This window comes from Papaver somniferum, chromosome 3, assembly GCF_003573695.1.
Source record: "Papaver somniferum cultivar HN1 chromosome 3, ASM357369v1, whole genome shotgun sequence".
NCBI lineage: Eukaryota > Viridiplantae > Streptophyta > Magnoliopsida > Ranunculales > Papaveraceae > Papaver > Papaver somniferum.
The window spans coordinates 224,854,849-224,926,937 of NC_039360.1; the positions used below are offsets into that span (position 1 = coordinate 224,854,849).

General features: G+C 36.4%; 4 protein-coding genes, 1 long non-coding RNA gene and 1 pseudogene across 8 annotated transcripts; 3 read left to right on the top strand and 3 right to left on the bottom strand.

Annotated features, from left to right (window-relative positions):
* Positions 1-12,669: 12,669 nt before the first annotated feature.
* Positions 12,670-13,566, bottom strand: LOC113360730 (cytochrome P450 71D8-like). The gene is made up of 3 exons (XM_026604201.1): positions 13,338-13,566; positions 13,062-13,243; positions 12,670-12,693 (listed from the first exon to the last, which is right to left on the bottom strand). The coding sequence occupies exons 1-3, from the start codon at positions 13,564-13,566 to the stop codon at positions 12,670-12,672; spliced, it is 435 nt and encodes a 144-aa protein (XP_026459986.1).
* A 253-nt stretch (positions 13,567-13,819) lies between these two features.
* On the bottom strand, positions 13,820-21,071 carry LOC113360731. Its single transcript, XM_026604202.1, has 10 exons — positions 20,794-21,071; positions 19,898-19,970; positions 19,515-19,607; positions 19,183-19,266; positions 18,567-18,652; positions 16,238-16,447; positions 15,190-15,262; positions 14,866-14,958; positions 14,701-14,784; positions 13,820-14,191 (listed from the first exon to the last, which is right to left on the bottom strand). Exons 1-10 carry the CDS (start codon positions 20,946-20,948, stop codon positions 14,063-14,065), a joined length of 1,080 nt encoding a protein of 359 aa, XP_026459987.1. The 5' UTR covers positions 20,949-21,071; the 3' UTR covers positions 13,820-14,062.
* A 12,004-nt stretch (positions 21,072-33,075) lies between these two features.
* LOC113358801 lies at positions 33,076-37,489 on the top strand. The gene is made up of 3 exons (XR_003364732.1): positions 33,076-34,085; positions 35,182-35,270; positions 36,603-37,489. It is a non-coding gene; the product is annotated as an uncharacterized LOC113358801 (long non-coding RNA).
* Positions 37,490-50,279: 12,790 nt separating this feature from the next.
* LOC113360732 lies at positions 50,280-51,721 on the top strand (annotated as a pseudogene).
* Positions 51,722-52,394: 673 nt separating this feature from the next.
* Positions 52,395-55,447, bottom strand: LOC113358800 (AIG2-like protein D). Of its 4 annotated transcripts, none has more exons than XM_026602489.1 (6): positions 54,862-55,317; positions 54,558-54,757; positions 54,266-54,338; positions 53,945-54,037; positions 53,607-53,690; positions 52,395-53,074 (listed from the first exon to the last, which is right to left on the bottom strand). In XM_026602489.1, the coding sequence occupies exons 2-6, from the start codon at positions 54,569-54,571 to the stop codon at positions 52,943-52,945; spliced, it is 396 nt and encodes a 131-aa protein (XP_026458274.1). In that variant the 5' UTR covers positions 54,572-54,757; positions 54,862-55,317; the 3' UTR covers positions 52,395-52,942. The 4 variants fall into 4 exon arrangements, with proteins under 4 accessions (XP_026458274.1, XP_026458273.1, XP_026458271.1 ...); XM_026602488.1 differs by having other exon boundaries at positions 54,558-55,093; positions 55,180-55,298; XM_026602486.1 differs by lacking the exon at positions 54,558-54,757 and having other exon boundaries at positions 55,180-55,447.
* An 8,931-nt stretch (positions 55,448-64,378) lies between these two features.
* LOC113362178 (probable ATP-dependent RNA helicase ddx56) lies at positions 64,379-65,475 on the top strand. The gene is made up of 2 exons (XM_026605140.1): positions 64,379-64,974; positions 65,054-65,475. The coding sequence occupies exons 1-2, from the start codon at positions 64,392-64,394 to the stop codon at positions 65,461-65,463; spliced, it is 993 nt and encodes a 330-aa protein (XP_026460925.1). The 5' UTR covers positions 64,379-64,391; the 3' UTR covers positions 65,464-65,475.
* The last annotated feature ends 6,614 nt before the right edge of the window (positions 65,476-72,089 follow it).

A 72,089-nucleotide genomic window follows, 5' to 3' on the forward strand; every position in this document is an offset into this window, starting at 1 on the left:
TAGTGGTAGTGGTCATCTAGTGTACTCTTCATCTCAAACGTTAATCAAATCTTAGGGACCAAAATCCTAAGAAATGATTAGGAATCAAACACATTTTTAATTTTTATTTTCTCATAGCAATGTCATATGATTTTTTTTTCATTGAACAGGAGACACAAACAAACATTTATTCAAAGACTTAAACACTTGTTAAAATTGCATAAAAAAAACTAATAAAACAGTACGTCACCAGTATTCTGGTTTATCTGGATATCAAGTACAATGTTTTCTACGGATATGTTGTTGGTTTACTTTATACCATCATTATTGACTAGAATCGGGTGGTAAAATCTCTGTTGAGAGTATCGACCGTTTGTGTTCCGCTAATACATTATGTCTTGGATAAGAATATGCAGCAAATCCTGAAGTTAGATGGGAAAATGAGCATGTCTCGGAAGAAGTTTGTGGCCAAAATGGTTGTGTTGGAGTAGATGGACCTTGATTTCTTACTTGTTATTCTAAGTCCTTGTTACGAAAACTTAAACTACGATCGCTTCACGCAATTTTCGATTTTATTCCACGCACTTAAAGTTATTTTGCAACGACATTTGCTTGATCATCTCAGCGCAGTCTACTGCATGAACGGATAGTTGTGACCACTCAATTTGTCAAAAATAGTTACCATTATTAGATGTAACAAAATTCAGATTCATAGACAAATGAAAGAAGTTAATATAATTATAGATGAGAAAGTACCGTAGTATACATATCTGGCTCAAAAACAGCCGGAGGTGATCTGGACTGTTGATGGTGGTTTTTAGTTTAGAGTTAAAATTGTAAAACCTTGTATCTGATGTGACGTCACTCTGCAAGGAAACGGAGCCATGAGTGTCAACCTCTTCACTGACACATTTATTGAGCAACTCAATATTTTCTTATGAAATTTACCCAGAATGGTGCATGTAGGAACAATCCCAGTCATTCTGTAAATTTTGGCACCTTGCCTACATTCAATTAATATAAGTTTCTTTGAATGCTTTCTGTGCTATGTTCCCCGGCTGAACCCTTAATGTTGATATGGCATGACAAGTAGAGTAGCACGAATTTTCAAGTATTAAGGATAAGGTCTTTGCATAAGGTATTCAATCAGAAAGCATGCTGCTCTCTGGCAATGAACTTAAAAGAACTCTGTGTCAACACATAGAATTCAATCAATTATCCAGATTAATTTGCAAAAGTTAGGGTTTTGCGCCTTGCGCAGTATATCAAACCTTGCTTGTCGAAATCAAGCCTAGAAAAACTAGGTAATTAATCCGCCATGGATTGCCAGATGCAAAATCTTGCCCAGAATCAGAAAACAAAGAGCCGCAAGATAGGAGCAGCAGCAAAGGGAGGCGTGGGCATGCCTTAGGCCAATAAGCGCCATTGACCACGCCCCATCCTAAACCGACCCCATCTCCCTCGACCGATCAAGTTTCTCTAAAGCCTCCACGCTCTACCGACCAATCAGGTCACTTTAAAATGCGCCACGAGCACTAGAGGTGTGGTCGCGCCTTATGTTTGGCCCGACTCTTTTCTTGACCAATCAAGTCGCTCTAAACTCGCCACCATACATTAAAGGCCAAACGCACCTTGCCGCGCCACCATACTAACTGGCAAACCAAACACGCCCTGCCAAAACAACATATTAATCGGCATGCCAACATGCCACTCTGCCGTAGTAACATGCCAATGTGCCACAAATGACGCCACTACGTGCTAATCCACTTTCTGTTCGCGGACTCCAATTAGGATTTCATGATCGAAACAAGACTTTTGCTTCAGCAGCGTTAGCTGAAACCCTATTTTTGGTCATAGTCCACAATATGCCACGAGCCACTTTTGCCTTGGCCATTCCGCCAAGCCCTAATTTTGGCCACGACACCAAACCCTAGCCTTGGCCATGCCTCCGAGCCCTAACTTTGGCACGGATCCAAATCCTAGCCTTGGCCATGACGCCAAGCCCTAACTTTGGTCACGACGCCAAATCCTAGCCTTGGTCATGCCGCCAAGCCACAACGCTACAGATGCGGCTATGCCACCATGTCGTAGGCGCATGCCGTGGCTATGCCATTATGCCACTAAAAAGTTCCAACATAATGTGGACATAATCAACAACTACTCTGTTTCCTGAGTTACAATCTCAGCCATCCAAGTTTTCCACCGAACCGACAGACTTGTGGCAACTTTTAGGCGACCCGCCGCCTAAATCTAGTGGTCATGGCTACGTCAAGCGCCACTTGCACCACCGTGCCACTGACATGCACGATCCATGCCAGCCATGATGCAATGTCGCTGGCATGCACCAAACGTGCCATTGCGCCATTACCAGGCGCCAATAGAAGGTATCCATAATCAACGGCTACCCTTCCTCATGAGATGTGATCTCAGCCATCCAAGTTTTCCACCAAACTGCCAGACTTGTGGAAACTTTTAGGAGACCCGCCGCCTAAATATAGTGGCCATGGCTACGCCAGGCGCCACTTGCACCACCGTGCCACTGACATGCACGAGCCATGCCAGCCATGCTGCAATGCCGCTGGCATGCACCAAAGAAGCCATTACGCCATTACCAGGCGCCAACAGAAGGTATCCATAATCAACAGCTACCCTTCATCCATGTTCGCCACTGAGCCGGCAGGCTTGTGGCAAGTTTCATGCGACCAGCCAAGAAATGCCTAATAGCAACGCATGCTATTTTCCTGTGGCAAGCCTCTTTATTTTAACTTGCCACACGTAGCAAAGTGCTACATGTTTTCCACGAAAATACTCGAGACATCAAACATGTCACAAACTGGGAGATACTCATCAGGGTATTGGTCTGGCGGTTTACAGCGTGCGACGTGCAATACGCCCGTTATAAGAAAGTGTCATGAAGAAGGGCGGTTAGTAATGGCAAGAAGTAATGGTGTCAACGTTTCCTTCATCATGGAAGCATAAATTCTGACGTTACACGTTACTCCACCCTTCCACTACTCAATTGTTTCCACTTCCTACGAGACCAGGGTATGTTTTACTACGACTTGTGTAAATAGGTTTCAACTCTTTCCACCAAACAAAAAGTTTTAGTCGGAGAACAACACAGTATCCAGAAATCACCTGGTAGCTTTCCATTCTGTTAGCCAGTTATACTTTCTGGTACAAGTCATAAACAACCACACCTTCATAATCAACTATTCTGGTCTCAACACTTTCTTCGCTTCCCTCCTTAAGACCAACCTTTCTCCTTCACTTTGTGACCGAAGCAAGCCTGGAATGGCCATTTCCTTATTTAGGTCAGGATTATACAGATTGACCTCTCGAATCAAAAATACTCCCGTGCAGTGCATTTTTTAGGGTCTAGACTCATTTCTCATCCACACACAAAATTACCAAAACCCGCAGAGGCATTTTTCACTCACAAACATGGACGTAACGGAACCGTTTCAGTACTATCTTCACTAGATGTATAAACATCCATATTCCAAACCACCAAAGATTGTCTTGAACTCTCAAGTTGACTTTGTGTGCTGTACTAGTGTACTTGCTTCCTACTCGATGGAGGTTCACGTACCTGACAAGTAGGGATATGGTTGAAGAACTCCCTATAAATTTTTTTGATTACTCTGTCGTTTAGTAGCTGTGGTAAGTGCTCCTATAAAAACCTTCTTCGAATATTTATTATAATTACGAGAATCCGCTTCGTACACAAGTGTTCCATGTTGAGCGAAGTAAACATCCCGAGGAATTTCATTGATTGTTACATAAGAAGGGGGATAGTCTGGAATATATACTTTTCCGGTAAGATGACGAAGACCACGTTCTCTTAAATAAATACAACCTTCGTTTTTCTCGAGGTCGAACAAGATAAATCTACATGCTGATATTTCTCGGCTGAATCTGACGCGATCGTATGAACTATATATGAATACTATTATTCCATGGGTTCTATGTTATACCTTCCGCTCCCATCATTTCCATTTGATCACGCGAGTTAAGGAGAGATTGTTTAGACACATCTCTCTATTTCATCACACGAAATTTCTTATTGTATTCACACATTCTAGGGAACAAATCTCTCAGTTGATGTACCACAAGATTTTGAGAATACTCTCTTGGATTAGTAATTGGTAAATAACAAAAGACTCCTTCCAAACCTAAGTCAAGCACAGAGGATCTCTCTAATAAATTCTTGAATGAGTTTGTAGAATCTATGTTAAAGGAAAGGTATGTCCAAAACCCGGGTCCCGAAAATCATGCCTAGAATCAGTTTTAGAACCAATTCAAAATAATGCATATAGAAACACTTTAGTATCTTCTATATTATCTAAAGAGGTAGGATCCATGGACACTCCAAGATGAATAAGGCCGGACAAGATTTGTGTCATTTTTTCCGCAAAATCCAAACGACAATAAATTTAAGAGTAATATTTTGAAGATATGTTCCTCTTATAAGACTCTACCTTCCTACAAAAAATAAACGCAATTCAAAATAGCAAACTTCACCACCTACCAATCTTAATTTCAACCGTTAAATTTGGACGGCTGATATTGAAAGGGATAAATGGTCGTTTTATACATCTCGAATTGTGTTCAACACTTAGTAGGACTGGTATCCCCTCTATAAATCATGGTGAATATACGTGAGAAAACAATATCTCATCCCAACCCAAACTAAAAGTTCATGTATGTACATCCTCACCATGTGCCCAACCAGATATTATGTGAGGAAGCACAAGAAATTGGGCATTTCAAATCATTTCGGAGTCTTTTATTAAATAAATAGATAGATACATGGAAATGACTAATCTGGTGAAGAAATTCATTTTTCAATGGCGTTCTACTCCAAAAGGGTTTTCGTCGCTACTTTTAGGGAATTAATAACTAACTAGGATGTAATTTTAAGTTACAATTACGGGATGAATATGTGATTAGGCTAAGTGCTTCGGGCCAACCCAGCATAACATTTCTTATACTCCTCTATTTTCTTTCCAAAAAAAAAACAAAAAAAAACTAGCTAATGGACATTAGCGCAAAGTTTTCATCGTATTAGTTTACCGGATGTGTCTGATGTCGTTGCACACTTAAATAATTGGGCCTCAATCAGCTAGAAGCACGGTCAAATGTGTGTTAAACTCAATTCCAGCTCATTATATGATTAACTTCAAGTTACCTAAGCAAATACTGAAACAGCTTGATGCAACAAGGAAATACTAATTGGTCCTACAAATAATATATTAGAGACAGTCTAGTCCAGTAGACCTAAAAATTTGAGTTTAGCCAGTGGTGCTACGCTACGGTAGCAGAGTATATTTGGTCGAGCGTGGATATAACGTTCGTTTGCTAGTGAAGCGTGGATATAATGCTCGTCTGAAATGGGCGTACATATAACCAACGCCTTCGTGGGGCGTGGATTAAACGAACATCTGTTATGGGGCAAACATATAACTCACGCCCCAATAACATACGGATATATAGTTAACGCCTGGTGGAGCGGAGGTTAAACATACGCACATATTAGACTATCCAAAAATCACACACGTACAGACGGATATATAGTTAATGCCTGATTTCAGGCGAACATATTCAGAGGCTCAATGAGCTTGTGAGAAATCTTCGGAGGCAGTTGTTACAATGCAAAGGGGATAATGAAACAGCCAATAGAACTGCCAATTCATTGACAGAAAATATAAATGAACTTGAGCGACAACAAATTCTGGAAGATTAGCCCTGAGATTGCTGCAAATTAATTTTCTCGAGAGATCTCCAGATTATTATTTCTCTATCAACCTATGTAGCTTCAGCCTTGGACACTGATCGACTTGTTAACACGTATGCGAGATGTCATGGTATAGATCCCCAGCAGCTTCTTGTGAAAATCTATTTTAAGAGGCCACCCACGCTTAAGCTGGAAAGCTTAACCCATAAGTCTCATGGTGACTTGATATCTGAACTCAGAGGTTAAGGTAAATGCATGAGTGGTTCAATCAATCAGGTCTGTAAATAAATGAGATCTCCTTTATTTGCAGGCAGGGTTAGTCTTTATGATACCTGCTAGAGAATCACCTTCACACGTATATAGAGCAATGGAAATTTGAACTTGATGTGTGGGAAGGTTACATTCAACATGTTATAATTAAGTACTTCATTTTGTGTTGGTATCGGGAACTTTTGATTGTCTCGGCTAATTTGCTCGAATGTCAATTTTGACAGGGTTTTGTTGTTACTAATGATACTGAACTTTTTTTCAAAACTGTTGAAGAACTAAACTGTTAAAACCTGGTAGTCAGATGGGATGGAATATACATTTTCCAGTTGCGAAAATGTTAAAAGGGTGTCACTTTCTTGCTGGTGGTGGTATGGTGCGTTATTTACTTTTCATATTTCCAGTTAGTGTGCACACTATCACCACTGAAACTCTTTCATGAACGGCTTGCTCCATGGCAGCTTCTTTTCATGGACGAAAATCCATTCTACTTTGTAAGGTGAAATCCGATAAAGTTCACTAATCTAATATAAACATTTAATTAACTAAGCTAATTAAAATCATTAAAACATAATTAAGTAAGAACCGTTTGGTCATTATATAATGGAGCGAACCTATTACCACCGCCTGCAATGAGGCGTGAACTATACCAACCCCTGAATGGGGAGAATGTATATTATTCGTCTCATTGGGGCGAACCTAATACCTACGCCTGTCATGAGGCGTACATTTTACTTACGCCTAGTCGGGCGTACATTTTATCAACGCTTCATCGAAGCATACTTTATAACTTCGCCTCACCATGGAACGAGGAATATACAACCGCTTCACATGAAGCGTACTTTATAACTCCGCCTCTTACCAAACGTACATTATACGTTCGCTCGATTATATTTGGTTTTGGTCTTGGTCCCAGACCAAATATAGTCTGAAATTTTTTTTTGGTCCAGCTTTTACTCTTTAGTCCGTCCCACTGTGTCTTGTTTCTGGACCATAGTTATGGGTTTGATCGTCCACTGTGGTTGCTCTGAGGGCCTAGATCATCCTCTAGTTCCAAATAGAAACTATACAGAACCTGCAAGAGTAATATATGTCTGTGATATTATGCTCCAGAATCCAAGAAGATGTAATGTTCCTTTGGCTACAGCAGTGTTTCAAGATTACACTAAACTCATTCTGCAAATGCACCTTGTCCAACATGGTCAAGACACCATTATATGGGAACCAAATAGAAAGGGTATCTTCTCTGTTAAATCCACGTATAATGCTTTAACTCCTCTGGACAGGCACTTACAAATGCAGTTTGTCCCAAAAGAAATTGGAAACATCGTTCGAATTCTACCACACCACATAGATTCAAGCTTTTTATTTGGAAGTGCCTCCGAAACAGTATTCCGACAATGGTGAAGCTAAGTTTCTATAAAGATGGAATTAATACTCTCTGTCTATTATGCAATCAAGCCCTAGAACATCTTATCATAGAATGTTATATGACTAGAACAATATGGTTTTCGATGAATATAAATGTTAGCAACATCTAGTCCGCTCATACTTCTTTAGACTCTTGGATTAAGAGATGGTTTTCATATTTTACGGTCATGCGTCGAGACTCATGGAACATATGGTCAATCACTGTTATGATTACCAGTTGGCAGATTTTGAAGAATAGATTTTTTTCAACAGAAACCCAAATATCCTGAAGACAGTTAAAAATATTAAATACTTGATTAATCAATGTCTTCACTGTTTTACAAGTCATCAGTAGAATTACCACCACAGTCCTTTTCTAGGCAGCACCCAAATTTGGCAACCTCCCCCTCCTACACATCTCAAGATTAATATTGATGCTTCTTATGATAAAGTGGAAAAAGTTTTTGGCATTGATCTAATAATCAGAGATTCTACAAGTACCTGCAGGGGAATCACAGGCAGATACCGCAATGGAGGATTGGATGCGGAGCAGACTGAATGCTTGGCGGTTCAAGAAGCTATCTAGTGGGCCAAGTCGCTAAATATCTCGAATGTCATGTTCGAAACGGATTGTATTAATGTGGTAAACTCTTTAAAAGGTGCAACCATGCACGTACAGTGGGAAAATCAGTAAATTGTAATAGAAATAAAGCACCCCTAGACAGCGTAAATGATAGTTCTATTAACTATGTAAAAAGAACTGCAACCAGTGCAGCCCACAAGCTACTTAACAAAGCTATACTGGAACATCTTTTGCTTTTTTTGGATACATCCCAGATAATTATGCTGAAATCTTAAGGGATGTTGATGTTCTAAGTTGTAATGTTTTATAAGTAATGATAATCGTTTTTTCGTGAAAAAAAAACAAAAATTTGGGGCGACCGACCGAATGGCCTGAGAAAAGGAGTCCTTTTTATGGCCACTTTTTTGCAAAAGGAACCTTACGTAAATGTGCAATTTAAATAAAAGATCGGATAAAATACTCCTAAAGAATTCCCGTCACACGGAAAATTCGGATACCTTTTCATTAGAAAAAATTGTCCCTCCCTTATGGTCCAATTACGATAACTCTTTTTATATCCTATTTTCAGGGGCATAACCATTTTGCAATCAGGAAAATGATACTTTCACCCGGTTTCAGGAAAAGTGGTACTTTCTCTCCGTTTTATGAAAAATGATACTTCCCTCGTTTTAGGAAAAATGATACTTTCACCTGTTTCACAAAAAGTGATACTTTCAGGAAAAGTGATACTGTCACCTCGTTTCAGGAAAAGTGATACTTTCTCCTCGTTTCAGGAAATCTCCCCGTTTCTGAAAAATGATACTTCCTCCGTTTCAGGAAAAATGATACTTTCGCCCGTTTTAGGAAACGTGATACTGTCACCCCGTTTCACGAAAAGTGATACTTTCGCCCCGTTTCAATAAAAGTGATACTTCCGCCTCCCGTTTTAGAAAAAGTGATATTTTCACCCCCGTTTCAGGAAAAGTGATATTTTCACCCCCGTTTCAGGAAAAGTGATATTTTTAGCCCCTCCTGTTTCAGAAAAAAGTGATACTTTCATCCGTTTCAGAGAAAGTGATACTTTCACTTCGCTTTAGAAAAAGTGATACTTTCCCTTTTATTAATTTGGCCTATTTTTAGGTAAAAATGAAAGTGTGAATGTATTTCTTTGTCTGAAACAGAGGTAATATATGCCTGAAAATATCATTCCAACATAGAAAAAGAAGAAGATGCATAACGAATTATGGAGCCACCACAAAGGATGCATAGAAGTTATATCGTCGTATTTTGGTTCATGCATCCATTAATTTGGTTATGCAACTACTAAAACGTTGTATATGCTTCAAAAATAACATTCCAACAAAAGAAAAAAAGATGTATAACGCGTTATGCATCGGTGTTTCGTTTTTTAATCGGCCCTCCCCGCCGTGGCAGCGGTGTTCTAATTTATAAATTAAAATTAATGTAAGGGACGGGAATCAAATACAACTCATTTTTTCTTCTCACCGCAGCACCAAAAGCCTCGGACATGTTCAGATCCCTTGGCTGCTTTACTCCATCAGGGAGTTTCCAATCAAAGTGGTATACCAATTGAGCAAGTAAAATCTCAACATTTGCTATACGAAAACTCATTCCTGGACACATCCTTCTACCAGCACCAAATGGTATATATCCAAAATGAGTTCCTTTAAAATCAACAGAACATAAACCATCATCTCCGTTAACAAACCTTTCCGGCACAAAGCTCTCTGCATCATCACCCCAATATTCTCGATCTCTTCCTATCGCCCATGCGTTTACCAGGGTTTTAGTTTTCAAGGGTATCTCATACTCATCTATTACACAATTCTCCTTAGATTGTCGTGGGAGTAAGAGCAGAAGGGGAAGGTGAAGTCGAAGTGTTTCTTTGATAACTTGTTTTAAGTAGACCAGTTCTTGTATTGAGCTCTCGTCTACTTCTTTGTTGTTTTTGTTGAGAATGGCTCTCACTTCGGCTTGTGCTTTCTTCATAGGGGTAAAGGACAAAATGCCCCAAAATCGACCCCCCAGGTTTGAAAATGCCCCGGACGTTAGGCAAGAAATTAAAATGCCACATTCTGTTAGTTTTCAAATTTTGGTCAAAATTGGGGCATTTTCACTACCTTTGACCAGTCAACTATAGTGTGATTTTTCATTTTTGCCCTTCGCAAGAAAAAATACCCGACACGTACTGATATGGTTCTCTTAACACGTGGGCATCTATTTCAAGGACACGTGGTCAAGGACTGACACCTGTAGCAAATGTGTGTTTCGTACGTGTGCTACAGGTATTATCTTCACCAAAATCGATTTTCAGCCACAGAAAGAAATCGAAAGTTCAGAGAGCGATAGGGTTACAGGCGAGAGAGATTGAGAGATTGATAGACGGGAAGGACAAAGGGAACTGCAGATCGATAAGATAGATGAGACGGAGTAGATAAGAGGCAGGTTTTCTCTTCCCGGTGACGAACAGGTAAGTTTTTTGTTCAGAAATTTGATGTTTTAGGGTTTGTGATTAACCATGTGATGAGTATCTTTCTACATTTGATCTGTTTGATTTGGTATATGCTTTACGATTTGGGGTTAGGGTTTGTGAAATTGGTTTGCGATTTAGGATATGTGTTAGGATATTTATGATTTTTGATTTTTCGATTCAGGGAATGTGATTATGAAATTGGTTTGAGATGATGTTGTTATAATCTGAAGTTAGGGTTTGTGACGATTTGAGATTTAAACTGAGTTGGTAATTGCTGCAGGGTGATTTGAGAAAGTAAAAATTAGGGTTTGTTTGTGAAACTGAAGAAAATTGGTATGATTATGAAATTAGTATGATTATGAAAATTGGTATGATTATGAAATTAGTATGATTATGAAATTTGATTGTGTTGTAATTTGATTCAGGGAAAATGAAATTAGTATGATTATGAAATTTTTGGTATGATTACTGTAATCATTAGTATGATTACTGCAAAACATTTCTGTAACTACCATGGCTGCTAACACCCTTGCTGTATTATTTTGTTTCATTACTGTAAAAAAATTTCCTGTAAAAATTTGTTTCATTACTGTAATCATATTATTCAGTGTTTTGTTTCATACTATTTGTTTACAGTAATGATTACTGTAAACTTTGTTTCACTACTGTAATAATTATTGTTTTTTTGTTGGGGAGTTGTTACAGAATGGGTAGCAAGGATAGGAATTTCTGGTTAACTGATATAGGTGGCCGGTTTAGAGACTTGCATATTCTTGGTTGTAAAGCTGGTACCAGTGGAGATGCTTTTATGGCTATGGTAAAGACTAGGTTGGTGAATGAACAAGGTATGAATTCTACACTTGAACTGTTTTTATTTAATGATGAAGAAGGGAATGCATGTGATAAGTGTGAATCAGAAGAAATGTTTATTTCATTTTGGAACAAAGGGAAAGTAAATAAAGATAATTTGGTCAGACTGTGGTTCACTCCAATTATACCTACTCCTTCAGTGAGAGAATGGGGTTATGTTTATGATGCTTCCAGTGTTAGTGGGGTAAGTGGTGTGACTAATTATATCAGCCCAGTGAGGAAGAAAACTGTTAGTAAAAGGGTAGAGGTTAGGAGGAGTCCAAGACTTAATAAGACTGCTACTGTTAGTGGGCTTAAAGATATGAAACCAACAAGACTTGATTTTGAGCATGAAGAGCAAGTGGAATTGACACAAGCATCTGTTGCTGACAACCATGTTCATGAATCTCAAAGTATTCCTACACAGTCATCTGTTGCAGCCAACCATGTACAGGGGTATGAAGATGACCAGGTGAATTTGCCTAATGTACATCAAGATGAGTGTCATCCTGATGACAAGCCTGACTTTCTCTTTAAGGACTATGATGAGGAAGAGGATGGTGAAGATGAAAGTGAGGATGAGAGTGGAGATGATAGTGAAGAAGAAACACAAGAACAGATGAATTATGAAGATTGGGTTTCTATGTGTGCTAGGGGTATAGATGTTGGTAATGACCCTGATGATTGTAATGAAGATTTCAATGTAGGTGGCTTTTATGAAGAGCAGAGTGCACCAGTGAATGCATCTTCAGATGAAGATCTTCCCAGCCAAGAAGTCACTCAAGAGGAAGAAGCTAAGTGGGAAGAAGATTTTGGTCAGCATTTAAATGAACCACAACGTCTAGAAATGATAAATGAAGATACTCCTGAGGTCACACCTGGTGAAATAAGTACTGGTATGGCTTTTGGAAGTATGCAAGCTTATAAGGATCATTTAAGAGAATATGCAGTGTTGAAACACAGGGATTTTAAGGTGAAGAAAGGAGATAAAATCAGACACTATTCTTACTGTGTAGATCCAATGACAATCAATTGATTGATGATTTCTTTCGTTGCACATCTCACATTCCTGGCTTGATGTAGCAGCCATTATGAAGAAGGAATTTTTTTTACTGATTTTTGGTTGGATCATCTTCACAATTTATAAGTCAGGGGAGACAAAAAAAAATGACCGTTATTACAACGGTCGGAATATCACAACGGTCGGAAAATCTAGCCGTTGATTAGCTAGGATGTTCCACGTGTCGCGATCCTAGCTAGTCATTTAAAAAAAACGGTACATGTAATGCCCCAAAACAGGACCCTAGATTTTCATCTTGGCCATACATAAGGGTATAAATGTCAAACGATTTCCACGTGCGGGCCACATGCTTACGCATTTGACCACTTAACGCTCTGAAACGGAAAACATAACAGAATGGGGCATTTTGATACGGTTTTGGGGCATTTTGATTTCTTGCCTAACGTCCGGGGCATTTTCAAACCTAGGGGGTCGATTTTGGGGCATTTTGTCCTTTAACCCTTCTTCATAATTCTTGGGTTTCTTATCATCTCAGACATTGCCCATTCAACTGTACTTGACGAAGTGTCCGTCCCTGCCGAGAAAATGTCTTGTGGAGTCGAAAAACATCACATATAAAATCCAAGTGCACATCAAAATCATGAAAAATACTGCGGTATCAATTTGATAGGGAAAGTTCGGAAAACGCCAGACTAGTATGGAGGTTTGTGGCGAAATGCCCAACTGCCCCAGTTTGACATACCATGAAAACTGCTTTAATGTTGTCTGTGGCGATGGGAAATTCAAATCCGCCACCAGTTTCTTGAATACGAAGAAGTACATCCAGGAGATCTCCCTCCAGCTGATGATCATCTGTACTAGTACTGCCATTCTTAATCACTTTAGACGATCTAGTCTCTCTATGTTCTTCGATGATACTTTCAACTATTTTATCCAGTTTCTTTTGTAACCTCTCCAGTTTAAGTTTGATGCCACAAAGAGCATGAAGCGATTTGAAAGACGGGAACACGTTTAGTACTCAACAACTCTAAAGAGAAAATCTTCCGCAGCTGCCTCCAGTAATCACCATATGGAGCAAACCCAACATCTATATAGCCATAAGTCACAATCTCTGCAGCAAGAAGTTCACCTCGACTAGCAAAATTAGCGTCATGTTTTTTCATAATCTGTTCAGCCATACCTGGCGAAGAAACCACAATTGCTGAAATTTCACCAAGTTGCAGGTGCATAAGAGGCCCATGTTTCATGGCCAGATCTCGGAGGGACTGATGTGGTTGACCTATTAGTATCTGGTGCAAATTTCCGATGATAGGCAATTTGCATGGCCCCGGAGGCAATTTCGAGGATGATGAGATTTTTTTTTTTGGATCTATTTCTTTTATTCAGGATCACTACCATGAATAATGTCAAGGCAAAGAAACATAAACTCAGAGGAAGGGAAAAAAGAGAGTGGAATTTCATGTCTGGGTAAGAGGCAGAAATTGATAATGCAAGTTCGTGTTTAGTCTTTAACATGCTATTGTATTTAATGTCTGACTCACCATATGCTATTGTATTTAATGTCTGACTCACCATTTTTTTGTCTTTTAAGTGTGGAATCCCTCCCCATCACAGTACTTGCTCTAAGAGCAACAAATGAATACACAAGAAAAAAATCCAAAGACAAAACTTGAAAGTAATGTTTTGAAAGTTGGATTAGATAAAAGGAGTACATCAATGACATCAGGGCAACAAATGAAGTTTCTAGTCCTTGGCATTCTGATAGAAAGATTCGTAAGTAGCGACTCTTGGCTTTGATCCCGGACCTCCTAACTCCTCCACGAAACCAGATGTCATCTTAAGAAAATCATTCTTGTGTAATTGCTCCCATTCCTAATTTAACAGCAAAGGAAAAGAAACAAAAAGTGATCATTCAATATGAAAATACGATTGAATTTGTAACCCAGCTCCATTTTGTTACTCTATCACTTGATTTTAAACTTTCCAAATCTAGCAATTTGAAAACTACTACTTTTTAACCGATAGGATTGAAGCAAACAAAAAAGATGATGTAGATCTGCTGTTGTGTCATAATTTAGGCCTAGACGGGGTATCATCATAATGGCAAGATTAACACAGATAATCGGTAGAGTGTACGCAACACAGATAGAGACCTATTATGAGACCCAACCTGTTTCTCGAAACTAATAAATGTTAGCGATTTATTCCTATGTGCCATGCCCCGTGATGTTGCAGCATTGGGTAAAACCTAAACCAAATCAAGAATTTATTTGTACCTGTGTCTCCTTAACGACGCCTAATCTGAGCATCTAAAATAGAAGACGAAGGAAGGCCTACCTAGCAAGCATAGAGTGAACAGACATATTCCAATAAGCAGTTACCTCAAAATTCCATTCTCCATACAAGTTTGGGTCGTTTTTGTAAACCCACACGTAAGTGTAGGATCGCACCTTGTTTGAAGTATCCTGCAGTAACACAGGAAAAGCAATAAGTGATATGAGGCCGATTGCTCAGTTTAGTATTAGAAATGGTTGGGCAAAACTTACTATCAAAGAAACATCAACACTGCTTCTCTCATATTCTTCATCCTCAAATATATCTAAAATCTCTATCTCAGAATCTGTTATATCCAAGAGAACCTGCAGTAAAAAAAAAAACGCTCAAGAGATTAACTTAATGACATGATCCAGTATTACAAATAAAACAAATGTAATTCCATTCAAGGAGAAAGGAATGACATCTCCGATCTCCATTAACTGTGGACACTTGACAAACAAAATCAATGAAAGAAATGATGAACTAGAAAGATGATACATTGAGTATCACAAGTGTTACACTATCAAAAATTGAGAATGGGTTCTGAGACAGACCCTCCCAGTGACTTTTGTGTTCTCTACTGGCAGAATTGCAGGATAAACACGCCCTTTTATGCTGAACCTTTTACTGCAAAATCGTAAAAAATAATACTCAGATGGATAAAGATATTGCTAATGCTAGATTGTGCGAAGCAGCAAGTTCCATACTCTCGCATCTATCGTTGCATACAGAAAAATCTACCCACAATGTGACCGAAACAACTAATCTAGTATCAATTTCATTAAAGATTATATTATCGTAGACATTAATATCACATCTGCATTACATGGAACTGTGTAATTCTGTTCATTTTCTGGAACATTTTGTTACCCAGCCATTCCAAGTTCCAACAATCATTCACTTCTCTTAGTAGGAATCTCAAACGTGTAACTCATAACCTTGCAACTTAAAGGTCATAAGCTCAACTCCCCACCCTTGGTCCACTCTATGGCAATTACTAAAGATATACTTGGACAATATAACCAACAGGAATAGCGACAGCCGAGGAAATAGTCTGGGACTCTAAGAGGATTCCATACCTCAACAGTCCAAAACAAACAAAAATGGGAACCTTAAATGGGTCAATCCAAACCTTTTGCACAAACTCTTAAACGTAACCCCCAATTCCTGTACCAAACTATTTCATCATAAATGATGTAATGATGGTAATCATTTTTCCATTAATCCAAAAAATTGCTTTCATTCATAATCTCAATTGCCAAATGCATTATTCTTCAAAAAAATTCAAGTAACAAGGAAGCTTGGGTACTTTGTAGTTTGGTATTTGGGTTATCCCCAACACCGGACTTCAGTACCCGGTTGTTCAAATATTAAGCTTGGGTGATAAGATAAATCTTGATGCTTATCTATCTTCAGTTTTTCCAATCAAAATAATTATAAGATTCCTATGAAAATCAATTTGGGAAAAAGCTAATAATTCATCCAATACCTGAATATCGATTCTCTAAAAAAAAAAAAAATCCTAAGAAATTGAAATAAATAATTTTCACAGTTTACTGTGAAATCAATGAAATGAAATTTTAATCAGAGATAGAAGCTTACAAGTTGTCAAGGATAGCAGGAGAATTCTGAGGGACGCGATTCAATAACGCTCTCACAACATCATCAGCCAACAAACTTCCATATACGAATACATTATGAAGATTTTGACGATGGTTAGAAGAAATCACAGATGGTGATGATGCCGATGTTGCCATCTCTCCGTATCTCTCCTTGAAGATGGGAGTAAAGTGCAGCAGTGGTGGCACTAGAGTTCACTCTTGACCCTACACTTTTTGGGCTTAGGAAACATAAAATAGTCCAAGCTGAGAAACCTGGCCCATTTACTTAGTTGGTCAGCTTTATTTCGAACCATAATATTGGGCATACCAAAATCTTCCAAGGCATACTGAATGAAGACAAAAAAGGTTGTGAAATTGCAAAATCAGATAACCCCTTAACCCAAATTTTTTTTAATGACAAATCTGTCCTTTACGTATTAGTGTTAATAATCTTGATTAGTGATTAAATATTTTGTTTAGTGATTAAAATAATTTTCAGAATTATAAGAGTTGTTTAGATGAAAATTTTGAGGAAAAAAAATCAAAGTTTTGGTTTGGTTAAGAAGGAGAGAAAGAGAAGGAGAAAGTGAGAAAATTCTAATTCTTGATTCAATGGAGGATGAGGAGGGTCATATATCATCTAAAAAACCTAGGAAAATGCACATCAACTACATCAATGATTCCCAAACCATTGGAGGATGAAAAGGTTCGACTTACATTTATGAGCCGAACCGATCCCTTTATGAACAGTTCGGCTAGCTGAAATTGTTTAGGTATGCGCCGAACATTTGCTAGACACTAGTTCGGCTTGTATAAAATTTTCCTAGAAAGCCGAACCTATTCCTGAGAGTTCTGGAATAAAAAATGTTAATGGTTCGGCTTATATAATGAAAATCGTATCAGCCAAACTGTTCATATACACTTTCAGGCTGAAAATTTGAAGAACCGTTCGGCTTAAAAAACAACAACCTTATGCGTCGAACTTAGGTTCGGCTCACAACGCAACTATATTATGCTCCGAACCTAGGTTCGGCTCACAACTCACCTAAATTATGCGCCGAACCTTGATCTGAAACCTGGATATTGACAACTAATGAACAGTTCGGCAAGCTGAAAGTGTTATTGTTATGAGCCGAACCAACTAGTTCGGCTTGTTTAAAAATATCATAATGAGCCGAACCTAGTCCTGTGTGATCTGGAATAAAAATTATGTGAGGTTCGGCTCATAGATGTAAGCCGAACTGTTCATCAATGGGTTGGTTCGGCTCATAGATGTAAGCCGAACCTTTTCCTGAGAGTTCAGGAATAAAAAATGTTAATGGTTCAGCTTATATAATGAAAATCGTAGGTTTTAACTCACTAAAATCAAGTAGATTTTATCTTCATCTTCAAGAGAATGAAAATACGAAAATAACGCAAAAAGAATGAGGGCATTCCGACATTGGACGAAGAAGTTATGATCAAAACCAGATCGAAAGAATTCAGTCTACAGCGGGAAGTTCGGCTGATAACTCATCAACACGAGTCAGCCGAACCTAAAGCCTATAAATCAATATTTTCGAAGTGTTTAAGGGTGTATAGGTCATTGCATACCCATTAGACACCCCTTATCAATACACCCTGGTTAGGAAAATGATTTTGTATGCCTATAAAGTTTTTGGTATGCCCAATATTATGGTTCTTTATTTCGGAAACATAAGTCGGCTGTTGCCGTCTCTGTGAAGAACCATGTTGGCTGCATAGCTGATTTTGGGAATCGCAAGGTTGTTCAGGCGCTTTCAAAGCCAAGCGGATGTCCTAATGGTCGACAATTGACAGAGTTACCGCTTCTTTTTAAATTAATACGTAGTTGGACAATTGACAGAGTCATCGGAACTAATATGCCATCAAAATATTACTAGTCCCATTCAGATGATATTGATTTTTTTCCCACATTAAATATCACCATAAGAAAGAAGCCGAAAGACAGGACTTGAAAGCTTGGAACAATGCAAGGGCCTAAAAAGCAATCCAGACAAGAATGTTTACATACTCCCTCCATACCACATATATATAGGCGGAGGAGGACAATTCTCGTGGATTAAGAAAAGTGTCTTGTATAAATTTTCATGTTTTTTCATGTTTTGCCCTTTGTCCTATTCATAACACTATTATCTATGTACCATAAATAAGTGTATGTCTCGAAATATTCATCTAGGAAATTGGACTCCGCCTATATATTGGTACAGGGAAAAATGAAAAATTCCGCCTATGTAATAGGTACGGAGGGAGTATTTACAAAACATAAAGGAGTGTACCGGTAACAGCGAAGGAACGAATTAAGTTTCTACTCTTGCTTTGATTCAGGGCCTTCTAACTCCTCCATGAAACCACATGTCATCTTAAGAAAATCACTCTTGTGTAATTGCTGCCATTCCTTTTTTAACAACAAAGGGAAATTAGAACATTTAAACAAGGGGAGCAAAGAAAATCAAAACCAGTATGAAATCCCAATTAAATTTGTAATACCAACTCTATTTCGTCATTTGATCACTTGATTAAAACTTTGTGATGACTATAGCAATTTGAAAATTACTGAACAACGAAGATGATATAGACGGATAGGTGTCATAATTTAGGCTTAACTCGCTAGAACCACTTATGCCAGATTACACAGTTAACCTGTAGGGTGTATGCATCGTGTTTAGAGGCCTATTCTTTCTCGCAACTCTACAGACAAGACTAAATCAAAGTTCTTTTCATAACCATCCTAAAATCATTATTCCTACACGTATAATATACCTATGAAAGCCTGTATCCTATGAACAATGTATGGCCCTGTGCCCTCTTAACAATGGCTGTATGAATCTAACATTCATTTTGGGTCAATAAGTTTGAAATAAAAGCTGAAGGAAGGCCTAGCTAGCAAGCTTGGAGTGCACAGATATATTCCAATAAAAAAGTTACCTCAAAATTCCATTCCCCGTACAAGTTTGGATCATATTTGTTAACCCAAACATAAGTGTAGGTCTGCATTATCTTTAAAGTATCCTGCAATAAGCAGAGCCATTTTTGGTTTTTAGTAGCACAGACAAAGCAATCAGTGATGAGGCAAACAATCTCATGTTGAACTATGTTGGACATTTGCTAAATTTTGCTTAGACAAAGAGAGTCCATTCTAGCAGCACAAGAAAGCACTGAAGTTTTGAAGTTTGGGTAAGTAACTTATTGGTAAATTCTGTTCGACGATGATATAAGACCGATGCCCAAAGTTTTAAAACTGATTAGACAAAACCTACCATTAGAGAAACATCAACAATGCTCCTCTCATATTCATAATCCTCAAATGTATCCAAAATATCTAACTCAGAATCTGTGAGATCTAAGAGTACCTGCAGCAAAAACAAAAAAAAAAACAAAAAAAACAGTTCAAGAGGCAAATTTAACTACATGATCCAGTATTATGAATGGAACTCCATGCACGGAGAAAAGAATGACACCTAGACTGACTGTTGAAAGTTGACAATTGAAGTCAATAATATTTTTATGAACAAGTTCATACGAAAGAATCTTGAACTAGAAAGATGATTAATTGAATAAAACAAGTAAAATTATATGAAAAATGGCGTCGGTTTAAACCAATTTCTACTATGCAAAAATGAGAATAGATTTGGAGACAGACCCTCCCAGTGACTTTTGTGTTCTCTACTGGCAGAATTGCAGGATAAACACACCCTTTAATGCTAAACCGTTCACTGCAAAAACAGAATCATGAAAACCGTTACTGAGACGGTCATAAAACAAAAGGAAAGAAAACATGGATAAAGATAACATATTCCTATTGCCAGATTGTGCAGGAGTCTAACATGAGAAAGTAGCAACTTTCGTCACTCTCCCTTCTGTTATTGTACACAGAAATTCTACCAACAATGTAACTGTGTTATGCTGACCTAAACAACCAATCTAATTTGAAATTCATGAAAAGCATATAATAGTAGACACGGATATGATAAATATCTACTTTCCATGGAAATGTGCAATTCAGTTCACTTGCAGGAGCATCCAATTATCTATCCCTACTTCAAAGTTCCGACAATCATTCAGTTCTCATAATACAATTCTCAAATAGGTAACTTTGCAACTCCGGTAACAGGACTAATAGGAAATGAAATACCCCAGGAATGAGGCAGATGTTCTCGAGGACTCGAATCAAAACTACAATAATCCAAAACAACCTAAAAATGGAACCTTAAATGGGTAAATCCAACTCTATTTTACAAATATAAGATAATCCCCAAATCCCTGTACCAAACAAATTCATCATCATAGTTGAAACTAAGAATTTCATTCCCAACAACTTCTAATACCAAAGTATTCATTATTCTTCATCAAAATTGAAGTAAAAAAAAAAAGGAAAACCTTCCTTGAAATTTTACCCCACAAGCGTAATTTTTATTTATTTATTGTATATCTGAGAAATTCAAAAGCTTAATTTCAGTCCTCTAAACAAATTTATATCCCAAAAAAAATGGAAATAAACTGAAATCAAAGAAATGAAAGAGACGGAGAGAATATTACAAATTGTCAAGGATGGCAGGAGAATTCTGAGGAACACGATTGAGTAAAACTCTCACAACTTCATCAGCTAACAAACTTCCATACACAAAAATACTCTTAGGATTTTGATGATGAGAAATCACTGATGATGATGACGATGCTGGTGGTGTTGCCATATCTCTCTATCTCTCCCGAGGATGGGAGCAAACCCAGTAGCAAAGAGTAGACTTTCTGTCGTTTGACTCTTTTCGATGCAAGTTCACAGTTCATTTCACTGTCTCTTCTACAGCACTGCCGCATGGGAAAATGAGAAATGGTCCAGACTCCAGAGTAGACTGAGAAACCTGGCCTATTTAGGCCGGTTCCTATGGTGAGAGGTATAAAAGTTGTTTGGCCATGTCATGCGGCATGACAAACTAGTTTTTTCATTACGGTAAAAATGTCAAGTTCTATTAAGGTCGTACTATGTTTTATTGTGTTTTGTGGGATCTTTATCAATAAAAAACTTAGTTGTTTGTGTTTGGTGGGGTAATTTATAAATTTTAAGGATTATATAATATTTTGTGAGACCCTTGTATAATAAAAATATGTTATAATAACTAAAAAGTAGGAGAGAAGAAGTAAAAAAAACGAAAAATTACCTAGCGGTGGAGACTACACCGGTAGAGGTGGAGATTACACCGGGAGATCTACACTACACCGAACGGTCGAGACTCGATCGCTCAGTGCACACTTAATCTAGCCATGCTAAGTGGAAAATTTGCCACTTAGGCAGATCAGTTTGCTTGTCTGCCAGTTCCATAGTGGGTGGAAAACTGGCAAACTGACCAGTTTGCTATGCCCATAGGAACCGGCCTTAGAGTTTGGAAAATTTTGAGTTTGATTGGAAAATCATTTGCTTAGACTTTTTTTCCCTGGCTTTATTAGGGGCGACCCTGAAAAAATTAGGGGCGAATTTTTTATTCCCAACTCATAGACACGGTTATGGGATGTCCAAATTTCTGGAGAATACCCTTCTACAATCGATAGTTTAGTATGGAGTTTTGTCTACTGATTACTAGTTTGTTTAAGAAAGGGTTATTGCCAAAATCTGTAGAACACTATCATATCATATTTACCGATTGTTAAAGTAGAAAACTCAATTTTATCTATTTTGCAGAAAAAATGAATTTGGGGCAACCGTCTATAATCGGTAGCAAATGAACATCATATGACTACGGATTGTAATTGCCGACACCACCTTTGGGCGATTAAGACCACCCAAAACCTAGGAATTTCATTTCATTTTTTTTCTTTTCTTTTCAACTCTTCTTCTTCCCTTCCGATTGTGGAGAGTAAAAGCACTATTCCACCCCCACCCCACCCCAATTCAAACTTCAATTCATCGTCGTCGTTCATCGTCGATTCTTCTATAAAACGATGACTGATACTAATGAACCCACGAGAGATTGAGAAAAATTAAAGAACAACTCGATTGTAACAGCTGCAAACGACAAAGAACACGACGAATACGAAGAACATGAAGAGGATGACGCCGCTCGTGTAGGTGGTGGTGGTGATTCTGATAATCAAACTCTCCAGCAAATTGCCCTAATTAGGTAAGTTTCTATCGTTTTATGTGTTTATGTTGCTTCAATTTGACGAATCCATGAAAATAAGTTTTAGGGTTTTCAATTATTTCCCAGAATCGGTAGTTAGATCTTATTTTTATCTCCCGATTGTGTCCATTTTCTAGGGTTTTCAGTTACATCGACCAGAATCGGGAGTTAATTTTATAGATTACTTCCGAGATTATACAAATTTGTTTGCCACTGAACCATAAAATTGACATAATCGGTTGCTAGGTTATATGTTTCCTTACGATTGAAACAGAGAATTAGAACATGTAGGGACACACAATTGGTACCCAGAATCGGAAGATATTATATAGTATTTGTCTTCCGATTGTGTATAATCGTAGGTTCGACGAATTCAACACTACCGATTATATAAGTTGTAAAATTTGAAAATTTTATGATTTTAGCAAAATCCTATTTCGGGGCTATGTTTTAATCAAAAGCCAAAGGCTATTTCTTTACTTCCGAGTATATGCAATCGGTGGATATGTTATATTGTTTTGTTCCGATTATATATGTCTCATGACTTTATCAGTTTCTGAACCCAAATTGATGCATAATCGGGAAAAGAAAACTAGAATATGACTTCTGATTGTGTGTAATCGGAAGAAAAGCTTTTACCCTTGCTTCGGATTGTGCATAATCAGAAGTTTATATTTTAATTATGACTTCCGATTGTGGAGTTTGTAATGTGATTCTTACGAACTAATTTTATTGTTTAGGGTCAGGAGAGGTAAGAAAGACCAAGATATAATTGTTACATGGCCTCGTCAAAAAGGGGGTAAGAAACTAAGCGCTAGTGCGCGTAGAGAAAGGAGCCAAAAAGAAGTGGAACCAAGCGCTCAACAAGGAACTCAAGAATAAGTACAAGCAAGCGCTCCAGAAATCACTCAACATGAAGTTAGACAAAGTGTTCCAGTAATTACTCAAGAAAAAGGACAACCAAGTGGTACAAAAATAGCAGGAGGAGTTACAAGGAATCCAATCGCGAAGAAAGCATCACACCTTGTACCAATTTCTTTGAAGAAGAAATCCCTGGGCTTCCTAGAGATGGAGTAGCATTGTTATTTGGCTACAAAGACTCCTGGGCCAGAGAAATCTATGAAACCGAGGTAATAATCGTATTATTTTATACTAACGTATTGTCGTTTTATTCGTAATAATACTCTATTAATTTTTTAATGTGTTGTATGTTTGATGGTATCATTCCGATGCGATTCATCTACTCAAGCCCATTGCCGATGAGAAAAGCGTTGAGGCTTAGAACTAGCCAAGTTGCCGAAAACGTGAGTCTATTCCGGGTATTTTCTCAACTCTATTAATCCATTGATCGTTATGTTTTTTTTTCTATTTTAAGAATCACTTTCTAATAATTAGTTTAATATCTATGTAGACATGGATCTATGACCACTACCTCAGTCTGGAATTGGCAGATGTGAACACAGCGTGGAGAGAGGTACACCGAGAGGAACAAAGTACAAGTTCACAATGAACCGTTCAAGGTCAAAGGAGCAACAATTGGTTAACTTGAGGGATAAATTAGACTCACTTAAGGCCTCGGAGGTATTCTTTGATCCATACAAGGAAGACCGAGCTAGTGGACATATAGAGGGTCGTTCCGAGTTGTCCCATTATTTTGGACCATTGTGGCACCCCACAGGTTATGTGATGTGCAATGGCTCCAGGGTGATGCGACAACATGGTGCTTACCAAACAGTACCATGGCATCAAATGAATGGAAAGTTCAAGTTGGACATGGATCCTAGCGAGTCTAACCAGGACAACATCAAGTTAGATTAATCTGGTACACCATCTGTTACTGAACATTAGGATAAAAGGGAGTACCACATGGTGAACACTGGGAGAGCTGTCACCCGAGGTGATGAAAATGCTCCAGGCTATATGGAGTGATACCGGGAGCATTCACATCTTCGTGTAATCCGTGAACTTAAAGAAAAGACGACCTCGACGGCTTCCATTTACAGATGTATCCTCAAAGAAAAAAACCCCAGGTTATGATAAACCAGTTTATAACTTTTCCCTCTAATATTACGATTCAATTTCTTAGCTGAACTCCATTTGATGTTTTGTCTATTAAAAAAATAGGTGAATAGGTTCAAGATTTTGTCCAAATGGTGTGTTGATTGCATAGCTGCTGGACATCCTGTTCCCATTGAGAAGATAAAAAATCACAGGGAGATGATTGATAATGTTGATAATGAAGAGTATGCAGCTGAGTTTCGGGAGAAAGTGACGAAGAAACCGCCCAAGAAAAAAGCATCAAAGGCGAACAAAAGATCTCATGCTTCTTCAAGCTCTCCTGCTGAAGGAAATATTGATGGAGATGAAGGTGATGCTGGTGATAATGCGGGTCGTCCGAATCGTGTTAAGCGTTCTAAAACTTTAGCTAATAAATACTAAGAAGAAAACTAGGTGATAATGTGTTGTTCGATGTTATGGATTATGTTGTTTGAACAGTTTCTTTCGGATTATGGTGTTTTAAATACTTGTTTTGGATTATATGTTCTTAAGTTTATGGGTCATGAATGTATTTTGAGTTATGTTTATTACTTGATTGTCTGAAACTGCTGAATTTTTCACCATAATCAGAGGATACATATCAACCTTACCTACCGATTCTGGTAAATTTTCAAAAATTGTGAGATATGTGCAGAATTGGTAGTAATGTTATCAACCTTAACTACCGATTCTAGTGACTTTCAAAAAAAAGTCAGACAGGTCCATAATCGGAACTACAAATATTAACAATTTCTACCTATTATAGTGGCTTCATTTCTATTGTTCTTCTGAACCTAAATAGCCTTATAATCGGACACAAAATTTTATCATTTTCTACCGATTAATCTGGGGTATAAAATCGGTAGATGAGGTGAACTTCATAAGCTACCGATTATGGTAGTTCCCAAATTCGAAAAACTTGAGATTTTTTCAAATATCAATTTTGGGGCAACTTCATAATCGGAAGACATGTTAACTCCATGTCTACAAATTATGGTAGTTCCCAAATTCGAAAAACTTGAGATTTTTTCAAGTATCAATTTTGGGGCAACTACCATAGGAGAAATGTTAACTCCATGTCTACCGATTATGGTAGTTCCCAAATTCGAAAAACTTGAGATTTCAAATATCAATTTTGGGGAAACTTCATAATCGGGAGACATGGTAACTAAATACCTTCCAGTTTGTAGTTTTTTCTTTCAAAATAACAAAACTTTCAAACTACATATGTACACAATAACCTCTGATTATCCCAACATCTACCGATTACGTAAATAAACTACCGATTATGGAGGGTATAATTGCCATTTCGAAAAATCGCCGATAAGGGATGGATCCATTTTAGGTTTGGGTGGCCCTATTTTGTCTTATTAGTCACCCCTAATTCTTTCAGGGTCGCCCCTAATGACGGCAGGTTTTTTCTATGGGTTAGTAAATGGGTTAATTAGTTGCTCCTAAATACTGTACTTTATTTGTTTCGAAATGATAGGCTAGTTTATTTATGCTTATTATTTTTAAAATAGAGGGGTTCAACTAATTATAAAGTCCAGGGATCGAACCTCTGTCTCTTTCAAGGGAGGAGCATGAGAACCATCATGTCACTTGATGGTTCTCTTATTTGCTTAGGTTTATCATAACTGATTTAAAATAGGTAACAAATCAAAAAAAATGATATGTTTGAATAGATTTTTTGTTGGTTTTTCGTACCCTTAGGCATATCATTTGCAAAAAAGGGAAATTAAGGGGTTTTAAAATAGCGTTCCCTAAGTTAAAGTTTTTTTCAAATAACAAATAATTTTTTACCCTTTGTGTTTGAACAAAAATAATGAAAAATAATAATTTTAATTTAGGGAACATAATTTTGAAACACAAAGGGTAGAGGGGTGTTTTTTTTGATATCTTCCTCCAGATAGACTTATCTTTCCGACCTTCTCCCTAATTAAATAGTTTCATCCAATACCTAATTTATTTTACAATATACTTCAATGGGTGCCCAATCAGACCATATCCAAAAGTGGAGAGCCGAGGGTTTTGAGAATTCGACTAATTAACATCCGCTCTAGTGAGCTGGGCTCTCTCTTTTTTTTACCCTTAAGGAGAAAAAAAAAGGTAACGAACTCCACCGTACTATGCAATGAATTCATGTGAGGTGGTTAAGAGTTGGAGAAACTTTTTAAAATAATGATTTTCTCTTTATTTTTGATAATGTGGTAGAGGCTTTAGTTTTTGAAAAAGCGGGGGTATAACAACCACATCCAATAATTCGTCCGGCAGTCTGTATGGACTAACTCCAATATAATTCCGAGAGCACCATCTTATAAAGAGAGATCAATCAAGAAATATACTAAAGAGTTACATCTCGATTTATCAATACAATCTGCAGTCAAACAGATAGAAATCTGTGAGCCCGATAGTTATGAGAAATAACATGGATGGTACCAAAGACCAATGCCCAAGTGCCAATCGATTCCTATCCGACAATCAAGGTCGGATTTACCAGTTGATTGAACTACGCACAACCTGTGATATTTCAATTATATAAAAAAAATATAATATAGAAAATAAATAACACAAACACCCGAAGTTTTGTTAACGAAGAAATCTCAAATGCAGAAAAACCCCGGGACTTAGTCCATATTTGAACACCACACTATATTAAGCCGCTACTGACACTAGCCTACTACAAGTTAACTTCGCACTAGAATGTAGTTGAGCCCTAACCAAGTCTCACGCCTATTAAGGTACAGTCGCATTCCTTACTCCTCTAGAACCACGCCGGATTCTGCGCACTTGATTCCCTTAGTTGATCTCACCCATAACTAAGAGTTGCTACGACCAAAAGTTGAAGACTTGTAAACAAATCTGTTTCCCACAAATAAGTCTATTCTTATAGATAAATCTATCTCCCACAGAAGTACCTACGAAGTTTTTGTTCCTTCTTTTGATAAATCAAGGTGAATATGAACCAATTGAGAATCCGGTCTTATACTACCGAAGAGAAGCCTAGAATATCAATCATCTCACAATAACTTAACTATATGGTAGTAGAAGAAGTTATTGTGGAATCTTAGAGAATGATACAAAGAGCTTTGTGATTACTTTTTATATCTTACCTATAGGAGATAAATCTCTAGCAAATCTTAAAAAAGATAGTACTCAATACGATAGAACAAGTAAGATCAGAACATGCAACAACAGAGAAAATAGTTAGGTCTGGCTTCACGATTCGAAAATGAAGTCTTCAAGTCATTAACCTATAATGGTTTTGGAAAAACCTGGGTTAAATGAGAATCGACTCTAGTCGCAACTAGGACAGAGGAAAGTGCCGAGATTGAGTTTTCCAGTTGTTAGAGTTCTCCCTTGTATAGTCTTTCAAATCAGGGTTTTCTTTCAATCAAAGATAAGATAGCTTAGTAACAAAGAATTCAATATTCACCGTTAGATGAAAACCTGATTTAAGATTCAAGCTAAGTCTGCTTAAAACCAATGGAATATCTCTCCAATATTAGATGGTTTTCTCTTGTTACACACAAATGAAATATACCTTCATTTAGATATGGGTTACCGTACCTAAACGTGTATATTGAGTTGGCTCAATAACAGTTAACCGAAGTTAGCCATATGACTTAACCACATTCATCTAACACTTCTAGGTCAACTATGATGATCAATCAATCATGAAAGATAATCAAATGAATCTAATTGTGTTCCACATAGAGTTTTTCAATTGTTCACTATTTCACAGAAATATATATATACCAGTTGAATCAAAATCAGAGTGATTCATAAGAACCAATTCATGCACATTAAGACACGGTTTGCAAAGATTGTATTCCTTAATTCATAAATGTATTTGTTCATGAATATGAAAAACATACTTAATCGATTTTAGAACTTAAACCACTAAGTTTGCAAACAGGTGCACAAACTATAGCTTCCGGACTTTGATTTTGTCCAGCGGTTTACAAACGGGTATGCATACGGCTGTCCCATACCTTAACTCAGGTAGAACCGTTCACATACTGGTATGCGAACTTGATTCCCGGACTTTAACAGTTAAAACCGTTCGCATACCAGGTATGAATACAAGGTTCCCACACCTGAATCATACCAAAACAGTTTGCATACTAGGTACGCATACTGCATTGTATCCAGACAAAGGTTTTTGTCCTAAACTCCCATTTCAATCATTGAAACATCCTTAGAAGACGACAGTAGATGTCTCACACAAACTATTAGCTTATAAGTAATTTTCAAGTGATCGAATGATCAATAAGAAACTTTGCGAATCGACATCAAATGATTGTCACACATAAATCATGTAAGATGTTTCAAGGAAATTTTCACATGATCATCTTTTGACTTATTATTTAGTTTCCAACAAATAAAATGTTTCCAACTAAACTTGTCAAGAATAATGATGAACGTAGCTAAAGCAAAAAGCTTCCAACCCATATTTCGAGAAATATATAACCGAGTTGAACTCAGCTCGAAATATCAAATGTGTATAATATAAAAGTCTATATAGCTATATGACTTAGTCTCATTAGGAGATAGAATAGAATAGACTTCTGAGTGATAGATAAGTTTTAGTCTCCATATACCTTTTGTTGATGAAGTTCCTCCAGGCTCTCCTTAATAGATCTTCGTCTTCAATCGATGAATGCCGTGAAGTCTAAAGCTCAACTACACATTCTATCTTAATCCGAGACATAGCTATAAGTAGACTAGAAATCAAAACTATAGTTTTGATTAACGAAATTTGACAAACAAACTTGAGATAGAAACGTTTGCGAGTTCGACCGAGCAGTGCTCTAACAGTTTTCCTTAAATTCTAACCAACAATCAGAGAGGAGAACTTCATATCTTCTTTTAGTGAATAAGTTCAATATTGGGTCAGTTGATTTTTCTGTTTTGAAAGCTTCATCCTCTTCATTGCCCGGTTCTCAAGAAGGAAAAATATCACAACACCAAATTGTATCTTATGATAATCTGGCCTTTTTCAAGCCTCCAATTCTTCAATGACTTCTTTAATATTGAATTTAAAGTGATTGATAGTGAATCAAGAGCCTTTGATCATCAGGTGAACTCAAACACTTTGTTATTATTAATTAGTGACCCATGTGTAGTTGGGTATCTTGTAGGAAAAAGATTTTCTTTTTCGTTTGTGAAAGAAAAGCTAACTTCCCAATAGAAATATAAGGTTACTTGTGAATGTTAATTGATTGACAAGATTTATTTCTCCTTGGCCTTCCAACACGAGTTGGCTTTAGTTGCTAGTCCCGACATTGATGAACTACGGTCCATGCTTAATCCCTTCAATGTTTGAAGAAGGGTACCTTTGCAGTCGCAACGAGTTACAAATTAAATTAGTGGTTCAATACCTTGTCCCTCATATCATCTAATTAGGAGGTGATTTCTATATTTTGGTAATTCATATCATGTTAGCTCTCGGAAATAAGAAACAAGAGATCATTCTTTCCATACTTGATGAAGTACGTGATTGTAGTTTATTCCTTGTATGCTCATACTTCTTGTGAAAATCCATTCGATGTTGGATTGCACCAATGATGAACTGTGGAAATGGATAGGAAATGAAGCTAAACTGGTATAGAAGTTAGGGGAGCTTTCATAAGCCACTTGCATCACAAGGATGATGGAAGTCTAGAGTAGAATGTGCCTAGCTGATGCAGCCTTGAAACAAGCAAGATAAGTAAATGCATTCTGATCATTTCCGAGTCGAAGTAAGAAAGATGAAAATAGGCTTGCAATGGCCTATGTGCAAATCCAATGCAATTTTATGCCTAGAAAGGACTCGGAAGCCAGTGATGTATGCAAAAAAGCATCTTCCTTTATGGCTTTGCACCTTTTGCAGAACAATCGTAAGTTGAAACAGTGAAGAACTATGTATGGATACTGCGTTTAAGGTATCATGTTTACAAAGCATACTTAGATAGGAGCATCGGTCGACGTACATTTTCCTGGTGAGACGCAAATCTATATGTAATGCTCATTGCGCTATGAATAGCGCGTTGGTATGTTCAGTCCTACTGGCATTGCTCCGGAGGCGCTATAGATACGTTTTGGACTCGTCATTATGTGTTTGTGAAAATACACAAAATTTTCCTTAAAAAATAGGAAAATGATAAGTTGGAAGAGTAGTCCAACTTTTGCACGTGATGAAAGATTGTAATTTCTATGCCAAATACTTTAAAAATTATGTTGGACTTAGTTGAGTTCTGCGAGTTTTACAGGCCTTAATTGGAAACCCATTAGATAGTTGGTAACTCTGAAGACTATTTGGTATGGTAGGTAGAACATTAGATTTATCATCCCCACAAGTTAGTTGTAACGATGTGTAGTGTCAGGCCGTCTAAATTCTAGTAGCAACCCGGAAGAGTGCTAACTCAAATGATGACTTGCATCCAACTGCTCTGGCTTTAGTGTTTAGTCCTCGGAGTACTACTCTAAGAATTACTTGTCATTACAGAAGACCCTTTCCAAATTGATAACTTCGATAACTTCTCGGTGTATGGTATGGGACACGCACTTAGGATATCATGTTCAGTTATCCTTTTGGCTTTCCTGAGTATGCGGTATGGGACACATGCTTAAGGGTTCAAATTGATGTTCTCGGTATCATTGTGAACTCTCTTGGAATTCCTGGGTATGCGATATAGGACGTATGCTCAGAAAGTCGTTATTAATTGTTGCACAGGAGAAATTGAAGAAACTAAGATGAATTTTTGAGCATCATGGTAATGAATATATCGTTAAGAAATCCAAACCTATAAATATTGTACATAATAGTTATTGTTTTAAATTTCGGAAACGAAATTCTTTAAAGGGATCAATAATGTAACACCCATACTTTTCACATGATGCATGCTCATAGATGTATCATTTTGAAAGGGATGAAGCTTCATCACAAGCTTATGTTTCCCGTTTAAGACATGTTTTGCCAGAACTGAAATTGCACCATAATAGTGCATCGCGTCAGTTGGAGGCTGTCCAAGAGCGATTCTGAATCACCATGATGTATTCAACAAGTTGAATATTGGCCAAGAACTTAATATGCACCATTAAGGTGCATTATTCGAAATTTTTTATCGCAGAAGCAGGTGAACTTTGCCAGTGAAAAATATTTTCGCTATTTATATTTGTTGAAATTTCAATAAGGCATATATATGGAGGAGAAGTTGGTTGAAGGTGCATTAAGGGGAGATGGACCATTGATCTATATATTTTAGCCGGTAAAGGATATATGATGTGTAAGCATCATTACTGCTATGTAGCCTTACTGATAGAGCCTATGATACATAAGCATCACTATAGTTGTGTTACGACTTAAGAATTCTGTATTTCGACAGAATTCTGTGATGCGCACTCTTGTGCATCATTTGTGAAAGTCCCTTTGGCCTATACAAACTAGGTTCTGGCATGCTTCACGAGTTGGCTTTAGTTGCAAATCGTGACATTGATGAACTTCAGTCCTGCTTGATCCCTTTAAAGTACATGTAAGGGTACTAGGGAGCCGCAATGAGTATTAGTGGTTGATCACCTTATCGCTCATATCATCTAATTGTGAGGTGATTGCGACATTTTGGTAACTTATCATCTAGACTCTCGGTAATGCGAAGCAAAAGATAATTGTTGACCTACTTGATGAGCTAGTTACAGTCCATTTATTGGATGCTCATACTTCCTATCAAATCACTCGACGTTGTCTTGCACCAATGGAAAATTGGAGATGGCCAGAAAAGGAAGTAAACCAATATGCAACTTAGGAAAGCTCGTATAGGCCACTTACATCACAACGATGATGATAAAAAGCAAAAAAAGAGGTCAGCGTAGCCCAAAAACTAAAATAGGATACACCGACATTTCAATAAAAAGTGATGAAATCCAGCCTGCCAATTTCCTGGCCAGTTTCAAGGCAAGAAAATAATGCATGGTTCTTTTTGTGTTTTTTGAAAATAGCCCATGGTTCTGGCTGTTCTCTTTCAAGTCATTAGAACAAAGACAATATCCACCAAATTTTCACAACAATAATAAAATAACATGACCATCCAAGAAGTGCAATATTATTGCAGCCAACCTATGATCGAACTTCTATTATATTTATTTTCCCTAAACAACAATTATAATCCAAATCATAAAACTCTTGTAATTTGTCATGATTGCTCAGTTTTAACAAATAAACCGCGATGTGTTTGACTTGTTTGCGGTTCCTGGTACGAACTGGCGCCTTCCTCCAAAGGAAAATTTTACCCCATCAGTTCACAATATGTCAAAGAATGATTGTGATGTGCCGCCATGCGGCATGCCCATGTGAGGATGAGAAAAAAAATCAAGTCTTAAAGTATTAAATGATCGAAGAGAGTTGTGCCGATTCGGACCGTAGACAACGAAGATGCTTGCTCATTTTTAAGTATATAGAGATGTTCTAATATAATGGCTTCCAACACTCAACAGTTTTAATCCAATCAAATGCGCGCTTGCATCAGACGGCAGATAAGATCTACCCTGGCCTAAATCTTTCCCCAATTTGTTGTAAATATCACTCTTGAATTTCTGCTTGTTCCCCTCCCAATTGCGTTTCTAGGTCAACTCTTAGTAATATATATACACTATTAACTGCAGCATCAAATTCAGCCATGCATCTCCAGTAAGAAAAAGTTCTGTCATTTCAGCTCGGGTACACTAAATAGAGGAGACGATAGTTTTAGCTATAAAGGAGACGATATGAACAGTACCTCCTCTGACGGGCTGCTCTATGACAGTGTCAACATAAGCGGATACCACTATCTTCTTGGTATATCGGTTGGCATCGTAATCCTCCTCACTGCTGTTATTATCGCTTCATACTTCTGCAAATAGGCCGTGTGCCTTTCAACTCACAAGGCCTACCTCAACATACCTCGTCAACATCTCAGATCCCTCGTATTAGAGCAGTAGGCTTGGATGCCGCTACCATAAAGAGCTACCCGGAATTCCTCTACTCTGAAGTTAAACTCTGCGGCACATGCACCAACCCGATCGCCTTCACCTCCACCCGGTGCTGTTCAATTTGCTTAGCTGATTATGACAATAATGACACGATCCGCTTGTTACCTTATTGTGGGCACTTCTTCCATGTTGAGTGTGTCGATCCTTGGTTGCTACAGCGTCCAACTTGTCCAATTTGTCGGTCATCATCACCGGAACATGTTTGTGAGACCGGAACCTTAGAAAGCAGGATGGTCTAGAGGACGGGCCTAGCAAGGGGCTAACCCGGTCTATAGCCCGTCCCTAATTCTAGCCGATCAAAAAATTTGATTTAACAAAGGTCAAGTTTCCTTAATTTGGTTGGAGTTATCACATAACAAAATATTTGGTCGAATCCCTGGAGGAATCAAGGGTTTGGTGGGATTGCAAACCTTCGAGGTGAGTTACCATAGCGTGTGTGGAAAAATACCATATGGAGGAAAGATGCAGAGTTTCCATGGCACTGATTATTTCCATAACAAGTGCTTGGGTGGACCACGATTGTTGGGCTGTAAGAAGCTCAATGCATGAGTGGGTGAACGAGGGAAATGTTGCAAGATCATGAGAAATGTTTGAACCCTCATTTCGGACATACATGAAAATTTTGGCGCATACGTATGGATGACCCTAATTACTGTGGGGTAATAAGAGGTGTCTAATAAGTGGTTAAGTTATTTAAATATCCTTGATTAATTAATTAATTTTTAATATTAACTTTTTTTTTATAATTTATAATTTTAATTTCTTTTTTATAATTTTTTTTTCTTTTTTTTTCTTTTCTTATTGCATGGAATTGTTTTTAACGATAATTACAGAGCAAAGTTCGGCTAACAATAAAATCAAAATTATCAGCGAAACTTCTCTTTTTTTCATCCTGAAAGTGTCGATGAACAGTTCGGCTGATAATTAGACACGAAGATGTTATCCGAACTTCACTTTATGAAGAATAATATTAAGTTCGGATGTCCTATTTTTTTTATCGAATCTGCCGAACCTAGGTATGTTTTCACAAAACACAAGTTCGGCTGACATATTATCAGCCGAACCTACATATGTTTAGGTTCGGCATATCACTTGTCCGCCGAACTTAGATTCGTAAATAAAAAAATTTAACACATATTTTTTTAAAAAGTTAAAAATTAAATTAAAAATATAAATATTTTTTTTATTTTAATTTAAAAATATAAATAGTACGGGAATTTTTTCCATTATGAAAAATGGCTAGATAAGGGATACCCTAAAAACACTATTTCCACTTGTGTTTTTGTCTTATTCAAGAGGCCCCAAAAATTTTGGGTATGCCCCAAATGATGGTTCAAATGTTTTACTAATTAATACTTAAGGTCAGTTTAGCACGTAGAATATATTTTCCAAGATTATCTTAGAATGTTGTTTGTTTTGTAATATTTTCTATTATGTGGTAGATCTCGATTCTTGAAGTATTTTTACACAAAATTGGTTAAATTGGCCAAAATTAATAATTTCTGGATGAAACAGACTTGTAAATTTTGATATTGCTCATATGGACAGGAATCAAAAAAATACTTTTCAATTATCCATTTTGGATATTCCATCCATCCAGAAAAAATAAAATAAATACCTTTTACCTAAAATACCCCTTAACCTTGTAAACCCTTTTGTTTAAATAGATTTTTTTATTTCCTTAGAGAAGCATCAAACACATATTTTCTTTCCTCACCGGCGATCTTCTTTTCTTTTTTCAAAGCGATTTTCGTTTTCTTTTCAGATCTGGGAGCTCAATCATGGTGATTAAGGATTGTGAAATCGAAGTTTAGAATATTATACTATTGAAAATCATCTCATATCAACAAATCAGTAAGTTTTAAGTTTCAATTTCACCAAGCATTATGGATGATTATTTTTCATTGATCCAATTTTAATTTTGGTTTTGGTCTAATTGTTGTAACGCGTTTCTGTCTTTGATGATTTTGAAGTTTCACTAGCAATTTATTTATGGGAATTTTGTTAATATTTGGGTTTAGTTGTTGATTATCCAGGGTTTTACTAATAATCAATTTTTGGGTTTAGTTGGTGCTTCTATATGTGAATATATTATTTGTTATGTCTCGAATCATGGTTTCTAGGGTTTAGCGATAATATTATTTTCAATGCAATCGATTGATTGTTGATCAAAGTGATTTTAGTTTTCATTGTTTGGATGTGAACTGAATTGGTATAATATCATCGCGTTTGTGTGTTTCTTATGTTTTTGTATTCTATTTGGTATAATATCATCATGTGCTTAGTTTCCTGAGGCCAGTTTCATATTAGAATTTCCAGTACATAGTTTGTCTGTTTGTTTCTGTAGTTTAAATTAGGATTTTTATGTACTGATTTTGCGGGTAAGGAATTTTCCTAGCATCAGTCATTGCATTGGTTTATAATCCTTCATCTTGTAAACCTAGTGATAAATCAATGTCTTTAAGCTGCAGTCTTTGATGAATTTTTAGCCGTTTTTCTTCTCAATAGACAATTTCAAGTTACAAAATTATAATCCGACACAAAAGGATAGGTACATTCCTATTGCAAAAACCCGCACAGAATCTGGCAAAATTAAGTCTAGTTTTTAATCTTCTTAATATGAGTGCAAATGTTATTGTTGATTCCAACGCGGCTTACTTTTTTGGCATAGAAGAAAGCTCTAACTGGTTGGTATGATGAATATGAGTGTCACAATTTTACGGAACTCAGTACGATATGTCTGGAATCCTCGAATAAACTACTAGAACTAGTAGGTTACTGTAATGGTTTAGCTTGTCTTACACCAGTATGAATGCACCTAATGGTGGTATGGTCGCTCTATCTGTCGTTAACCCAATCAGGTCTGAAACACTTTCCTCGGATATTTATATCCCTCAAGGGGTTACATCCACTTATGTCATGGTTTTGGTTTTCACAAGATTATAAGGATATAATATCATCATGTACGTAGTTTGTATGTAGGCTAGTTGATATATTTTATAGTTTTTGGTGAATTGATCGTTTGTTGTAGGCTAGTTGATTTATTTTCCAGTCTTTTAAAGCAGGATGAAACTAGCTTCATCCTTTATTTTTAGTCACCATGTTTTTAATATGATTTTTTCTTTATTTTTATTTTCAATTGGATACATCCAGATTCATTTATGTTGTTTTATATATTCATTGTAGATGGATCTTCAAATTCTTTGTGTGGTTATCCGAGATACCGATACATGTCCATACCACGTTAATATGAAGTCAACAGTTGATGAGTTGAAGTTGCATGTTTGTTCTTATTGGAAAAATATTTTACAAGCCTCAATTCAGTTTATATTTGATAGTGACGGAAAAAGAATGGTTGTTGACAGTGATGTCAAGATTCATTATGTCATATCATTGTGTTATGTTCAGCAATTGATTTTCTTGGAGCTTCGTTTATTTGAACGTGTTCGTCTTCGTGTTCCTGATTTTGTTCGTAAATATACAATTAGGGAGTTGCGTTTAGCTCCAGACCCTAGCACAGATCAGATGGTTATTCCTTGCCATCTTCCGAACAGTAAAGTTACTCGTGAACCTACAATGATGGAGTTGCTTTTAGGTAAAGACAATAGATCATATCAGTCGGTATTATTCCTTCCTCTCAAGATCTTGCTTCGTCTCAAGATATCCCTTTGTTTCAAGAACATGCATTCAATTGAAAGATCTCAGCTAAAAAATCTTGCAAGGCAGATGAATGGGTGTTTATTATAAAAGGTGTTGGTCAAGATTTTTTTGGAGGACGATATGAAGCTCGTCTTGTTGTTACAAAATATAATCATTTTTTAGTCACAAGGTCAGAGTCGTCAAGGGCGATTTAGAACGATATACTGTGGAGTTCTTTTACAAGGACAAATTAAAATGCAACTGGAGTTTCCATGCATCTTTGAAGACTTCTTGTTTCGGGATCAAAAACTCGAATGGGGATATTTCTTTTATATGGTCACTCGTCCCCTCTACTTGAGGATAATGGGATACTAGGATATGGTCAAGTCAAGTCAGCTTTGTTGAATTTATTATTAGAATCCTATGCAATTACTAAGACGGCACTCATGTATAAATACTGTCCAAATCAGTTGTTGTTTGTATCTTGGTTTATGTGTGTATTAACCTTTACCTGTAATAATATTCTTTCATCTTCTTAATTTTTTGTTCTCACTGTTAATCTTGATCATCATGAGAACATAACAATTTAGAATATAAATGTTAGAATGTAACCCTTGTTCTAGTCCAGTGGCAAAAGGTCCAAGAGTCTCTATAAATGATGGTATTTTGTTGACTAATGCTTCAGAATATAGAACCTTGGTAGGAATGTTACAATATGTATGATTAACTAGACCAGAAATTTGATTTGGGGTGAATAATGTTAGTCAATATATGCATGCACCAACTAATATTCATCTGTTATTGGTAAAAAGAATCCTCAGATACATCAAGGGTACTATTGGTTATGGCATTACAATGAGAAAAGGGGATATACAAACTTTAACTGCTTACACTGATTCGAAAAATCGCACGCGCGATACGCTTGCCACCTTTTCGCATGTTGGTCTTTTCCTGTCGGTCCATTGAAACTTTAACTGCTTACACTGAAGAATAATTTATTCCTCAAAATCTATAATGGGGAACATATATGTTGTTCTGGTTATAGTGACGGAACAAAGAATGATCCAGTTACGCGCGAACTTGTCAAGAGCTTGATATTTGACCAGATCAAACAGAATCCCAACAAGAAATCCAGGGATATTGTTGATGATTTCAAAAGTGAATATGGGTTAACAATGAGCTATGATCAGGCGCATGCCGGGAAAGAATTATGTTTGAAGGAATTGTATGGCGAGGACACTAAATCATACACTGACTTGGTTTGGTTGTGTGAATCCGTGAAGAAACACGATCCAGGAAGTCGAGATGATTTAATTATTAAAGGGCACCATTTTAAGAGTTTGTTCTTAGCCTTCAATGCTTGCATCTCGGGTTTCGAATATTGTCGCCCGGTATTGTTCTTGGATGCAACTTTCCTAACTGGAAAATTTAGGGGTTGTCTTATGGCGGATACTGGGAAGAATGCGAACAATGGTATGTCTTCTATTTTAGATTCATTTGAAGAAGAAAAAAAGAGAGATAGATTTGAAAGAAATTCAGAATATTTTTGATGTCAGATTATAGATGAAACCAGTTTCATCCTTAATTGGTGAAGTCAGATTAGAGAATGAAACTAGTTTCATTCTGTACAATAGCAGTTTCAGTCAGTTTAATGATGTTTTTGTGTGTTTGTTTTGTTTCTGTAGGAAATTTCCCGTGGCATACGGTATTGTTTCAAGTGAAACTGATGACAATTGGCGTTGGTTCTTGGATAAATTACAATCTGTCTTAAGTCCTCGGGTACTAACTTTTATTTCAGATCACCATGAAGGTTTGATCCAAGGGATTCGTGCTGTTTTTCCAACTTTCCATCGTGATTTTTGTTACCAGCATTTGAAGAACAATGTTCGCAATGTAATATTAAGAAGAAAAAGGGAGAGTATGACGCTGCATTAGAAAAAGGGAGAGTATGACGCTGCATTGGATTGGTTCAAACAATGTTTCTATATCAACGCATGAAGGCTTTCGTGAAGGTATGGAAAAGTTGAATGAAATGGGATGCGATGGTCTTCACAAATTCTTGAGTGAACTTCCAATGGAGTGTTGGTCCAATGCACATCGTCTGGGTTTTCGTCATGGCGACATGTGTTCAAGCGTTGCAAAGTCATTCAACGTTTCGATTAAGTTGGCGAAAGGTATGCCTATTGCAACATTAATTAACTGGATTAAAGTTAAGACTAAATAATTACTGCAGCAGTGGGATGCCGACGTAAAAGTTAACACGGCGGAAAGTCAAAAACTGCACAAATAGCTAGCAAACCAACATCAGCAGAAAAGTTTGCTGTTTAAAGAGAAGGGAAGGGTTTTTGTTTGAAGAGAAGAGTCAAGAGTGTGGCAAAACAATGTGTTAGAAGGGACGGGCCTATATTAGGTGAATTGTCGGTGAATTGACACCCGGTAAAAATTTGAGAGAATGACCAATAAATGATGCAGAGTGGAATAGGAGATACGAGTGAGTCATATAAATTTATTTGGATTCTACCTCCAACGCATGCTAAGCAAGTGTCACCGGATTTGAAAAATTAAAGGATGTAGTTACTACAAACACCTTATTCTCTCCATGTTCTCTCATCTTATGTCACTTCTCTCTATTTCTCAAGTCTCAAATCTTTTCTTTCATATTTTTGGGTTCCATGCAATGACGAAGAAGAATGGGAGATGCAGTTGTCGAAGGATTCCCTAATTTATTTATTTTTCTTTACACCTGGTCTTGTTTCAATTTCTCGAAGTAGGATTACTGTTCAGTCCAATTTTTCATGACCCAATTAATGGCTAGTCCACCCGTAGAAAACATTTACTCTCTAGTCCAAAAACATGTTTTTTGACTAGATTATTTACTCTCTAATCCAAAAACTTCGTGGAGATTATAAAGTGTATTTTATAAATGCCTAAAACACCCTTCCAAGTCTAATTAGTATCAACACATGTAAATATTACTAGTAGTATGTTGCTACATACTAGTAATATCAATACGGTGATACTACATATTAATATGTACTATACTAGTAGTAACAAAAATATCTTACTAATTTGTTACTAGTAAATTAAGTAACTACTTTATTAGTAGTATACTGGTAGTAACTAGTACTAGTAATTAGTACTAGTAGTAACATATAGTATCAATACATAACAATTTTTTGATATGTAGTATCAATACATAAGATACTACGTATCAATATATAACATACTACGTATCAATATATAACATACTACATATCAATACATAACATAATAGTATTGAACATAACATATTGATACTACATATTAATATGTAGTATCAATATATAACATATTACTACTAGTATACTACATATTACTACTAGTATACTAGTACTAGTACTAGTTATTACTAGTATACTAGTTACTACATATTACTACTAGTATACTAGTTACTACATATTAATATATAACATATTACTACTAGTATACTAGTTACTACATATTACTACTAGTATACTACATATTACTACTAGTATACTAGTAGTACTAGTCACTACATATTAGTACTAGTATACTAGTTGTTACTAGTATATTAGTTACTACATATTACTACTAGTATACTACATATGTTATTACTACATATGTAACATATGTATTAATATACATAATATTAAATGTTAGGGTTAATAGAGTAATTTTACTCTTTTCAAAACTTTTTTGCACTAGCGAGTAAATATGTTTTCCCGCTGGACTATCAATTAATCCGGGTCGGATTTACTGGACTAAACAAGAAAGTTCTCTTTCTCGAATTCAGCTTTGGGTTAATTCATTTTGCATTTTCTGATTTTGATCATTCCTTTTTTTTATTGCGTTGGATATTTGTATTTATTGGGGTTATCCGTGGCTCATTTAATATAAGGTTAAGAAAATTAAGTCAAGTTTTTTTTTGTTGCTACAAACAGAACAAATCAGATCGTGCTTCAAGAAAAAAAATCAAATCAAATCAAAATGGGTCGGATTTTTGGTATGGCTCCGATCCAGTTATCCAAAATTATGTAAGATTCAGATTTTTTGTTAATGGGATGGGTTTTTGGTTTGCCCGACCTGTGAATCTGTCTTCTCTACCCGATTTTCTGAAGAAGACTGTTTTCATTTGATTGATTATAAACTTTGTTCTTACTTGATTTCTTCAAATTGGTCGCGTGTAATGGTACAAATCAGTGATTCCTTCACTTCTAAATGTTGGTTTTGTAATTGAATGAAATATGATTGTCTTAATTATTTCAATATGATCGATTTAGAAAAAATTGGAAAATTGGAAAAGTGATTTTAATTTCCAGATTGATCGATTCTGATCGATGTAATGGATATTTTAAAGAACTTAAAACAGATAATTTAGTTGTCCGGTTATATTGTAGCGAAATTTGTAATCAATTTTTTTGATTATGCAAAATTATAGCTCAATTTGATGACATTGTGAAAATGGAAATCCTGATTTCGAATTCTCTACACAAACTTTGTGACGGACTGAAGCTCTTTTTTCATCCTATGGAAGGGCCTCCCTAACGGTCGGCCCGATAATGGATCAAAAGGAAGTTGAAGGGGGCAAAGTATTCAGGATTCATATGTCCCAGTCTAGAGAAATGTGCAGGCTCCCATTCATGCTGGTGCTCAGTGGAGAATAACTAAGTCTGGTGACATGGAGTTTGAAGTATAGGCCGAGCATATGCATGTTGTTAATATTCAAAAAAAATTCAGCAGCTGTAGAGTTTGGTTTACAGACCAGTTCCCTTGGGCTCACGCTATTGCGTGTATGGTTTCAGCTAACATCAATGTTTACGAGTACATTAATCCGTATTTCAGCATTTCCAGCTTCCGTGCTTCGTATGATCGTCCTATCAAGCCCATTCCCGATCACGACAAGCCTATTGATGTTGCTATTGGAAATCTAGTGCACCCACCAACTGTCAAAGGAAAAAAAAAAACTTGTAGGACGAAGACGAAGCGGATTCCTAACACTGGTAGCTCAAGTTCAAAGAGACCAATTACGTGCGGTAATTTCCATACTCAGGCACGTCATAACAAGACGATGTGTCCTCATCCTCCTGCAAAAAAGAAACGTTAAGAACCTGCTTAAGAACATCTTCTTATTTTGTGCAGCGTCTTACTGTTATTTTTTTATTAGTTTATTCTTCTCTGCAGCCTCTTGTTGCAAATGTAAGACTCATTTACCTGGAATTATTTTTTTTTGCAACTAGTATTTACCTGGAATTATTTTTTTGTCATCAAAATATATCTTATGGAATTATTTTTTCTAGTGGTAGTTCTGAAAGTTCTCTTCACTTTGATAGTATATATCTTATTGTCTTTTGTTGGTTTTTTAATTGTAGATTCCCTTCAGTTTTCACTGTAAAATTTGAATACAGTCATGTATAACACATATTAGACTATGATGTAAACCAGTTTCATCCTGCATATTCTGGAAGAAAAAAAAGAGATTTTTGGCCAGGGTGAAACTGGTTTCATCCTTCATATTCTGATAATATTCAACCCTCACACTCTGAAAATAGTTTTATACATGATGAAACCAGTTTCATCTTGTATATTTTGACAAAAAAATGTAATCATTCTGGTTTCATGCTGCATATTCCATCACAACATTACATGAAACTATCAGTAAATTGAAGTATAGGCAATTTTCAGTAAAAAAAATCATGCTTAATTAACTTACAACTAAGATATCGACGAATCCCGGATCATAAATGTATGCGAAGACAAAGTTCAATTAAAAAAGAAGTACTTCCAGATCAACTACATCAATAAATTTTTTTCTAGCGACCTATTTTTGCTAAACAACCTAATTAAATACATCAAACGTTTTAGTTCTCGTTCAACTTCCACCAACTATTCTCATCCATGAGGATTTCATATGTGAAATCTATTCGTTCCATGATGATCTTCTCTCTTAGAGTTTGTTTGCCTTGAAAGGAGTAACCATTTTTCATCTCCCACTCCATGAAGTAGATAACATACAATACAGAGTCAAGACTGCAAAACAAATGATTATGTAATTTCAGTTCATACTTCGTTGCAGTTTGTATGTTATAAAAGAAAAAAGGAAAAAAAAAAAGCACAATAACAAATGTAAAAGAGTTAATGACCTACTTTTTTACCTTTTGTGGACAATATGTTTTCACGAAGACTTTAATATCATCCATACTACTACTTTCAAGGCGACATCTAAGAACCTGATTTACTATTCACGCCATCATTTTAGCATCCTCTAAACAGTCTGTAGAACATACGAGAGAATTGTAGTGTGTCCAAGATATGTCTGGGATCAAAGTGAAGCAATGTGAAATGTTCTTTTTCGTTCATTATCAGGATGAACAAGTGACGCGTATTGACATCAATATTCTCCAGTTCAGCATATATCATCTTTGCCGCCTTCGTCTCATATCCTGCAATGATATCACACTGAAAAATAAATTGCACAACTTAGTTCATTCATTCTACCAAAAACAAAAAGGAAACAAAAAAAATGGATTCAAATGTTTAGATTACCCATGCAAGCGCGCTGAGAAAGATCGACTTGAAGTATCCATTGAATTCACCGCCGCATTGAAACATTTGTCTCCATTTTTTCATTTTCAACTCTAAAATAGTGTTCACCAATGGATGATTGAAAATAAGTTGTTGGATGTATTCTCCAATAATACATAATTTGAAGTCATCTCTCTTGCATTTCCAAATGCAAATCGCTGCATTTAAACAAGTTTATCCAATTTCAGACAAGCACATAGGTTTAATTTTTTAACAGGATAAAACCAGATACATCCTAGTTTAAACTTAGCACTCCTTTTACAAAAACACTTGCGGTAGAATGAAAAAAATAACAAAAGGATGCATGTACTTACCTTAAGTTTCCAGTTCCAAAGTAATCCTTTATTAACTTTTCTTCAGTTTCTCTTTCTCCGCCACTCAAGTAATTTTTCCACAACTTGTTATTCTTTGTTAACTTCTTCAACTTATCTTCCTTTTGGTTTTTCTATGCACACTCATCCTCATCTATTACAAACTCTGAACAAAAATTCTTTCTAGTCCTTTTATATGTCTGCTTCACCTTTCTCTCAATCGATCCAAGTTGATTCACAACTGCCAGAGGTTCTGCTGCGAAAATTTCTTCTTCGATAATTTCAGATAGAGGTTCCGCTTCGGGAATCTCATCAGCCACGTCAATATTTGCATGAACAACATCCTCAGCATCTGGATTTACGGATCCAGTAGTTTCACCTTCCTTGCTAGCGTATTCAGGAACAGCACTCCCCCCCCCCCCCCCCCCACACACACACACACAAATTTGTACATCTCTTAAGTGATTTTAAGATTGAAAAAATTCTCAGGTGTATGAACAACAACCTGAAGAGGTGAAGCTTGCGGAGTTTCCGGTTGAGGATTGAGTTGCGCTTTCAACACTTCCACTTGACTTTGCAAGTCCGAGATTGTATTATCCTTTGCTTCCAACTCAATATCCTTTGCTTCCAACTCAGCATTCCTTCCTCCTAAATCAGCATTGACGTGACAGATAATGTTGTCTTTCTCTTCTAGTTCATTATTCAACTTGGAAATTTTGTCTTCATCTTTGTATTTTTCTGCCTCATCAAACAAGCATCATCATGTAATTGATTTCATCCAGTGAAAACACAGGGTGTAACTGGTTTCATCCAGTGACAACACATGATGTAACTTGGTTTTCTGGTTTTCACCAGTGAAAACACAGGATGTAACTAGTTTCATCCAGTGGTAATAGAGATAGATTTTTACCAGATTGCTTGAAATATTTTCAAGCTTCCCCTCGATTTCGCAAGATACTTGATACAAGTCCGATCTTGCAAACCTTGGCACCCATCACTGTCGGCTTTCCTATTAATGCCTTTCATATGTCCAAACATCCATAACTGCAACAACAATAGATAGAATATGAAAATCACCACATGATTCATTTGTCCAATTAATGTAAAAAATATATATTCAAAAGATAGAAGATAAAACTCAACAGAAATAGAAGCGGCTGAAAAAGCGGGAGTCTAACAACCACACCCAATATTTCGATTAGCAATCTGTATGGACTAACTCCAATATACTTTTAAGAGAATCAACCAGACAGTCAGACTCAATCTTAATAAACGTATATCAAAGAGTTATATCTCACTTTATCGATTCAATACTTACTCAAGCAAATAGAAATCTGCGAGTCTTATTGAATACAAGAGAAATCACTTAAACGGTACCAAAGACCAATGTTCAAGGATCAATCAATTTTAATCAACAAGCAAAGGTTGGATTTCTCAATTGATTGATTCAACGCACAAACTGTGATATTTCAATTATATAACAAAATATAATGCGGAAAAGAAATAACACAGAAACCAGAAGTTTTGTTAACGAGGAAACTGCTAATGCAGGAAAACCCCGAGACCTAGTCCAGATTGAACACCCAATGTATTACGCCACTACAGACACTAGCCTACTACAAACTAACTTCGGTCTGGACTTTAGTTGAACCCCAATCAATCCCATACTGATCCAAGGTACATTTGCGCTTCTTACGTCACTGATACCTGTAGGATACTGCGCACTTGATTACCTTAGCTGATCTCACCCACAACTAAGAGTTGTTACGGCCCAAAGTCGAAGACTTTAATAAACAAATCTGTATCACATAGAAAAGTCTACGGTAATAGATAAATCTGTCTCCCACATAAATACCAACGAGTTTTTGTTCCGTATTTTGATAAATCAAGATGAACATGAACCAATTAATAACCCGGACTTAGATTCCTGAAGAACAGCCTATAATTATCAATCACCTCACAATAATCTTAATCGAATAGCGAAAGAAGATATTGCGGAATCACAAATGATGAGACGAAGATGTTTGTGACTTCTTTTATATCTGGCCTATCAGAGAAATCAATCTCAAGCCAATCTTACGATTGTACTTTGTACGATAGAAACAGCAAGATCAGATCACACAACTACAAGAAAAGTAGTATCGGTCTGGCTTCACAATCCCAATGAAGTCTTCAAGTCGTTAACCTACAGGGTCTCGGTAGAAACCTAAGGTTAAAGGAGAATCAACTCTAGCTAATACAAATAGTATTACATATGAGGTGTGGGGATTAGGTTTCCCAGTTGCTAGAGTTCTCCTTTATATAGTCTTTCAAATCAGGGTTTACAATCAATGTTAGCTTAGTTATAAAGCATTCAATATTCACCGTTAGATGAAAACCTGATTAGATTCAAGCTAATATCTTTCAACCATTAGATCGAAACTTAGCTTGTTATACACAAATGAAATGTACGTTTATTTAGGTTTGTGTAACCGTACCCAAACATGTACATCTGTTTGGTTCAACAGTATTTAACCAAATGGTTAGACGTATGAGCACTTTCATATCAACTATATTCTTCTTTACCATAACTAGTTCAAATGACTCAAATGAACTAGTTAGAGAGTTGTTCAATTGCTTAGATCTTATAGAAGTATAAAAGACACAATCGAAGCAAAAATGATTTGATTCACTCGAATCATTTCATGAACTTTATATCCATGGTTTGAAAACTTGCATTCCTTAGTTTATATAAGTTTAAGTTCACGAATAATCGTTTTTAAAAAATAACCAACTTAAGTACGCATACTGGTACGCGGACTTAAGTACCCGGAATAAGTTTGTTTTCAATTCACAAACTCCAACAGAAATTCACGGGATGTGAACTTCCGACAGTACGTAGACTTGGAAAGAGGACTCTAGTTCCGGTTTTCCTGAGCAGCAAAGTACGCATACTTTGGTTCAAGGAATAAAGACTTATACACGTATGAGTTACCACACAATGTTTATATCAAACCATGGTTATATAATCTAAACTCTCATTTCAATCATTGAAACATTCTTAGAGGACGTTATATAGTTGTTGTTCACACACTATTTTTCGTCAAAGCAATTTTCAAGTAATTGAAATTTAATATGACTTTCCTCACTAGTAAAGATGAACTTATCCAAAGCGAAGCTTACCAACACATATTTCGAGAAATAGATAAGCGAGATAAACTCAGCTCAAAATAGCAAATGTGTATAATCAAAGTCTATATAGCAAAACGACTTTTGTATCAAGATAGGAGATAGAATAGATAAACTTTTGAGTGATAGATAAGTTCAAGTCTCCACATACGTTTTAGTCGATGAAGTTCCACCAGTTCCTTGAGTAGTTCTTCGTCTTCGTATGATGATCGCCATGGAGTCTTGAGCTCAACTACACTTTTTATCCTAGTCCGAGACTTAGCTATAAGTAGACTAGAAATCAATACTTATAGTTTTGATCACTAACATTGACAAACATGCTTGAGATAGCAACGCATGCGAGTTCGACCGAGTAGTGCTCTAACAGCTGCAACCATTGATAGAGTAAGGTGTCTTGTGTACGGCTGGAACACTTTGCATTATATGCTCGTGGATAAGATCCGGCCATGAGACTTTATTAATGGTATCGATTGACTTTAGAAAGTTTAAATACTTACTTGTAGTTGATATACATACCTCCGGTGTTTATGAAGAAGATTGTACATAACATGAACAGTAACAAAAGTATCACCAACTCTTCTTCTTTGCCATCTTCATTTATAAAAGCCTTTATTCCTTCAACGATATACATTTAATCCAATTTATACCCAGTATTCTTCTCTTTGTATGTCCCTTTCTTCTCTTTGGCTCCAACTTTCTTCTTTTCACCTTCCCTTTTGTTATTTTCATCATCCATTCTCTTTGGCTCCAGAAAGTACTTTGTGTAAAATGCAGAAGTTTTCAAACTAGGGTCTTCCTTTGGTCCATAAAATTTCCTATCTTCTTCACTCATACATATTCTCTACATTTTGAAAATAACAGCAAGATGGTTTGGATCGGTCTTGAAAACTTGATCACCAATCTTGAATGCTAACTCGTTTGGGTCAAAACTTCTTATGATGCACTCTAATGTCTTTGGATCTTTTCTACATTCGCCCTTGTCCACCTTTCGTTCTTTGATTGCATTGCCTCAATAAAGTTCCAGAAATTAGTCTCCCTTAATACATCTTCTTGTCTTTCCGTGAATACCAGTGAACGCAGCAACTCAACTGACGGTTTCATATTTGATCGGAACGTTTTTCTTCCCATCCTTTTTCTCCAACTTTTCATTTCGCCATCCACATCCACATCATCCAAATTCCTGGTGTTTGATTCACCACCCACATTAACATCATGCTTATTCTTGGTTCTTCTTTCAGCACCAACACCCTTCTTGCTATTGCTTCCTGCAACAATTTAAATCTAAACCAATTAAATCCTATTTTAAAGCTGGATGAAAATCAGCTACATCCTATTTTTAAAGCTATATGAAAACCAGTTTCTACAGGTATAGATAAAAACCAGATACATCCTATATATTAGAGCTAGATGAAACCCAGTTTCTTCATCTCAGCTTTGATGACACAACAATAATGGCATCTCAGATTCAGAAGCAAACAAGGACATATTAACATGGTCTGAAGAAACAAAGTCTTCACGCAGAGACAAGATGAATGAATTAACGCTGATATCTACAATAGACAAGGAGTTTCGTACATACACTCCAAACATTTTAGTAACGAATTTAAGCCCCTACAAGATTCCACACGTTACTGCAAAAGCTATGGAAACTCAGTCACACTAAGGGAGACTAAATTCTAGAACATTTCAACTATGTAATATTCCAACCATGGTTGGAGTGAATCATGGTTAGACAGTGTTGATGGTTAGGAGACGGTAAGGTCTAGTGGGGTGGCTCTCCTCATCAAGGGCTTCCAACACATACAACATGTTAATTTCCTCTCAGTTAGACATGTACACTGCAAATTAAACCTGGATGAAACTGTTTTCATCTAGTTTTAATCTGCATTTCATCATAGTTTAAACCTGCTGAAACAATTCATATACACAAATGCAAACCAAATTGATCCATGACATACACTTCAACCAATTTCATTCATAACATTGAAAAAACTCAAATAACCAGATGCAACCCAATTTCTATAAAACATACGATGAAGCTGGAAAAAATATCAACCAATTATATTGAATAAAATCCAGTTACATCCACACATCCATTGCAATGAAAATAAAACAACCAATTCAACAAATTAATCCATTGAAATGAAAATAAAACAACCAATTCAACAAATTAATCATGCAATTCTGAAAATAAGAACAAAACAAAGTTAAGGTTTGAAAACTTACGAGTTCTAAGAGACAATTTGTGGATCGATTGAAACCCTAATTCTTCCAATACACTGAACTGATCGATTGAAGCCCTAATTCTTATAATATGCTAGAATCCTCTCATGTTGTAGTATTAATGGTGTTTGCAGACGGTGGATGAAACCAATTTTATGACAGTGTTGATGGTGAGGATACGAAGGATGAAAGCAACTTCTGGCAGTGATGATGGTCAGGAGACGGTGAATGAAAATGATTTCAGATAGTGTTTATGGTGTGGAGACGGTGGAGGAAAACGATTTTCTGGTAATGTTTATGGTGAGGAGATGGTGGAGGAAGTTGATGTTACTGGCAATGAGAAGATAAAGACGTTGGTGGTTTTTTTTGAAGAAAGAGGGAGATGGTGTTCTTTTGAAAAGAAAGTGGGATCGATATCTTCTAGACAGTTACAAAAGGGTAGTTCTGGTTATTTCCATTAAAAGTATATCCTGTCCATTTGATCCCGGTAGAAAATTTACCCGTCCATCTGAACCGTGAAAAATACCCTTTTGGGCGAATAGCCCATTTTCTGGTATTTTTAAGGGTGTTGGATTAAAAATCCAAGGACGCTTCGTACACTTCCGTAGGTCAACTTGCATGTCCGGTGCTGGTGTGGGCAAGACCAAGACACATTGTACTTGGTTAAGTTTCATATAGTATTATTTTTTAATATGTACGTGCGACACCCTGATCTCTGCATTCGCAGATTGCTCCTCGAGCAAAGGAAATGTGAAACTAGGTACGTCAACTAGCTTCTGTCAAGTGGCACCTCTATTGTTTTAGCCAGACTCCACAAGCACACAGTTTCAACAACTTGGAACAAGTAAAACCAGAAGGTTTTTGTATTTTATTTTCCTATATAATATATATACATGCACTGTGAGTAATATCCATTCATCGATCTTTAAGGATTTTCTCTATGGCTTCTAAAGTTGAGAACAAAAGCAGCAAGGTTATCGTTGTAGTTGGAGGTGGAATCGCTGGAGCACTAGTTGCTAAATCTCTGCAGTTTCATGCTCATGTTGTGCTCATCGATCCGTAAGCTTCTTCTTAATTAATTCCGTTTCATCATAATCTAATAACTATGTGAATTATTCGAAGTTTTTGCATTTGCGTCAACTTATTTTAACATTTTGGATGGAAACAGGAAGGAGTATCTTGAGATCACATATGCCAACCTGCGGGCAAAGGTGGAGCCTTCATTTGCTGAGAGGTCGGTGGTTAAGCACAGCGATTACTTTACCAAAGGGCGTATTGTCATAGCTTATGCAACTGGAGTAACAGACACAGAAGTACTAACCTCTGATGGAGAGGGCATTCCCTATGATTATCTCGTCATTGCTACTGGTGCCAACGAGAACACTTATCCCATAAGTAGAAATAAGAGGCTTGAACAGTATAAAGAACGTAAGTGTAAACTCTGCAATGTGTAGACATGTGTGTTTTATGGAATCTAAGTAATACAGTGTTATCCAGGTTAACTTTAGTCCACTCGATTCCTTGTTTCTTATTACAGACTTTGCAAGGATAAAGTTAGCAGACTCGGTTTTGGTTATTGGAGGAGGGTCTACTGGTGTTGAACTGCTGGAGAGATTGCAGTCGACTTTCCTGAGAAGAAACTGACTCTAGTTCACAAATACACGAGATTGCTAGACTTCATTGGACCGAAAGCTTCTTGCAAGGCTCTTGATTGGTTTATTTCAAAGAATGTGAATGTCATTCTGGGTCAAACAGTTGATTTGGAATCTCATCAGAGTGGGGATAAAATATATAAGACGTCAGGAGGAGAAACCATCATGGCAGATTGCCACTTCTACTGCGCAGGAATCCCATGGGGCATGTCATGGCTCAGAGATTCTGTGTTGAGAGATGCTGTAAAAGATGGAGGAAGAGTAATGGTTGATGAGTATCTTAGGGTCAAGGGTCGTAAAAATATCTTTGCCATTGGCGATATTACTGACATTCCGGTAAGATGGTACCTCTATCAACCGAAATCATAATGGAGCTGCGTCTTTGCTTGTGAACAGGAGAGCTTTGAATCAGAATGTAACATGTTTTTTTCTTTGGTTTCATTGATGCCAACAGGAAATCAAGCAGGGATTAAATGCAATTCAGCATGCAAATATAGCAGTAAAGAACTTGAGGCTGTTAATGCATAGAGGAAATGAGAACAAGATGGCAACATATGAAGCTAGTCCTGATATGGCAGTTGTTTCATTAGGAAGGAAAGATCCCGTGATGCAATCCCCAATGAGTACTATGATCGGCCGTTTACCCGGCTTGGTGAAATCAAATGATCAGTTTGTAGGAAAGACTAGAAGGCTAATGGGTATAGATGCCTCCACATGTTTTGGGCTCTAATTAAGCTCCAGTATAAGTGAACTACTGTGTGTGTTCATTTGGCTTCTATCTTTCGTACTCCTGAGTTCATTCTTTGTATAATCTCTTCTTGTTCATGGGACAACCTGGAACTAGTGGTTTCATTAAGTGTTAACTTCTGTAATACTCCTATTCATCATAAGTACGAGTCTGCCTACTGTTAATCTATTACCAGTGGTTTCATTGAGTGTTAACTTATGTAATACTATTCTTCATAGGTAGGACTCTGCCTACTGTTAATCTATTACCAGTGGTTTCATGAAGTCGATTGTCTTAAAAAAAAAAAAAAAAAAGATGGCATCATCTAAGAGTTCTGGTTCAGACTGGTTCCAAAATCTATAAATAGTAGAGTAGATAGAGTAGAGAAATAAATTAAGAAGGGTTTCCACATTTTCATGTTGTGCTATGGAGAAGAGTTCGAGCTCCAACAGCTCACCAACTGATGTCACTGTAGTACAGTGGTAAAAGCTGCCCAAACCCACACCAACAGCAAGCCCCACTAACTCTCTTTATGGAGTGGGGAAACTTGGATGATTTTTACGAGGGTTGAACCCTCAACGGCTCAACTAGCAACATGCATGAATCAATTCACAGTTCGTAGACCTAAATACTCATTCATCATGTTTTTTCCTAACATTCCAAAAGACCTAAATACTCATTCATCATGTTTTTTCCTAACATTCCAAAATATGGCATAGCATACATTCAACCAAAAAAAAAAAAAAAAAAATTACTCTACCTCTGAAGTGGCAATGGGTATCAGACTTCTATTCCCAGGAGAACCAGATGTATGATAATTGACATCAAATTGAAGGCTCCAGCTTCAGCTAGGTTTGCTTTCATTGAAGGAGAACCCAACCCAGTGACTTACATTTCAGCAAATTAAGTTGGCTCTACCCAACTAAAGAGAGGAGATCTACGAAGATGATTCCCACTGCGAATAATTGTGTGGGTACGCACTGCACCTTCCTATATGTATGACAGATTGAAACTGGATTCATGTGTGGGTTCTTTCATGTCTATAAGTAACACCTCCCGACTTCCTCCTACACACTGTTTGGTACACAAAATGCACGAATAGTCTTTTTGCACATGGATCAAAGCAAGGGCCGACAAGCAAGCATATTATTCAAGAAAAGATTGTCCTATGTATTTACAAAAGATTAAGGAGCGTATAAATGACATCAGAAGTAGTGAACGTTTCTACTCTTCGGCTTTCTGCTGAAAGAAAGACTCAGAAATAGCCATCCTTGATTTTGAGCCCGTGCCTTCTATCTCTTCCATGTAAGCAGTCGTAATCTTAAGAAGATCATTCATGTGTAACCGCTTCCAATCCTTTTTAAATAAGAAAAAAGTTCCTTTAAGAAATCTAGATATGGGAAAACAAAAAAACCAGAAACGGTATGAAGATACAATTGAATATTGAAACGACTATGTTTCCACGTGATCAATTCTTCAAATCTTTTAGACTTTAGCAATTAGAAAATTTCCATTTGATGGATATGACTGATGCATTGCTTGCGTAGTGCAAGTTGTGCGAGGCTCGGACAGGCCGGCGTAAAACCTATGTTCTACTCTTAGGAGATTTTCTCTAGTCGACCCGGTACTTGCTACTGGAAAAGACTTTGGATTTGGATTTGGATATGACTGATGCAATCATGCAAACAACAAAGACAATACAGATGTAACTGTAATGAGAAATCACTGTTCCTATATGTAAATATCGACAATGAGAAATAACTATTTCTTAACAGCGGCTATATGAATGTCTAGTGTTCAGTTTTTCATCTGATCTGTAAGTTTATAAAAGTAAAAGGTCAAGGAAAGCCTACCGAGCAAAAACTGATAGTCCAATAGAAAAAGTTACCTCAAAATTCCATTCTCCGTCTAAGCGTGGATCATTTTTATCAACCCAAACATAAGTGTAGACTTGCATCCTCTTCAAAGTATCCTGCAATAACCGCAGTAAATTTTACTTCAGTATAAGCGCCAGTGCCACAAGTTACAGAGCAAAAAATGTTTGGCACCAGTTATATGATCTATCAATATCATGCTGAACTATCTTGGGCAATTGCTAATTCCGCTTAGAGTCTGTTGGGATAATATTTCCACATTGTTACATTTCAGTACTTGATGTGATAAAGGACATTACTATCAGTTAAAAAGAGCACAATGTTCAACTTATTATTTCAAAAGAAAACTTACTATCAGAGAAACATTAACAGTGCTCCTCTCATATTCTACGTCCTCAACTTTATCCAGAAGATCTAATTCAGAATCAGTGATACCCAAGAGAACCTGCACCGCAAAATTTTCATTCATGAGATAAAATGGACACATCGAAAATTACAAAGAATCTGTCATAACAAGATGATACAGATGAAACTGTATTGGAAGTCAATGACACTCTTTTGAATTAGAAAGTTGATAAATTGACTACAACAAGTGTTTTATATGCATGAATATGTCTTAAGTTTAGTACGATTTCTACTTTGAAAACAAATGACAATAGATTTTGAAACAGACCCTCCCATTGACTTGTGCGTTCTCTACTGGCAGAATTGCAGGATAAATACGTCCTTCAATGCTAAATCTTTTACTGCAAAATAAATTCATGCAAATCAATAAAACCATACTGAGAACATGGATAAAGATAGATTCATGCTATTGCTAGATTGTACAAGAGACATGCGCATAACGGCAAAGTTCATCACTGTTACTCTGATTTAAACAAGTAATCCCATTTCAAAGATGATGGGGATTTATGACAAGCATATTACTGTAAACATTTATATAGTAGACCTGTATAGTGCTGTACCTTACTTTGAACATCTCCACTATCAAGCCAAACTTCCAAGTTCCAACAATTATTCGCTTATCTTGGAAACTTACATGAGAGAAACTCGTCTCTCTGCACCTTCAAGGTCATATACTAACCTCCCTCTTAAGTCCACTACCAGTAATATTCTCAGGTTGCGTTGCCATGACCACTCTTAAGTCCACTACCAGTAATATACTCTTTGCCATGATCAACAAAAGAACGCAATACTCAGGGTTTAGCCGGTATTCTAAGAAGATTTAGACACCCAATAATCCCAAACCAAACAAAAGAAAAATGAAACCTTAAATGGGTCAACGCAACCCTATGAACAATCATAAGGTAATCTCAATCCCTGTGCGAAAATCTTTCATCGAATGATGGTTGCCATCTTCATAATTCATCAAAATTTGTTGAACATCAATGAAATTTTCTTAAATTTGAGTCTAGGATTTTCTGTACAAAAGATTGTATGTCTAAGTCCGAAATTAAAAGGCTGATTTTCAGATAGAAAATACTCTAAGAAAATTTTAAGCCTACAAATTGAAAGAATTAAGAATCAGTAAAGTAAAAAAAATTCAAACAGGTGAAATTTGAGGGAGAGCGAAAAAGAAGACTTTACAAATTGTCAAGGATTGCAGGAGAATTCTGAGGGACACGATTCAATAACGCTTTCACAACATCATCTGCTAACAAACTTCCATATACAAACACGCTGTGAAGATTTTGATGATGATTAGAAGAAATCGCAGCTGACGATGATGACGCTGCTGGGGTTGCCATCTCTCTTTCTTTCTCTTTCTCTTTCTCTCCCCTTTGAATTGACTGATGATGGGACCAAAATTTGACGCAGAGAACGATGAAGCACCCACTTCTGCTGGATAAGTTAAGACTCTAGACTCTAATACGGAGTACTTTTTTATTAGGCTTAGAAACTGTATCATTTATTTAGTTCATACCAAGTAAAAACAGCAGTACAGACTATAGATCAAAAGAGCCCTGGTTTAATTGGGCCCCTCAAAACAATTAGGGTCCCTTCACTACAGGACAAAAAGGGACATGAAATAGTAATTATGGGTTGTCTCTTATCCCAAATTTTTTGAAATGGCTAAACTACCCCTAAATTATTAGTGTTAATTAGGTAAATGAAGATGTTAATTAGTTTAGTTAGATTAAAATCAGATTTTGGGTAAATTTTATGATAAAAGAAAAATTGTGTTTTTGTGTTGTGGGGAAGGAGAAGTTGAGTTTTTGGAGAAAAGTTAGGGTTATTTGAAATGAGTGATTCTACTGGAGGAAATGATGTTGGTGAAGCTTCAAATAACAAACATGATTGTGTTGATGGTGAGATTGTCTCAACTAATCCTATGGATCGGATGTTTGATGAAGAGATGTTAATAGAGGAAGTCATGAATATTGGTGCAAATGAAGATCCGATTGCCCAAAATGAAGGAACCAACCCTCAAAATGAGGAACCCGAAGCTCAAAACAATCAGGTAAACATCTTATACCCTGCGATTTATCTGTTTGTTGCTCCAAGTGGTTGAATCATCCAACAACTCAGTGTAAGGGTCGTCATAGTCGTGGGTGTATACCCAAACGACTCTCTAATGTCGTCATTTTATTGACACTACCAAGGACGACTCAAACCTGCAACTTTTCGAGGTTATGAAAAATCGTTAGGTAGTGTGATAAACATTAACGACCCTTTTTAGCTAGGTCACTTAGAGTCGTTATGTTGTTTTGTTTACACAAGAACGACTCTAAAACTAAAACTCTCTGTAAAATATAACATTTAGGTTCGTCATATATGTAGTCATATGAAATGAAGATTCTTAAACACACAATGACGATTCTACTAAATTAAGATAACGATCCTTCCATTTTTTTTTAGACAGAAAGGTCATTTTTGGTCATATAGAGTCGTTAGTGTATAAAAAAGGGTCGTCAGAGTAGGATCATCAATTGGTTCTATAATACATTGACGACTCTATTCTACGAAAAAAAACCTTAAAACCCACAAAAAGGGTCGTTATCTCCTACACCTTAGACATCAACGATTCTTCATACCTTAAAACCCAGAAAAAGGGTCGTTAGGGTATATAATTATCGAGGTTGACGACCCTTATTCTGTAACTGTTATTTTTCAGTTAGAAACTGAATTTTACAAACAAAAAACTTCATATTAAACGCAAATAGGAAGTAGATTAGTAAGTTTTAGTTCACTTACTTTCTAATTGGATGAGGAAAAAAAAAATTCTAATCGGGTGAAGAAAAAAATAATCTTGGAGTCGTGATGGAAAGTCGAGAAAGAAGATATAACTGATTTTTTTTCGGTTTAGAAATGAAAATGAATTAGGGCTTAGAGTTAACGATTAATAGGTTTTTTCTTTTATTATTAGGAAAGGACAAAATAGACCTTTCACTGAATTTTGGAAACCCTCTGTGATTTATGGTGTGGGTATAAATGGTCAGGGCCCCTAATTATTTTTTGGGGGCCCAATTAAATGAGAAAAAGAATCTATTCTATTATATAAAGGGAACTCCCCTTAGCAACAGTAGTTGAAGCTGTAAAAATATTTTCCCAATTTACCCTTGCGTTAGTATAATTTCTGTGCTTTGTAAAAAATATTTAAGGGCATATCCGTAATTGGGATATATTTATTTTTCCTTTGGATAGGTTTCAAAAAAGGTCTCAAGATTCTTTGATTCTCACAAGATCCATAAACCAAGCAACAAATCGTCATGCAAATATCCATTCAACAGATCACCGTGGGTTGTAAAATGATCATTAATCAAACACCTATTTCCAAAATTAAAGATAAAAATATGTAGATTAACAAAAATTGAAATAGGAATTGGGAATACAAGTTTACAGAGAGGGAGCAATGAAAAATTAGTTCGGTATTAGTGGTTGTGAGAAAAAAAAACGTGAATACGATGGAGGTCTTACAGTAACAAATGAGCGTTTATGAGAAATGGAGATGAGTTGGAGAAGAAGGCGGACAGTAGAAGGTAAGTAAGGGTTAGTGGGGTTAGGGATTATTTTCTTTGGGCTTTACTCATACAGTAAAACGAGATGCATCTCGAGGAATTCTGGCAGTTCACAATGAGATATAGGACATTTGTTGTTGACAAGTGCATTATTCCCTTAATCACCGGTCAAAACGCGGATTGGCGGTGGATTCAGCACGCGCGTTGCGCATGCCCAACGATCTTGTTGCAAGAAAATATGAACACTGGAATATGAAAGTAACTGGAAAATTACAGGAATACTGATTTAGTTCCTCAAATTCCTGGAACTGTTAGTTCCTCTAGTTGACTAGTTAAAGAAGTGCAGCAAATGAGGAAGCCCATACCATAGAAACCCAACTACCCAAGTACCAATACGTAAGGTTTCTACAAATACACAAAAACTTGATAAATCCATCTGACAAGCAATAAGATACAGTTCACCTTAATGGATCTCAGACAGCAAATTCAAATTTTAAACCAAACACATGTTAATCACATATTACTCCAAACCAAGATAATCCTGCTGAGATGATAAGATGAAAGATAAACAAGGAAATACCAATTGGTCCTAAGAATAATATATTAGAGAGAGTCTAGTCCAATTGACCTAGTCAATTGTCTGTTTGGTCCTATTTGGTAATATAAATTATAGTTTGGTCATAAAAATTATAGTTTGGTCCTAGGGTGATGTCATGGATGATGTAAATGTCATCTTGTAGTGGCAGAAATATCCTTTTGGGACCATTACATCATCCATGACGTCACCATATGATATATATAGTCAATTATCAAGAGAGAAGATATTATTTTCAGATTTATTTTCTCCCACCTCCATATTTTCAGATCTACTTTCTCTCTCCTCTTTTTTCTTCTCCTGCTGCTGCATAAACAATGAAGATTGTGTGAGTTCTAGGGTTTTGATTTTGCAGAGATGATGAATACGATTTGCAGAGATGATAAACGTCATGAGTATATCAAGATGATGAACAAGACGACGATTTTTTGACAAAGATTTTGTGTTTTCTCCTTGTTTTGATGCTGTTTGTGGTTGAAGATGATGATGAACACGATGAAGATGATGAAAACGACGAAGATTTATGTTCTTCTTTGTCACTGTTGCTGCTACTGTTGAAGATGATGAATTTGATGAAGTTCATTCTTGAAATGAACTCTGTTTTTCTCCAAAACCACAACATGTAAAAATAAACGGAAAGTATGCATAACTTCTCTGCAGTGTTTCAAAAGTATGCGTAACGTGTTATGTAGTCGTTTAAAAGTATGCATTCTTCGAAAGTATATATAATTTTCTGGGGTATAATTGGCAAGCAACTAGAAAAATATGTAAAATACTGTGTCTTGAAATTTTACAAATTTTATCTCGTTTGGAAGCTTTTTAAGAGATGTACACAATGAGTACAAACAATAATATCAAATTTAAGCTTTTTAACGAATTTTTTTGAGGTGATTGTTCATAAAAAAACATGACATGTACAAATAACCGGAAATTATGCATAACAAATTATGGGGTCTTACAAAAGCATGCATAACGGTTTATGCAGTCGTTTAAAAGTACCATAACAGGTTATATGTAGTCTTTCAAAAGTATGCATAACATGTTATGCAATCAAATGTAGACTGCATGATGATTTGTATACGAAAAAGCATAAAAAATATATAAAAGTACTTGTTCGCAAAACTCATAACATATAAAAATGAGAGAAAATATGTACAATAGGTTATACAATATTTGAAAAGTATGCATAACAAGTTATGCATTCGTTCCACATAACACGTTAGTAACTATAATTTTGAGGAGTATAATTGGCAAGCAAACTAAAATATATTATATTTAAAATTTGACTAGGAATTTACAAATTTTATCTCGTTAAAAGATTTTAAAGAGATCTACACAACAAGTAGAAACAACAATATCATATTTAAGTTTTAAAAAGAAAATCAACATCGTCTTATCACCTCTTTTTCTATTTCTCTATTGTTATCTTTTTGGCCTTTACTACTCCGTTTCCATAATAAAATGATAATTTCGAAAAAAATGTGCTTGTGAATAATTCTCACCAAGAAAAAGAAGTGACTTTTGAGCATGGGATTGAGGGTAAAAAAAAGCTCAAAAATGGGTTTGATAGTAGATTTCAATGATAAGATCGGTCTTCCCCTCCATTAGGGGTGAGCATGGGCCGGTTTTTGCCTCGTCCTCATTCTAATTTATTATGGATATGAAATTTGGCATCCACATCCAACCCAATATCCAACGGATTTGCATCCAATGGATACACGATTGTACGGATTGGATACGGATAATCCAATGGATTTCTTTTAGTTAAAATTTGTAATGAAAAAATAAAAAAAACATATGTGACTTCTTATAAAACCTAAACATTTTACATATGCATACAAATATAAGAGTGTCATGGATAACACTCCAAGGAAACACTTTAAGAATTCCTAAACTATCTACGTATTCTCTAAAAGCGATATAAATGCCTTTAATCTAAATGGTATGGTTGTCCAACGGATTTTCAAGGTTGCATCCGGCTCAATCCGCAATCCTTTGGACCGTAAAAAACCCATCAGCATCCAATCTATTACAGTGTGTTCGTTTCAGGTAATTGGAAGCCCAGGAATTGGATTCCGAGGGAATCAGCCCAATTACCCTGAACCGAACGGAGTGAAAAAATCCAGAATCAAATTCTTAAGGAATCCAATTCCCCGGAAACTGGTCTTTTCCATTTCAGCGACCGAGCGATGCAATGCAATTCGATTTCGCACGAAACAGATGTAAAATGACTTCATTGCCCCTTCTTACAAAACGTAGATTGTGAAATCTCTTCGATTTTTTAAAATATCAATATATGGATATTTCCAATTCCAATGTTGATCTTGTTCGAACTTTTTAACCCTAATTGCATCAAACCTTAGTCCTATCCATCACCTAATACGGGAGAAGATTTGGGTATTAATTCTTTCACCGTTACCGACAGTAATATTTGTAAGGGTGTTGTCAAGCAGATTAGGGTATCTGTAAGACAAACAAACTTGAGGTATCACTGTATTTTCTCCTCTTTAGAATTGATTTCAATTTATTCTCGTTTTACTTGTATTAGTTTTGTAAGTATAAGCTATGATCATTGATCATGTACTTTTCCTAATCACCAGTAAAGCTATCTCTACAATGTCAGTCACATGCAGTAGGTGTTTGAGAGAAGGCCTGAATGACCTTTAATAGGTACACTAGCTCTTTTTTGCAAGGCTGAGTGTTTATTTTTTGATGCTTGCTTGGGTATCTGCAATTTATGTAACTATAATTTGGAATGTTGTTTGATCATCTGATTCGTGTAGAAAAATTTGGTTTTGAATAGGTGAGTTTTGAAACTGGTATGGTGTATTAAAGTGATTTGCTATATTTGGATTACCATGTAATCCAATTACCTGAACCAAACATTAATATTTGGAATCAGAATCTCATTCCTTGGAATTCAATTCCTGCAAATGGATTACCCCATAATTGAATTCCTGAGGATTGAATTCTTTGAACCAATCAAGCCGTTATTGAATGGTTCAGGCATCCATCCCGGAAAATACCGTTAGTTCCGATAAGGGCAAAATGCTCACCCCTAGCAGGACTCTACACTAATAAGACTACACGGGCCACAGGCCCACGACTCCTAAACCAGCTAAAAGATTACGCGGTAAAAAACTCAAAACTCCCGCCAATTTTCTTAGTGTCAAATCAAATTATTCTAGTCAAATAACTTACGAAAAAAAACTACAAATGCAGAACTGTTGATTTGAACATTGACATTCCTGATTAAACCACATATCCCAGTGCATATCCTCTGTAAACCTTAGATTTTCATAAAAATCAGTTCCTTCCCTTTGGAAAGAGAGAGAATTTGAGAGAGCGATAACCCTAGAAAACCTTAGATTTGTAAAGTTTGTTCAGATTCATCGGATCTCTCTACTATTGCTGGTAAAAATTCTTCCCATCCAAGTTACATTTGTTATTGTCTCTGTTTTTGCTTTGTTTCCATGTCTTTGTTTCGTTTTTCTGCTGTAATCAAAGAAAATGGTACTTAAACAATCATGAGTTGTTTTTATAACTGAGAAATGATGGTTTTGTTTGGTTAGAAATCCGCACCACCAATCAGATTGAGGAATCTATTACTTGAAAAATCATGTTTCGGGTTTTGATTTCTGTTGTACCTAACAATCATGGGTTGTTTTCAATTTTTGTTTATTTTTATTCAATCCTAAGATCTAAAGTTATAATTCCATGGGTTTCATTATTGACTTTTTGTTTCCGAGGTTCGAATTAGCCAATTAAGTTGTTTCTATTTGAAATTCATTTTGTAGTTGATACCAAAAATTCATGGGTTCATTTAGTTTTCATAGTTTGACCTCTGAACAACAGTACCACTCTACTAGTTTGGGCAGTTCTTATTTCATTTTGAGTTCAAATTTGACATCTGCTTATATTTTCAGCAATGGATGTTTATTGTCAGATCTTTGATTTGCAGGAATGGCAGAATTGCAACATCAGGATATCGTTTTAAACATCATTGCTAGGTTGCCTCTGAAGTCGATCCTACGGTTCAGGTGTGTATCGAAAGCCTGGTGCAAGTTATCGAAATACCCTAAGTTTGTGCAAAAGCGCCTTAGTGATGCAATTGAAATGAATAAATTCAGTGTAATGATGCACCCATATTGGAGTTTTCTTCCAGAAACCTACACTTTAGCTTATGATCCATCTTCATTTACATTGAGTAACCGTGTTGGTACAAAATATCCTTCGGCAAGAACGTTTTGGGGAACTATTAATGGCGTGATTTGCTTAACCACTATTAAGGGTGACATTGTCCTTTGGAATCCGACTACCATGGAGTTTAAAGAAGTACCAACTGGACCAATTAAGTCAGTGGATGAATTTAGTTACTTCAAACATGGATTTGGCTATGATGATATGATTGATGATTTTAAGGTTGTAAGTTTTATGGGATCTGAAGATGTTTACTCCTGTGAAGTTCAGGTATATACACTTAAATCTAATTCATGGAGAAGACTTGATGATATACCTTTTTTTTTTTCAAGGAGAAATGGACATGGTACAAGCAAGTGTTCATGGAGCTCTGCATTGGTTAGCATTAACTGACTCTGAGATCTCCGAAACAGTCATAGTCTCTTTTGATTTTAAGGATGGAAGATTCGATGAGATGCCCCTACTCAGCTTTTACGATGAATATGCTGACACAAATTTGTGTCCATTGGGAGGGTCCCTTTGCTTCCATGGTTCTGTCTACGGTCGCATAGATATATGGGAGATGAAGGAGTATGGAGTGACTGAATCTTGGGTTAAAATCTTCACCATTAACCAAGCAACCGGTTGTCCGTTCATTAGACAGTTGGTTCCACTTCAGTTTGTCAAAAATGGCGAGGTTTTATTAGGATATGACAACGGGAAAGGTATTCATCTGGGTTTGTGTGACCTAAAGCGTGGAACATCCATAAAGGTTAAGGCTCATACTAACTGGGATTGGTACTCTGCTGCTACCTTTGTCTATGTGGAGAGCCTTGTACCGCTTAATTCGGGTACCTATGTTGCGCAAACAGAAATATGGGGTGAGTATCTTATGCCTTTATTATACTTGCCTATTCTAATGTGAGTTTTTTGAATGTGTAGATTTCTTTATGCCAGTACCAAATTTAAGTCTACTGCAGCTATTTCCCTTAGTTATAGGTTTAGAACTTAATTGCCATACGATGTTATTTCATTGTCACTCCGATTTATCAAATTCTTATACATTATGTACTGTAGGCAAATAGCTCTAAGACAGTTGATTTTGAAATATTAAATCATGGGCTTTTTGTTGTGTTGAATTATGCATTTTGTTAATTTCAAAGTATCTAAAATTAGATTATGCACTAGTTGTTAATTTGAGATATTTGAATTATTTTTTCTACTGGAAATGCAGCACAGGCGAATTCACATTGGATATCGTTTCAAACATCCTTGTTAGATTGCCTGTAAACTCAATCTTACGGTTCAGGTGTGTATCGAAAGCCTGGTGCAAGTTACTGAAAGACCCATACTTAGCGAAAAGACACCTTCACCATTCAATTGAAAGGAACATGTTCAGTGTGATGATGCACTCTGGTTACGGTCTTCATAAAAGCACCTACACTTTAGCTTATGATGCAGCAACATCTACCTTGAATAACTGTGTTAATATTAATTATCCTTGGAGATATAAAAGTGAGGGAATTATATTCCGTGGAACTTGTAATGGCTTGGTGTGTTTGAGTCCTCGTGGGGAGGATGCTGTCGTCCTCTGGAATCCAGCTACCAGAGAGTATAAAAATGTACCAATTGCACAGATTGAGTCGTGCCCGGATAAGATTATTAGTTTCTTCACATATGGATTTGGATATGATGATGAGCTTGATGAATTTATGGTGGTATCCACTGCGGGTTTTGAGGATGAAAGTCGTTGCGAAGTTCAGGTATATACATTAGGATCTGATTCATGGAGAAGAATTGAGGACATACCTTATGAATTTGGTTTTGATGAACCGGATATGGCTCGAGTGAGTGTTAATGGAGCCATGCATTGGATTGTAAAAACCGACTCTATGGCATCTGAGACCAACAAAGTGATAGTCTCTTTTGAATTTAAAGATGACAGATTCAATGACATGCCCCTACCCAGCTTTTGTGGTCAATACCCTGAAGCAAATTTGTGTTCATTTGGAGGATCCCTTTGCTTACTTGGTTCCATGCACCAAGGTCGCGTTGATGTATGGGAGATGAAGGACTATGGAGTGACTAAATCTTGGGCTAAAATTTTCACCATTGAGCAAGCAACAATCTGTGAGTTTTTTGGAGATTTGATTCCGCTTCAGTTTGTCAAGAGTAGTGAGGTTTTATTAGGATACGACACAGGTCTCGACTTTCATCTAGATTTGTATGACATTAAGCGTGCGGCTTCCATAAATCTCAAGGCTCATGATGACTGTGATTCGTACTCTTATACTACCTCGGTTTTTGCGGAGAGCCTTGTATCACTTAATTCAGGTACTTATGTTGGGCAGCATGACGATGACCCAGAAGACGAAGACTCAGAAGATGATGATGACCCAGAAGACGAATATGATGATGATTCAGAAGACCAAGACTCGGAAGATGATGATGACTCAAAAGAAGATGGGCAGGAAGATGACGATGACTCAGAAGAAGAGGTGCAGGAAGATGATGATGACTCAAAAGAAGATGAGCAGGAAGATGATGATGACTCGGAAGAAGAGGTGCAGGAAGATGATGATGACTCGGACGAAGAGGAGCAGGAAGACGAAGCTATTGAGACAAAAAGGAAAAGATTACGTATAGGGGGTGAGTATTTATTGTTGTTATGCTTAGTTTAACATAATAATCTTTTTTACGACTTCACATGAATTATCACTCCATACAGGTAGCTCAAGAGCAATAGATCTGGGTAGGCTTAATTCAGGGACTCATGTTAAGGGCGTAGAAAGAGGAGACTCTGAAGTTGAAAACTTGAAAGATCATGATGACACAGAAGAGGAAGAGACTAGGGAAGGAAAGGAAGCTAGAGATACAGGTCATGCAAATAGTTGTGAGCTGTTGGATAGCTATGGCCGTTATTTGCAAGAATCAATAAATCTCAAAAGAAGAAAACTAGATTTGGAAACAAGAAAAATGGATTTTGAAATTCGTGTGGAAGAAAATCGGCATATGAGTATGGACATAACAAAGATGAATGCTTTACAGTTGAAGTGGTGGCAAATGCGTGCTAATCAGATTGAAGAAAAGCGTAGCATTTCTTACATGAGCATTGGTGATTTCGAAAGACAGCCATGAGGTAGAGCAAGAGGAGGATATTGAGAACAGAAAGAAGAAAACAAAGATGATGTGAGTATCTTAGAAATTCTTAATCTTTTGTCACGTAGTATTCTCATATGTCTGCCTAAGTTTATGAGACTGTTGTATGAATACTTGAGTATCATATACTTGAGAGTGTTGTATGTCTGCCTAAGTAGGTTGCAGCTTAATCATATGTCGGAATCAATGTTCACTGTGTTCTCTCAATAGTTCTTCTAAAATTAGCAGTTTCAATTCTGGTGTCAGTGAGGATCTCAGTTATATGTTTGTAACATAAGACAGTAGGTTGTGCTAGATCAATCTTCATCTTTTTCCTTACATTATCATCTTTTTTTGCGACTATATTCTAGCAAATTCTCACAAATTATGCACCCCATGCAGGTAGCTCTTGAAGATTAAACTTGATTAAAACTTAGGCAAATGAAGAACTCAGTTGGCCGTACTTCTTAGTGAATGAATCAGTTGATGTTTCCATGTTACTTGTAGGTGTTTTTTTTATTCTTCTGAATGGTTTTTCTTTTTGGCACTTCGGAAGAGGTTAACAAAGATTTAGTTGTTGTGTGGATGGAATGTGAATTTGGGGGAGGAACCAAGTCACCGACTGATGGTAATGCTTAAAATGATTTCAAACTTGAGAATGTGTTCTGATTCATATGTTAAAAGCAGATTTCAGAAATCAATACTTAATCTGCACCAGTGGAGGTTGATTGTGATGCTAGCCTGTTATCCTTTAGCTGCTGGTGCTGCTGTAACAAGAGGCCAAAAGCTTTCTACAGAAGTTGCAACTTGGAAGAGGCTAAAGGCTTTCCATAATATTATTAGTACTGAAAGATTAAGAATTTAGAAGTTGCAAACTGCATTAAGATTCTGAAAAGAGCAAAAATACATTCTTGAAGTTGAGATATAGGTTTAGCTTAAATAACAGATTAGTGTTAGAGGAGAAGATAAACAAAGGTTTGATTGAATTATCGATTCTTAATTGAATGAATTACAATATACAAGAGTGCTATGTATTTATATATGTACAACTTCTAAAGATACGTGCAACACAAGTATACTAAGTTTCCTAAGTTACAAAGACTTCTATGTATAGAAGAGTTCTAGAAACATAGTTCTACAACTTTCCTTAAGTTATTACGTTGTTCCAATACCCTCCCGCAAGCGTAACGGGTCATCTTGAACTGTAAGCTTGAATCTCAGTGAATTGAAACGATCCTTAGAGAGTCGCTTGGTAAAAATATCTGCTATCTGATCTTTAGATGAAATGAATCGAACGTCAAGAAGTTTTAAAGTAACTTGATCACAACAAAGTGATAATCAATTTCTATATGCTTTGTTCGAGCATGAAAGACTGGACTAACAGTAAGATAGGTTGCTCCAAGATTATCACACCACATAATGGGTGGAGATTGTGTAGAAATTTGTAGCTCTTTTAGTAGAGATTGAATCCACATGATTTCAGCAGTGGCAATCGCAAGTCCTCGGTACTCAGCTTCAGTGCTAGATCGAGAAACCGTCTTCTGTTTACGAGCACTCCAAGAAATAATATTACCACCTAAATAGATACAGTATCCACTGGTAGAACGGCGATCTTCTAAAGAACCTTCCCAATCTGAATCCGTGTAGGAAGTGAAAGATAACTGAAGATTATCAGCTGGCTTGAGAAGAATTCCATAAGTGGAAGTATGTTTAAGATACCTTAATATTCGTTTAACCAATGCCCAATGAAATTTTGTTGGTGCATGCATGAATTGACAAGCTTTATTGGCAGCATAAGCTATGTCAGGACGAGTGAATGTCAGGTATTGTAATGCTCCTACTATACTTCTGTATTCTGTTGCATTTGTTAATAAAGTACTATGATCAAATGAAATATCTCCAGAAGTGCTCATTGGAGTTTGAATCGGCTTAACCCCATCCATTTTTTCTCGAATAAGAAGATCATGAGTGTACCTTTTTTGTGTAAGAAACAAACCAAAAGAGTTACGAGTTGCTTCAAATCCAAGAAAGTAAGATAAGGAACCGAGATCCTTAATTGCAAATTCTTTGTGTAGAGATGCACGAATAGAATCCGACCTTGCAGTATTGGATCCAGTGAGGATGATATCATCAACGTGACCAAAGAAAAATAATGCCAGTAACATCCCGTTCGAATAAACAGTGAAGAATCACATTTAGAAGCAGTAAACCCCAGTTGAAGCAAAAAAGCACAGAGTCTGTGATACCAGGCACGTGGTGCTTGCTTAAGTCCATAAAGTGATTTTTGAAGTTTACAGACATAAGTTGGGAAATTAGGATCCGTGTAGCCTGGAGGTTGTTTTATGTAGACTTCCTCTTCAAAATTACCACGCAAAAACGCGTTCTGAACATCGAGTTGATGAATAGACCAATTATGAGACAAGGACAGAGTGAGAATGATACGAATAGTGCATGGTTTCACCACAGGACTATAAGTTTCACCATAATCAACACCTTCCTGTTGATGATTTCCTTTTGCTACAAGGCGAGCTTTGAATCGCTCAATTTCCCCATTAGCGTTGCGCTTTATGCGATACACCCATTTACAGCCAACCAGATTCATGGAAGGATGATAAGGTACTAATATCCACGTACCATTTTTGATCAAAGCATTATGTTCATTATGAGATGCTTGACGCCAGTTAAGATCAGCTTGAGCTTGAGAATAACACGTTGGTTCAAGAAGAGAATCATTGGTAAGAGCATACTTGGAAGTATTTGGCTTAAAAATTCCATCTTTAGCTCGAGTAACCATAGGGTGAGACTGAATTACTGGAGCATTGGTAGACTGCGAATTAGTATTAGTTGGCACTGTAGAATTTTCTTGAGACTGAATATTCCCTTTAGTATTAGATGTTGAGGATGAATCTGACAATACATCTGCAGAAGTTGATGCAGACGACATCGGAGTAGACTGAAGAATATTATCTTCAGATGGTTGCTCTTGTTGTAATACATCATGTACCTCTATTCCATGAGTGGTAGTTGGAAATGATTGATTGGAATTAACAGACACTGGAATAAAAGATATAATGTGCAAAGGAGAAGATATCACCTGATCAGTAGAAGTTGATGCTGGAGATGGTTCAACCGATGCCGCGAAAGGAAAGGTGGTCTCATAAAAAACTACGTGCCTGCTAACATATACACGACCAGTTGGGATATGAAAACACTTATAGACTTTATGTTGTGTACTATAACCAATGAACACGCAGGGAGAAGACGATGGATCCATCTTATGAGCTCTATAAAGACGAAGATGGGGAAAACAAAGACATCCAAACACTCGAAGAGAAGAGTAATCAGGAGGGGAACCAAACAAAATTTCATACGGAGATGCTTTATCAAGAACAGATGAAGGTACCCTATTCATTAGATACCATGCAGTAAAAAACGTATCATACCAATAAGAAGTTGGTATAGAGGCCGTAGACAATAATGTTTGTCCAGTTTCACGAATGTGGCGATGCCTACGTTTAACTAATCCATTTTGCTCAGAGGTGTGCGGACAAGAGAATCGATGAAAGATCATATTTTGTTGAAGATAGGGTGTAAGCTTACGATATTCAAGAGCATTATCAGATTGAAAAATCATTATATGTCGATTAAAGAGATTCTCAACATGTTTTTGAAAAACAAGAAATATAGAGTAGACATCCGATTTTTATGAGTAGGAGGAAACATCCATGTAAAACGAGAATAAGCATCAATAAAAATAATGTAATATCGATAGCCATCATTAGAAAAAATATGAGAAGGACCCCAAACATCCGAAACAATCAAATCAAGAGGATTCAAATAAATAGTATTACTAGAAGAAAAAGGAAACTTATGACTTCGATGTTCATGACAAGAAGAACAAAAACTTAGTTTTCTACCATAAACGGGAAGAGAAAATTTAGAAATAACATGACGCACAGTTCGCATCATAGGATGTCCTAATCTAGAATGCCAGTTTTGTAAGCTAGCACGTTCACCAACAAGACTTGTCGTACAAGTGTTTGAACCACCAAGAACATAGAGACCACCAACCCTATTTCCGCTCTGATACCAAGTTGAGATATAGGTTTAGCTTAAATAACAGACTAGGGTTAGAAGAGAAGATAAACAAAGGTTTGATTGAATACCAAATTTTCTTTTTGTTTGGCAAGAAACTCATAATTATGAGGTAACAATGATTGTCTTGTAGAACACCAGATTTTCTTTTTATTTGAAGCACATATAACACTGGATATATAGGGAAATAAACATTGAAATGAATGAAATTGAAGGAAAAAGAGCAATAAATTTATAAATAATAAAAGAAAAACACAAGACAAGTATGTTGAGAGGAAGAAATTTGTTTGTTTTGAGCATAATACTCTGATATTATGGGCTAAACTCTACAAAGACAAGAAATTACCTTAGGCACTGGTGAGCTAAATCCAAATCCAAAATAATTTGCATACTAAAAACAGGTTAAATAGAAAACAGGGACGGGCTATAGCCTCGCTTAGCCCCTTGCTAGGCACGTTCCTGTTAAAAATCATGCCTTTTATTTTAACTTTGTGTTGTAATCAAACAAATGATCATGGCTTGATTTGAATTTGGTATTATCTGTTGTTGATTGAGAGCAAAGACCCAGAAGTGTTCTTTTTTCTGAGGGTTGTAATTAAAGAACTTGAGCTTTGAAATTCTTGGGGTTCTATTAGTTTAGATGGTTTTCAAATGTATAAATCCAATTTGGGGTTTATTTTTATTCAGATTAAAGATCTTTTTTTTTTGTGAATAAGGTATTTCATTAAAATTAGGACTCAAAAGGAGGCGACATTACAATAGAAGTTGAAGGAATTACATGAAAATAAAAGACAAGTAATTGAAGGTAAATGATAAAACCACCGATAGGTGTTGGACACGCATATGTTGCGTCGTTATAAACCTTGACAAAGAAACTCATAGCCATAGGGATAAAACCTTGACGAAGGAAAAGAGCGCAACGCGATGAGTCCTTGAGAAGATCCTAAAACCAAACATACAAAGATAACCAAACCATTTGTAATTCTTCCATAACATAGAAAGTATTCCTTGTCCATCGTTACCCAATGAGTAGTCTTCTAATACTGGCAGCATGTAAGGATCCACAAAAGAGTTGTGAAGGTTTGATAAAACTATTAAGATGGATTCCTGAGCCCTTCTATCACGAGAAAGTTTGATAAAAGTGTCACGACGGCCTATCCAGGAAAGAGATCTCTTCTTAATGATTGAGGATGACGGTATAGCCTTTACCACAATCGAAGATTTTGTTGGTGAGAGTTGTATCTTCGAAAAAATACAACCAAATAAAACATAGCCGTATTGATTTCACCATCATGTTGTTTCACAGAAGCTTTCATTTTCCTATACGAAGAAGTACAAAAGTAGTGTAAAATACACAGTAACTGTACAAATTCAAAATACATATTAAAGGAAAAGCTTAAAAATAGAGAATAACTAGTAAACGTAAATAACATAAACAAGAAAATAAAATTAACCTAATTAAAGATCACTAAAACGAGACAAGGGACTTAGAGCAAAGGTCTGAGAACTTTACAGTTTAAATAATCGCGACTACTAAACTATTCAGTTTTTAAAACTCATCATGAGGAAGTTATTTTGATCCTAAAGTTCAATGTAGATCCATATTAATGAACTTGAAATGTTGTCATCAACAAAACAAAAATTAAACTCGTAGCTAATAACAGGAAAGAAAACAAAAATAGAGAAAGGAAAAATAGGCCCCTTAATAGCCAACCCAAACCAAACTTTGTTTATGGCTTTTCTCTTGACTTGAGATCGAAGACAATTACCCAACTAGATGAACTTCTAAAAATAAATACAACAGCAACTACAAAGAGACATTAAAAGACACAGTATCTACTTAATGTAAAGCTATAAAACTACGGATTTCACCGTGGGTTTTTTCTATTTTAAGTATTTTTTTTTCGGGTTGATACTAGTTTTATTTTGATAGTTTGATTGATAAATAATGGTTTCACCATCAAATGTCTTTAAATCCTACTAGTTTAGATAGTTCTTGGGTTTATAATTCAATTTGAGTTCAAACTTGTATGCATATATTTATGTAGATATTCCTAAGAACAAATGGCACATTTAGCAGGATTTTCCGAAGCTACAAGCCGCAACTCCTCGACCAATTAAGTTCCCTCTTATCTGTTAGAAGTTCCCTCATACTCCATCTGTCCCCATTACACAGTCGGAGAAGCGGTATTCTCTTAAAATAAAAAACATATTTAGTTTTCATAAAAAAATTCTTACTTTCCTAATTTATCCTGACCTTATCCTAATACAAATTTTTTATATAAAAACAGAGTTTTTTCGAGCGACGTGGTTAATCGGAACTTTTGGTTGATTATGACCCCACCATTCTAAATTTCAGCCAATAGAATTTCAAGAGAATCTTTTGGACCCACCAAATATCATTTGGCCAATCACATTCTAGAAAATAATTACCTAAAATTACTAAATTTTATATAATCTTATAAAATTATGAAAAAAAAAATATAACTTTATGTAATTATTTTAATCATAAAATTAATTTTAGAATTAAA

What these genes read in the sequence shown, in the direction of transcription:
- LOC113358800 (XM_026602486.1), bottom strand. Translation starts at nt 55,340, where the DNA reads ATGGCAACCCCAGCAGCGTCATCATCGTCAGCTGCGATTTCTTCTAAT. An exon ending in CCTGCAATCCTTGACAATTT is followed by an intron (nt 54,339 to 55,179) that starts GTAAAGTCTTCT and finishes TTTATTTTGCAG; the next exon opens with TAAAAGATTTAGCATTGAAG. An exon ending in ACGCACAAGTCAATGGGAGG is followed by an intron (nt 54,038 to 54,265) that starts GTCTGTTTCAAA and finishes TTTGCGGTGCAG; the next exon opens with GTTCTCTTGGGTATCACTGA.
- LOC113362178 (XM_026605140.1), top strand. Translation starts at nt 64,392, where the DNA reads ATGAAGGACTATGGAGTGACTAAATCTTGGGCTAAAATTTTCACCATT. An exon ending in GAAAAGATTACGTATAGGGG is followed by an intron (nt 64,975 to 65,053) that starts GTGAGTATTTAT and finishes CACTCCATACAG; the next exon opens with GTAGCTCAAGAGCAATAGAT.
- LOC113360730 (XM_026604201.1), bottom strand. Translation starts at nt 13,566, where the DNA reads ATGAAACATGGGCCTCTTATGCACCTGCAACTTGGTGAAATTTCAGCA. An exon ending in TTTCTCTTTAGAGTTGTTGA is followed by an intron (nt 13,244 to 13,337) that starts GTACTAAACGTG and finishes TGGATAAAATAG; the next exon opens with TTGAAAGTATCATCGAAGAA. An exon ending in ACATTAAAGCAGTTTTCATG is followed by an intron (nt 12,694 to 13,061) that starts GTATGTCAAACT and finishes TTTCCGTTTCAG; the next exon opens with AGCGTTAAGTGGTCAAATGC.
- LOC113360731 (XM_026604202.1), bottom strand. Translation starts at nt 20,948, where the DNA reads ATGGCAACACCACCAGCATCGTCATCATCATCAGTGATTTCTCATCAT. An exon ending in GTGTTGATGTTTCTTTGATA is followed by an intron (nt 14,785 to 14,865) that starts GTAAGTTTTGCC and finishes GTGTTACTGCAG; the next exon opens with GATACTTCAAACAAGGTGCG. An exon ending in ATGGAGAATGGAATTTTGAG is followed by an intron (nt 14,192 to 14,700) that starts GTAACTGCTTAT and finishes CTGTTAAATTAG; the next exon opens with GAATGGGAGCAATTACACAA.